The 68,580-nt window shown below is 53.1% G+C and overlaps 4 protein-coding genes across 6 annotated transcripts; 1 reads left to right on the forward strand and 3 right to left on the reverse strand.

Annotated features, from left to right (window-relative positions):
• Window positions 1-615: 615 nt before the first annotated feature.
• On the reverse strand, window positions 616-9,965 carry KLK13 (kallikrein related peptidase 13). Its single transcript, XM_079116832.1, has 6 exons — window positions 9,838-9,965; window positions 9,208-9,294; window positions 4,733-4,922; window positions 4,146-4,414; window positions 3,280-3,416; window positions 616-1,129 (listed from the first exon to the last, which is right to left on the reverse strand). The coding sequence occupies exons 2-6, from the start codon at window positions 9,257-9,259 to the stop codon at window positions 941-943; spliced, it is 837 nt and encodes a 278-aa protein (XP_078972958.1). The 5' UTR covers window positions 9,260-9,294; window positions 9,838-9,965; the 3' UTR covers window positions 616-940.
• Window positions 9,966-20,127: 10,162 nt separating this feature from the next.
• KLK14 (kallikrein related peptidase 14) lies at window positions 20,128-27,075 on the reverse strand. The gene is made up of 6 exons (XM_079118093.1): window positions 26,466-27,075; window positions 24,827-24,941; window positions 23,920-24,091; window positions 21,593-21,846; window positions 21,356-21,492; window positions 20,128-20,786 (listed from the first exon to the last, which is right to left on the reverse strand). Exons 1-6 carry the CDS (start codon window positions 26,499-26,501, stop codon window positions 20,634-20,636), a joined length of 867 nt encoding a protein of 288 aa, XP_078974219.1. The 5' UTR covers window positions 26,502-27,075; the 3' UTR covers window positions 20,128-20,633.
• Window positions 27,076-35,165: 8,090 nt separating this feature from the next.
• CTU1 (cytosolic thiouridylase subunit 1) lies at window positions 35,166-42,120 on the reverse strand. Its single transcript, XM_079119111.1, has 3 exons — window positions 42,010-42,120; window positions 38,877-39,401; window positions 35,166-35,773 (listed from the first exon to the last, which is right to left on the reverse strand). Exons 2-3 carry the CDS (start codon window positions 39,382-39,384, stop codon window positions 35,247-35,249), a joined length of 1,035 nt encoding a protein of 344 aa, XP_078975237.1. The 5' UTR covers window positions 39,385-39,401; window positions 42,010-42,120; the 3' UTR covers window positions 35,166-35,246.
• A 10,864-nt stretch (window positions 42,121-52,984) lies between these two features.
• LOC306648792 (sialic acid-binding Ig-like lectin 9) lies at window positions 52,985-63,168 on the forward strand. Of its 3 annotated transcripts, XM_079119133.1 has the most exons (7): window positions 53,854-54,436; window positions 54,623-54,901; window positions 55,119-55,166; window positions 56,032-56,289; window positions 56,879-56,975; window positions 57,301-57,379; window positions 62,736-63,168. In XM_079119133.1, exons 1-7 carry the CDS (start codon window positions 54,025-54,027, stop codon window positions 62,922-62,924), a joined length of 1,362 nt encoding a protein of 453 aa, XP_078975259.1. In that variant the 5' UTR covers window positions 53,854-54,024; the 3' UTR covers window positions 62,925-63,168. The 3 variants fall into 3 exon arrangements, with proteins under 3 accessions (XP_078975261.1, XP_078975260.1, XP_078975259.1); XM_079119135.1 differs by lacking the exon at window positions 57,301-57,379 and having other exon boundaries at window positions 52,985-54,436; XM_079119134.1 differs by lacking the exon at window positions 55,119-55,166 and having other exon boundaries at window positions 53,843-54,436.
• The last annotated feature ends 5,412 nt before the right edge of the window (window positions 63,169-68,580 follow it).

The following is a 68,580-nucleotide window of genomic DNA, read 5'->3' on the forward strand; positions in this document are numbered from 1 at the left end:
GGCTCTCCAATAAACCGCTCAAAACAAACTCCCAGTTGGGCTCCCTGTACTCAGGCCAGGTTGGAGGGTCTCTGACTTTCCTGCTCACTCTCCGGGGTTCCATGTCAGATGCCCCCCAACAATCCCATCAACCAGAATTCCTCTCCGCTCCTCCACGGCCGTCACTCTGGTGCAGGACTGGTCACCTCAACAATGAAGTCGGCAATGATATAAAAACAAGGGACATGTAACATAGATGCTCATGGGGAGATTCAGAACAGAGTACTTGGTGGCCCAGCACAGCGGCCCTTCGGGATACTGAACCCCATCACCGTGGCACTGTGGAGGCTGGTGTGCCATGGATCCTTAGTGGGGACAGGAATTCAGAGGAGGGGAATATCGACAGGGGCGGGCATTGCACAATGGGGGCGGTAGGTTGGGTGACCTGCGTGAGCAGTGTGAGAGGCCCACGCTGAGGCTCCAGAGTGAGCGGGATGAGTCACTCGGCTGCCTAGAGTGTTGTCCCGGGGCTGAAGATTCTGGGTAGAGGAGTTTTCAGGAAGAAGTCTCGCCGGAGTCTGGAATCTTCTTGAGTGTAGGGTAGAGCAGGAACTGGAACACTGGCTGTGGGGAGGTCTCTTCACTGACTCGGAACACTGTGAGCTCGGCAGGTGGAGGGATTTAAGGAAGTCACCACCACAGGGCACACACTGCCCAGGCCCTATGGCGGCCTCCGTGGTGAGCGGGTGTTGCCTGGTGTGAGTTAGTGGAGTGTTTCTGGGGTGGGATGTCTGGGAGACCACAAGACCCGCCTTGAGCCATCTTGAAACCTGGCACGTTGGGGACATTTTGAGAACAGCAATCACTGGTTCAAATGCAGCACTCGGGGAAGGGACAGAGCTGGGATGAGCAAGGTAAGGGGGCATGGTGGGAGGCAGCGGCAGGCCACTCGAGCCCGCGGTTACTGAGTGCCCTTCGTCCACTTCCGCTCCTGGCTTCGGTGTTCTCCGATTGTTTCACGGATCCACTGGACGTACTTGGAGACGCGGGTGTAGACGCCAGGCCGGTTGGGCTGCCCGCAGGGGAAGTCTCCCCAGGAGATGACGCCGTACAGCGTGCGGTTGCACACCAGGGGCCCCCCGGAGTCGCCCTGAGTGGGGAGAAGAGACGGAGTCCTGGCTAGGGTCAAACGAAGGCAGAGACGGGGGAGAGAAAGACGGAGAGACTGGCAGAGGCAGAGTGGCAGAGCCAGAGCCAGAGGCGGAGAGGGCAAGACAGTGAGAAAGAGCAGACGACACCGCAGGGGCACAGCGGGAAGGAAGCACTACGGTGGAGCCCGAGACAGGGACGTGGAGACGAGAATGGGGCCCGCATTTCTGTTTCTCTGTATTCCTTATTCTTATTAAAAGGGGATGCTGGGCGGGGCGACGCACGTCTGTACTCCCAGCAGCTCCGGAGGCTGAGGCAGGAGGATCGCAAATTCAAAGCCAGCCTCAGCAACTTAGTGAGGCCCTAAGCAACTTAGTGAGACCCTGTCTCTAAAAAAAAAAAAAAAAAAAAAAAAAAAAAAAAAAAAAAAATTTAAAGAACTGGGGATGTTGCTCAGTGGTTAAGCGCCCCTGAGTTCAATTCCGATACCCCCCGCAAAAAAAAAAAAAAAAAAAAAAAAAAAAAAAAAAATGTGGTGATGACTTAGACTCATCTTGGTTCCCTGGCACCAAATCCCACCTTGCTGTACCCCTAGGTTCCTCCCCACTGACCGCGCTGTGCTCTGTGCCCTCACACTCCTGAGTCAAGCACAGCCACACCTGGGCAGGGTATGCGACGCGCATGCGCCCTGCAGTCCAGGGAGCTCTTACTAACAGGGCACACGTCGTTCATGATCATCCCCTTTCCCACTGAACCGAAACTCAATCTCAGCGGCCTCTCTATGGGCCCAGATGCGGAGTAATCCAGAATGGCTACTCTGATCTTTGTTGATAAGGAAAATGGAGAACCGGGCAGCGGCGCGGCTCTGAGGCCTGGGCTGAAGCTGGGGTCTGGGCCTCCCTTAGAGGGGAGAGCTCAGGTGTCAGGCCGCATACTGGCGAAATATTTGGTGCTCTTATCTAAAATTGCCAGGAAGGCTTTGGGAACTGCCAATGGAGCTACGGAAAAGACGGTAAAGACGAACGGACCCCTCCAACGAAAACAACCAAGCTTCTCCACCAAAAAGAGGGTGGAGACTGGAAAGCCGAAAGGTCTGTTCCTGCCTTCAATGACACCCACTCAGGAACAGAACACTTCTTTCCCTCCAATCCTTTAGGCTGGGAGTGTCTTGATGGGGCCGCAGGCTGAAGGGACTTGCCCCTCCTGATCCCTGACGGGCAGAAGACTTGGGGACTTGCAGCGGGCCTTTCCCCCGCTGAAGTGCCGTCTCCACTGTGGCATCAGACCTGCTCCGGTCCCCCTCCAGCGCTCTGTCGACCCTGGCTGTGGAATTGCCACCAGCATGCCGTGACCTAGATATTTAAATTTCTTTATAGTCTGCGCATGCTGGCACTCACAGAGCACTTCTTTGTTTAAAAAAACAAACAAACAAAAAAAGCCTCTTTATTACTCTTGCAGGCTGCTTTCGGCGCCCCCTCCCCTGTGATATCTCTTTCCCTTAGCTTGGTAACAGCCTCCTGACTTTTGTCTGGGAGCTCCCCACCCTCTCTCAACCCAGGCCACTGCCTCCCACGGCTCAGGCCGGAGCGATGGTTCAAGGACACATGGCAGGTCAGCCTACTGAGAATGGAGCCCAAAGTCTAGTATTGGAAAAGAGGTTTCTCTCATTCCAACAGGTTCTTAAAGCGTAGTTGCAAGTCCAAAGCTGCTGGGGCCGTCTTGCATTGCACGGGAAGAAATGGTTGGGAATGAGGCCCAAATGGAAGAGAGGGGAGACAGAGTTCCAAAAACATGCCGTGAACAGCTGGAGCTATCTGTGCCCAAAGGCAGCCACTTCTGGATTTCCAGTGACAAAAACCAGGGTTTTGTTTGTTTTGTTGTTTTGCTTATAAGCCAGTCAGAATTGGGTTTCTGTCACGACTGAAATAAGCTCAACCTTTATGCATCTCAATGCAGGGATCTGGGCAGCTCCTTGGTCAAAGCTGAAGCTTGGGATGAGTTCTACCTGCTGTCCCTGGGTACGCCTTTTGTCCTGACACCCTTATGCTAGAGGACATTTCGCCTCACAAAGACTGGTTTCCCCAAGGCTGAGAGCAAATCCTCCCCCCACACCCACCGCACGGCCATTTCCCATCCTGCTCATGGTCTCACCTCACAGGAGTCCTTCCCACCCTCTGGGGTGCCGGCACACAGCATGTTGGCCGTGATCTTCCCTGGGTAGACCTGGCGACACTCCTCATCTGAGCGTAGCTGGATGTTGGCGCACTGTAGCGTTTGGGGGTAACTCACTGAGGAGGAGAGAGAAGGTCTGAGTGTCTGTCCTGGATGGAAATGGGGTGAAGGCTGAAGAGGAGAGCCCAGTGCAGGGTCAAAGAGTTGTCAGGGAACAGAGGTGGGAGGGGAACTGAGGGGGAGGTGGGGCATGTGCCTGGGGAAAGTGACAAACAGAAAAGAGGAGATGGGGGAGGGGGAGCGAAGGGAGGGGAGGCCTGGGGCAGAGGACTGGGGCATGTGGGGGAGACCGGAAATGAGGGGGGCCTGCCAGGAGACGCAGTGTTACATTCATACATGTAAGGACGTACTTATTTATATTTTACCTCATTTAGTAAATGCATGCTTATTAAGATATTAAATGTATTTTGCAGATTATAAAAATACATAAGGCACATATTATAAAATATGTAATTATGTATTTATAATTTAAATGTGACATAAATTAAAAATACATTTATAATTTATATATATTTAAATATATAACATTAATAAAATTTACTTGCTTCATAGAACATGTATAATTCAACAATATATATTTATATGAATGTATTGCTATATTGTTAGACAATATATTGATATTTTTGTATGTAGTCATACATTTGTATATGTCTATGTAGAGGTTGTATATCCCTGTCTATATATTTATATTTTTCTATATGGAGGGATCTCCTCCACCCTTCCCTCTCAATGTGGTCCCGGCTTCCCCAGCCACTCTTGTGGGCCTCAGGCCAGTGTGGACATACCCTGGGGGCTGGTGGTGGTGCCCCAGCCGGACACCCGGCAGCAGGTGCCAGGGGGTAGGCAATCATCCTGGGAAAGGGGCAGGGTGCGGATGTGGCCGCTGAGCGGGACCTCGGATTGTAGCTCCAGCAACATGATGTCGTGGTCGTGGTTCAGGTGGGTGGGGCTGACCTGGTATTCAGGATGGGGGACAGAGCGGACCACCTCCCGCACCTGCTGGCCAGTCTCCACGCGCCCCAAGGCATGCTTGCCCAGGTGAACTCTGTACCCACTGCAGGCGCAGGAAGGGGTGGTTAGGGGAGAGCAGGAGCCTTCTCCCTCCCAGTCCAGGCTCGCCTCTTCCCCAGCCCGAATCTAACCCCTTCCTCACCCTACCTTCCTGTCTCCAAACACATCTCTTTCCCCATCCTCAACTCCAGTCCCGTCCACGTCTTCTTCTTGGGTTGTATTCCTGCATTCTCTGTGTCTCCTCGGCAAACCTCACTCTCACACACCCGCCCTGACTCCAATCTCATCACTAAATCCAACTCCTGACCACCTACCAGCCCAGTCCCGTTCCCATCTCCACCCGACGCCCAGGCCCACATACTCCTTCCTACAGTGCGCTGCCGTGAGGACCCATCGAGGGTGGACCAGGACTCCCCCACAGAGCAGCCGCCCCTGCACGAGCAGGGCTGCCTGCCAGGGCTGGGAGTGTGGGAGGCAGGTGTAGCCACCCGGGAGAAACCCGCTGGTCCCATTGGTGCTGTTGAGAATTTTGGGAGACTCCCGGGAGATGCCTGGTGAAGAAGAGAGATTGTTAGAGAACTGGGGTCCAGGGGGAGAAGAGGCTGAGACGGTGGTTCCTGGGTTTGGGGAAAGAGTCAGGCTGTTGTTCTGGGTGATCAGGAGCTGATGGTTCAGTTTTCGGTGGGTGGGAGTTGACGTTTCCTAACTGGTGGAGATGAGGGCAAATGTTTCTTCTTTTTTATAGAAGTGGCACACCATCCAGTGGGGAGTGAAAGAAGAGTTCATGAAATGACAATGTCCATTTTAGGCCAGTGAAGCCTGCCCTCTCCACTTGTCTTCTCTATCATTTCCCCATGGGGATGGTGAATGTGGAATTGAGGTTGACTGACACCTAGACAGCATCTATGCACCTATCCACTCGTCCATCCACCCACCCACCCACCCACCCATCCACCCACCCAACCCTTCAACACATACTGCCTGGGTGTCTCTATAGGCTAACCATTCAATAATTCACATCTGTAGCTCTAAACTCTTCCTTAAGGCAGAAACTCAAATGCTAACAACTCCAATGCCTTACATTCATCTTAAACTTGGTATCCTCAACTTGATTTTTCTCACCCCAAACTGTTTCTCTTCATCTTTTCCACCTTTGGGGGTATCACAGGAAATGTGTGGGGTTCAGATGGGGCAACATTAGATCAGGTGGCCTAAGAAGACCTCTTTGAAGAGGTGACATTTGAGCTGCACTCTCAAAATCAAGAAGGACCCAGACAAGTGACTTCTAGATTCAGAACCCCTCAGTGCTCAGCCCCAAACTTGGGAATCATCTTTGTTTCCCCTTTTTCCTTTGTCGCTCACCACTAACAAGTCCTATTGGTTTTATCTCTTAAATATCCAGCTTTCTCCAGCTCCCTGCCACCATCTTCGTCCAAGCCCCGTTTTTCTAGCCTGAATGATTACGACGGTATCCTAAAAGTTTTCACTTTTGCGTCTCTGCAGTCCAGCCTAAGGCATCTTCCAAAGAGGAATGTCGGACCATGTCATTCCCAGACTTGACTTCCTTAAAATAAAATCCAAAAATCTGGCCAGAATTTGGAGGCTCTGGTTCCATCTGGCCCCAGCCAGCCTCTCTGTCCACAAGCCCTGGCACTCTGCTCTTGGTTCACTCTGCTCTGGCCTCATGCTCCTGTTCTCCGAGCACACCAGATCTTCATCTTTGTTGTTTTCTCTTTCTGGACAGTTCTTTCTCTGTAACTATGCTGTTCTATATAGTAGTCACTAGCCATTTGTGGCTCTTTCAATTTAAATTAATGAAAATGAAATAAAAGACTGAGGATGCAGCTCAGTGGGAGAGCACTTGCCTATGTGTGAGGCCCTGGGTTCCATCCCCAGTAACCCACACAAGAAATAAACTTAAAAATTCAGTTCTTCAGTGATGCCAGCCACATGTTCAATTGCCCCAAGTGGCCAGTGGCTACCATATTGGTCAGTTCAGATAAAGGACATGGAAATATCCTACCAGATGGGGCTCAGAATCTAGAAGCCACATGTCTAGTCCTTGATTTTGAGAGCTCAACCCAAATGTCACCTCTTCAGAGAGGTCTTCTTGGACCACCTGGTCGAATGTTGCCCCATCTGGACCCACACATTCCCTGTGATATTCACCAAATGCGTTTCATCAGAGCAGTGATCACTATCCATTCCTCCTTCTATTTGCTGGTGTTTACATCTCTTTTTAAAAATCTCTCCACCTAAATGGTAAGCTCCGTTGATAACAAGCATCTTACCTTCTCTATCCAGAGGTGCATCCCTAGGTCTAGCACAGTGCCCACCACACAGTAGGTGCTCAATAAATGAACAATGTGTGTGCCCAGCAGTGGGCAGAAGGACAGAGAGTCCAGTCCTGAATGGGCCATTTTCATGCATGTCACCAGCCTCAGTTTTCCCAGCTGTCAGGTAGGAAGAGTACAGTTGTCCCTTGTTATCCATGGGGGGGCTGGTTCCGGGACTCACAAAGATATTGAAATTCAGGGATGCTCAGGACTCATACATAAAATGGCACAGTATTCACAAACAATCCACACAATCCTCCTCTACAATTTAAATTATCTCTAGATGACTTATAATATCAAATCAAATGCAAACGTTACACATTTATTCTTTAGGGACTAATGACAAGAAGAAAAGTCTGTACACACTCAGTACAGAAGCAGTTATTCTTTTTCTGAATATTTTCCATCTGTGGTTGGTTGAATCCTCAGATACAGAACCCTGGCTGTAGTGGTTCCTCCTGCACTGAGCAGCTGGAAGTCTCAGTAAGACCCTGCACTTGGCCCTGCGGCTCGACATCTGGCACAGAGCAAACGCTCTGTAAGTGGAAAGTTCTTATTAAGTATCAGCACAGCAGGAGGCCTCTTTTGCCCCAGGAGGAGCACTGGGCCCGACCAGGCTGGTCTTAACAATTAGGGACAGGAGTCATGGGGGGAGGGGTGGGGCATCCTTTTAGGTGAGACAGAAACAAGGTGTAACATTAAATTGTAAACTCAGAAATGGAGCTGTCATCCAGTTGCCTTTAATCCAGATGTGGTCCAGTATAAAAGTCTTGTGATGATGCTAATGTGATTTTAACAACTAATCTCCACTGAGCTCACTTTTTAAAAAATTTTGTTTCTATTTTAGTTTATTTGTGGTACTCTGGATGGAACCCAGGACCTTTCGCATGCTAGGCAAGCATGCTATCACTGAGCACACCTCCAGCCCTTTTAATTTTATTTTGAGACAGTAAGTTGCTCAGGTTGGCCTTGAACTTGTGATCCTCCTGCCTCAGCCTCCTGAGTAGCTGGATTACCACATTCAGCTGAGTTCACTCTTAAAACCTGAAAAGAGAGCAGATGCTCTCCACAGGCAACCTGAAATACTTTAGCTGAACCATCTGCACTAGCTACTTAAGAGAGGTCAAAACGCGCCAAGTATAGGCGATTTCCCATGGTCCAACCCGATGAACACGTAGCTTTGAGTTCACTGTGCAGGATTTATTTTTCCTGTAACTTCTGTATATGGCCGGGGAGGCTGTCCTCTACTCAGCACAGGGATATAAACTCTATTTTCCAATGTGCTTTTGCTTCCGTAAAAACAAGCAAAAAGTATACATCCATTACATCACAGTTAGGCAGACAGTCAGCAGGGCCTCACATCCAGGACATGGCGGACTGGGCGGCAACCTGGGTAGGGATCCTGACTCAGGCCTTGCTGGTGTCTTTGGGGCAGGAGCCTTCTGTCTCTGAGTCTTGGGATTTCCAGCTGTGAAATCGGAGTAATTATAGTGCACCTACCTCATCGGGCTGTTGAGGATTCCACAAGATGTAGCATGTGGGGCTCCTGGTCTGGGGTGTGGCCCCCAGAAGGGGCATGGGTGTGAGTCCTGGGAGTGTCCTCCAGGGAGAGGAGCCACCCCCCCTTCAGGCCAAGGATGGTGCCAGGTGTCAGGCGCGGTGGACCCTCCCCCTCCAAGAGGCTCCTTGGGAGACCTTCCAGGCTGGGAGCCCCCATTACAGCTCTAGTCCCCTGGCAGGTCTCCTCAAGCCTCACCTCAGCTCACAGTGTTAATTAACTGTTAACTAGGTATTTGGGCAATTATTTGAATAATGCCGTTCCTTCCTGGCTGGGGTCTGGGTGCTGAGGGCAGGGACCCAGCACAGGGCCTGGTGTTCAACAGCTACCATGGAGTGGAAGAATGAATGGGACCCGAGTGGGATCCACGGGTCTTGCCTGCAAAGCCAAGGAATGAGGACTCAAGTGCAAACAGAAGAATCTTTGGGGACAAATTTTGGGCGGGGCCACCCCAAGAATTAAGGGAAGAACAAACTTATAAAGTCCTGGAAGGGGATGGGAACTATTAAAGAGAAAACGACTAACTTTGGGAGTCCCATCTGTCACTCATGAGCTCTTGATTCAGCATCCCCTCATTTTCTTACTCGCAAGAACCCTTGCTGGGGAATACTTAGAGTGTCCCATTTGACAGAAGGAAACAACTCAGGCACAAGGGGGCTAAGCCCCCGGGCTGAACTTGAACTTGACCTTGGTGCGGGTGTTGTAGGGACTGGGAGGTGGACGCCTAGGTGCTGGACACTCTGGGGTCAGAGGTGAAGGGACTCGACCCCAGCAGGGAAACCAGGTCACACAGGGACAAGCAGGAAGCTCTCGGGCTGCCCCGAGACTGGCCCTGAGTGGGCGGGGGCGGAGCTGGCGGGTCCCACGCCCCCTCCTCCCGGCCTGACCCTTCCCATCTTCGCCGCCAGTGGCCGCCGCACCTCCACCCCCGTGCATGCTTACCTCCTGACAAGGCCACGGTCAGGGAGGCGATGGCAGCGGCCAGGGGCCACATCGCGGCTCCGGCGTGGGGGACAGAGCGGGCGGGGCCTGAGGAGAAGTTGAAGGGGGTGTTGCGGAGTGGCCCGGAACCCCCACGTGGGAAATCCTCTCCATGCTTTCCAGCCTTGCACCTCCCCTCTCCTCATTCTCTTCCAAAGCCCTGAGTCTGGAACCCGCCCCTCCCCCACTCCATTCTTGGGGGACCCAGGAGCTAGGTGGGAGGGGCGGCGTGCACCCCCTGGGGCTCCTGCGGGAGGCCGTGCCCCCCTTCCCAGCCCTCCGGCGAATGGAGTCCCCGGGGCACGCTCTCCCTCGGCGCTGCCTTTCGTTCTTCTCGGCTCTGACCCCATTCTCCCCTCCCCAGAACCTGTCCCCGACCCCTGGTCTCCAGCTGAGTTTCTTATCAGTCCTCTGAGCTTCTTGTGGCTCCTTCTCTGCAGGTTTCCATGTCCTCGCCTCTCTCGCACCTCATCTCGCTGATTCAGCTGTTCTTCCCGCATCCCGTCCCTCCGCACCCCGTTGGACCTTCTCCCTCCCGCCTGCAACGCCCCCCCCGCCCCTGCCTCCGCCCTCCGGTCCTGGCGACCCTACCTGAGTGAGGGGCCCCAGTGAGGAACTTCAGGCGCCAGCAGCCTAGAACTTCAGCCCCGACCCATGGCTTTTAACCCCTGAACTCCCTCCCCCAGCAGGCTCAGCATTTCCCGGTGGCTGGCTCCCCCTCTCCACCCCAATGGCTCAGCTGGCTCTCCATAGGCAGCCCCCAGCCTGGGCTTGGCCCTCCGCTTGGGGCGGAGCTTCTAGGACAAGCTGGGACCCAGATCTGGCCCCGCCCAAGCCGGAGTTGAACCCACTGTGAACTTTCTGGGCAGCAAGGGGAAGGGGAAAGCCCATCTCCATCGCCCAAGGCCTTAGCCCACCGCCAACTCAACCGTCTTCACTCATTCCCTAGCTGCCTCCTCCGCGGGTCCACACTGTGAACACACACCAGCTCCCGGATGGCCAGTTTCTAGCCTGTTCCCAAATCTCTACCCGCTTAACCGTACACTGCACCCCCAATCTGTCCCTCAGCCCCAATCCCATGGCCAGCCTCACCCCCGTTTGTCTCTCAACAGCAAACCCAACACATCAGATGGCAATTCCTAGCTCATCTGCAGCCCTTTCTACTCGGAAATGCAGAGACGGCCTTATTTATTCTGTCAGCCCCTCCCCAAGACATGCCCACAGCCAGTAGGCAGAAGGAATCATGGGCCAGATGGGTAGAAAGTCAACAGCCCTTGGGTTGCGCGGAGGCAGGAATTGGGCCTGGGAAAGCCATTTTGGATAGATGGCCTTATAGGAGCCGTGGGATGGGGTGAGGGAGTCCACGGAAGGTAGGTGTAGAGGGAGCAGCAGAAATCCCAGGCTCTGGGGCTGGGGAGGGGGTGGGGAAGAGGAAGGAGGAAGGGGTGGTGTTTGCGGATGAGTAGGCGACTCCAGGAACTGTGGCCGGGTGGGGCTGTGAGTTAATCCCAGGGGGCGGAGGGGGCAGGATTAGGGATTAAGAAGGACCGAGGTGGGGTCAGGATTTGGACAAGAGCCAAGGATGGGGACCAGGTAAAGTTTGGAAAGAGAGAGAGAGCCCGCGGTGGTGTCATCATGAAAATCAAGGGCAGAGACAAATGGCGGGAGGGGCTCCCACCCAAACCGGTGTGGTCCGTGCTGGGGAGTCATGCTTTGGATGTAGGGATGGAAAGATACCTTTTATAAAAGGTCTAACCGCGAACACTCAACAGATACAAAATTAACATGTCAAAGATTGCATTTTGACTCATTAATAAGTGACTAACCAGCAGAGATGTTACGCATACAGGCGATAAGGCACGGCGAAGTGGATTCACAGAGAAGTGGCTTACTCCGCTTGGTGGGGAGGGGAGAAGGGTGATGAGTGGGGACTCTGCGGACAAAATTCACGTGTGTGGTTTTGGACAAGAACTATTTGTATTGCTATGGGCTATCTGCAACTGAAAGTTGAGCCGTAGCTCAGAGGTGGTAAAAAATGCAGAGACCCCCCTATAAAAGCAGGGGTGACCCCCCTACTTTTCTGTGGGAGACACCCACTGGATCTCTTAAAAAATCCTTCACTAGGAAGAAAGTGTGGACTCGACTTATGATGGGTCTGGGGTCAGTACTGGAGTGCCAGGGCTTTGTGGGGGGGTATAGCCATTGGATAAGGATGTTGTGGGGTTGTAGGTGGCACTGGAGTTGACTTTTGGGATAGGATTGGGCTGTAGGTGGGAGGGACATGGGGATAATGTTGTTGATGGGCTCCTATTGGTTAGGGCTGGATTTGGGGTCGAGGTTGAGATCCTGGTTGGGGAGGTGTTGAGGTGGTTGATTTGGCGCTGCGGCCACCTTTGGTGATAAGGACCAGACAGGAAGTGCTCTGTGTTGGAGTAGGTTTTGGTGTATGTGTGGGGGGCTGGGTCAGAGCTGTGACTTCTTCTTAAGGTGACAGAAAGGCTCCTGTCCTCCCCACCCTGGACTTCCTCCACCTCACAGGGCAGGGCCTGGAGTGGGTGCCGGGTTCATTCCTTTTGAAAGGAGTGGGGGTCAAGTGGGGTGGTAGGAGGGAGGGTGCCGGGTGAAGTGAGGTGACTGGCTGTGTGGGAAGTCGGGGTACCTGTGCCCTCTTGTGGCCTGGGTCCATGCTTCCAGAGAAGCTTTCTCACATGGGAGGGGCTGGAGCCTGGAGTGGGGGTGGCTGGTCTTGGCATTTGCTGAGGGGTGAGTGCCAGGTCAGGGTTGATATTAGGGGTTATGATTGGCAGGGCTCCGGCTGGCTCGCGTTGAAGTGAGGTCATGGACCCACCGAGGGCTGGGTTCTTTCCACCTCCTCACTTGATTAACAAGGTAAGGAGGAGCCCACGGCTGAAAGTCACACACAAACTGGACCAAATCCAGGTATGCTCCCTCATGGATCCAGGTGTAGAGAGAGCAGGGCTGGAGAAAGAAAGGACTAGAAGAAGAGGTAGTGTTCCTAGTGGAGCTCCTTAGCGCAGGTGAGGTGGCTGTTCTGTGCCTCAGTGTCCCCATTTGTTGAGTGGCATCATCCACAGCATCTCCCTCGTGGAGAAGAGTTAAATAATGAGTTAATATCTGCAGGTGCTTAGAATAGAGCGTGGCCTGGGCCGAGGGCCACAAGTGTGCTCGTGAATCAGTGAAGCTGGAGATGGAGGCAGCCTGAGGTTCCCTGAGGAGGCCCCACCCTAGCTTGGCTTCAGAATGGGATTCTTTGTCAAGCAGAAACTGGAAGTTCTGGTTGGAAGTGCTGTCTGGGACGAGAAAGTCAGCCCCACACCCAGGCCCAGAGGAGGGGCCCCCATGCGAACATGGAGGGAGGGGGGGGACAGAAAGACGGGAGGATAAACAGGGCGGTGGGAGAGGACAGAGGAGACGCAGACAGACAGAAGCCCAGAGCCACAGAGGCTGGAAGGCTGAGAACCCAGGGAGACGCCAGATGCTCGGAGGGATGGATGCATAAGTTCAGAGACATGGATTCTTCTTTAGAGCCCTGTCCCTCAGGAAGCTGGCCACTTGTCACAGTGCATCCACAGACCACTCTTCTCCCATGAGAATAGCCAGAATCAGAAAGGTCCTTCTCGCCACCTACCTGTGTCTGTGCCCGCCTCCTCTGCCTGCTCTCCTTTCTCAGGTGAGCAGTCTACACCTGTGCCTGAGGTAGCCCCTCCACTCCACTCAGTGCCCGTCCCTCCTGACCTTTCCAGGACCTTGTTCCCGCCAGCAGTTCCCCTCTTGCTAGTATCGCCAATTATCTTCTTCCCTAACGAGCAGTCTCGCTAACACAGAGACATGCTACGGTTTCTCCCACATTTCACCAAAAGAACAATGATTACCATTTAAAAAAAAACCGCCTTCTTTCTACCCTCCTGTCTGGTTCTGCTGCCTCCACTGCTTTCCTCCTCTAACAGGCGGCTGCACTCCCTGTCTGCAGTCCTCTCCTCCCTTTCTCCCTGGAGACCGCTCTGTGGGGGCTCTACCAGCTGGACCTCTGCGGAGGGCACCGGTGACCTCCATGCTGCTGAGTCCAGTGGCCAGCTCTGCAGACTCCATCTTACTTGCGTCCTCAGCAGTGTTTAACCACTGGATCGCTCCCTGCTCCTTCAAACAGCTGCTTTCCTCAGCTCTGGGCCACTACGCTCTCCTGTTTTCCCAGAATTCACTGGCTCTTCTTGGAGTCTGGCGCTGGTTGCTCCTCGTCTCCCAGTGTCTACATGGTGGAGCGCCCCAGTGCCGGCTCCTCGGGCCTCTTCTCTCTTCTGTCTACGCTCACTCCCTTGGTGATCTCATCTGGCCGCATGGCCTTAAATACCATCTACATGCTGATGACTCCCAAATTTAATGTCTCCAGTCAGACCTTGCTCTTGAACTTTGGACTTCATATCCAACTGCCTACTCAACATCTCCATGCTCAAAACCAGACCGCTGTTCTCCACCCCTCTCCTGTTCCAGATGTGTTCTTCTTGTAGCCTTCATCTTTTCAGTAGATGGTCATGACATCTTTTCGTGACTTGGCCCAAAATATTGGTCTTGCCCTTGACTTCCTTTTCTCACATCCCAAGTCCATATTGTAACCAAGTCTTGTCAGCTCCACCTTCAAAACAGATCCAGAGTGGATCCACTGCTCACCACCTTCTGTCCTTGTCCCAGCTACCCTTGTACCTCAGCTGGGTTACCACTTGTTTCCTGTCTGGTCTCTTTGCTCCTGTCCCCAACCGCCCATATTTTATTTTCAGCATAGCAATTGGTGTGGCCTTGTAGAATGTACCTCAGAGAAGGTCACTCTTGTACCCAAAATCCTCTGGTGGCCCTCCAGTGGCTCATGATGAAAGTCAGGTCTGCTTATGGTGGCACATACGCCGTGGACCACCTGGCCCCACTGCTCCCAGCCTCATCTGTGCCCCCTCCCCTCCTCCTGCCCTCTCATGCCAGGCATGCTCTAGCTTGGAACTTTATACCTAGAGCCCATGCGGCTTCTTCTTGTCATCTGCTCCATGAAGACTTTGACCACTGTTGTCAGGGGTCCCTAGAACAGTTACCATGATTCACTAGAAGGCATCGCAGAACTCAGAAAACTATTATAGTTTTGGTTTATTATGGTGAAAGGATACAGTTAAAATCAGCCAAGGGGCTTGGGGATGTGGCACAGTGGTAGAGGTCTTGCCTGGCATGTGCAAGGCCCTGGTTCTCATCCCTGGTACTATAATTTCAATCCATCCATCCATCCATCCATCCATCAGTCAACAAAGGAAAGGATCATGGGGCAGAGTCCAGGAATGACTAGGCAAGAACTTCCACTTGTTCTGCCCTGGTGAAGTCATGTGGGCAGTCCTTTGACCTCCCAGCAATCAAGTGCAACAGATACAGAGTATTGCCAACAGCAGAAGCTCACCCGGCCTTCCTGTCCAGGGTTTTCCTTGGAGGCTGTTGATGTAGACATGGCTTCCTGCCTATGTGGCTGACTTTAGTATTCAGATTCTCCAGAGGTCAAACTGATACAACATTCATGTCCCCCCTATAAATCTGTATAGATTATCTGTCATGGCCAAAGGCCCCAAGGTAAACAAAGGCACTATTATCAGGCAGGATATTTCAAGGATTTGCAGTTTATCTCCCAGAATCCAAGTAAGGGCCAACCCTTTCTTTGTAATGTGTGGTGTTTGGACAACCCAGGCCTGCTGGCTTGCATAACCAATTGAAACTCCTCTCTGACATTCTTTATCCTCTCTCTTTTCCTCTGAGGTACTTACTCTCATCTCTCAGACTTTGTTTTACTTATCCATTGATTTCTTGCCTGCCTTCGCCTTCCCTCTAGGATATAACTTGCAGAGAGTCAAAGTGTTTAACCATTTTATTTATAGAACAATACCTGGCACACACTAGGATGAGATTAATATTTTCTGAATGAATTCATGAACTACATTGTTAAGAGTGTAGGAAGGAACTGCAATAAATGTGATGTGCCAAGTCAGCAGAATGAGGGACAAAATAATGTAATCATCTCACTAGATGCAGAAAAATCACTTGACACAACATGAAATCCTTTAAAAAAAAAAGATCCTTGACAAATTATGTATAGAAGTAATACACTCCAACATACAAAAGGCCATGGTGACTCCATGGTGAAAAGTTGAGAGCTTTTCCTCTGAGATCAGGAACAAGACAAGGATGCTCACTGTCACTACTCCCCTTCCCCTTTCCCTCCCCCCCTCCCTCCCTCCCTCCCTCCCTCCCTCCCTCCCTTCCTTCCTTCCTTCCTTCCTTCCTGCCTTCCTTCCTTCCTTCCTTCCTTCCTTCCTTCCCTCCTTCCTTCCTTTTTGTGGTGCTGGGAGTCAAACCAGGGTTTCATGAATGCTAGAAAAGAAAACCTGCCAGTATTTGGTAAAACTGATTGAAGGTAGGTCTTTTGGTTCAGTAGTCTCTTTCCTCCATGCATATTCTAGAGTCTTCTATAGGCACATTAGTGACACATTAAAAAAATTCACTTCCCTGTTGCTCTGGAGGGAACCTAGGTGTCCTTCACTGGGGGATTAGATCATTGAACGTGGTGGATATACCCAATGAGTGATGTTTCTCCAACTTTAACATGCATGGAATCTTCTGGGGGTCTAGTTATAATGCAGATTCTGATTTAATTGACCTGGAGTGAGGTCCAAGACTCTACACTCCTAATAAGCTCCAGTAATCCCTTAATTCTGTTCCCTGGACCACATTATGAGAAGTGAAGGTACAAACTAGAGCAGTCCCATCCAATAGGACTTTCAGACATCATGGAAATAATCTGCATCTGCCCTGGTAGCCACTGACCACATATGGTTACTGAGTACCTCAGTAAGTATGACTAAGGAATCACATTTTTAAATGGATCTAATTTAAGCTAGTTTTAATTAAAAATTAAATGACCACATGATAGATCTAATGGCTACCATATTGGCCAGCACATGTCTGGAAGGCGGGATAGTAAGAAGCAATAAATGAGATGAACAAATGGCTCTTTTTGTTAAAAAAGCATTTGGTGAAGTCTGAAAACCTATTTACTTCTACAGTGTGACTCCTCACCTACACCTCCCTTCTTTCATGCCCTATTTCATTGAATACAAGACGGCTGCTGATTGCACCTGAAATATTATTTTATACCCTACTAAGAAAGAGAAAGGAGCTGCCAGTTAAATTATGACATGATGTCATTACCTAGTGCTCGACTAGCTGTGAGATGCCACCTAATTCCAAAGATGTTAAAATGTGAACAGAATGTACATCTTAGAATCAATAAAATATGGTATTCAACCACCATAGCTGGGTTGGTAAGTTGGAAATTGCATTAAACTACTTTCACTTCATTTTTCAGAAGGATGCAGGCAGATTATTAACTGCATGGGCTGAATCATCTCATCAGGGCTGAAGCTACTGAGCTATGGAACTTCTTCCATATCCTTCTTCCCACAGAGCTTGTGTGGCTGCGCATATGGAGTCACAGTATGTGTGTCTATCATCTTGACACAGAGGGTGCATCCTCCACAAACCCAGACATGGACACCGTAAGACAAGAATATTATAGGCCAACATCCCTATTGAACATAGATGCAAAGTCCTCAACAAAATGCTAAGAAACAGAATTCAAGAGCATAATAAAAGGTGATCAAGTAGGATTTATCCCTGGGAGCAAAAATGGCTCAGTGTATGCAAATCAATAAATGTGATGTGCCAAGTCAGCAGAATGAAGGACAAAATAATGTAATCATCTCACTAGATGCAGAAAAATCACTTGACACAACATGAAATCCTTTAAAAAAAAAGATCCTTGACAAATTATGTATAGAAGTAATACACTCCAACATACAAAAGGCCATATATGACAAAACTCCATGGTGAAAAGTTGAGAGCTTTTCCTCTGAGATCAGGAACAAGACAAGGATGCTCACTGTCACTACTCCCCTTCCCCTTCCCCTCCCTCCCTCCCTCCCTCCCTCCCTCCCTTCCTTTCTTCCTTCCCTCCTTCCTTCCTTTTTGTGGTGCTGGGAGTCAAACCAGGGTTTCATGAATGCTAAGCACACAGCTTATCACTGAGCTACACCCTCAGCTCCACTGTTGGCATTTCTATTCAACAGAGTAGTGGAAGTCCTGGACAGAGCAATTAGACCTATAAATCTGAAAGGGAGAAATAAAATTGTCTCTGTTTTCAGATGACATTGATCTTATATCTAGAAAACGCTGAAGAGTCCACCAAAAAAAATCATGAGAACTGGTAAATGAATTCAGTAAAGTTGCACAATACCAAATCAACATCCAAAAATTCAGTTGTGTTTCTAAATACTAACAACAAACTATCAGAAGAAGACTAAGAAGACAATCCCGTTTATAATAGCATCAGAAACAACAACATACCTAGGAATAAATTCAACCAAGTGGGTGAAAGATCTGTGTACTGAAAACTATAAAGCACGGATGAAATTGAAGATGAAACAAATCAGCGCGAAGATAGCCCATGTTCATGGACTTGAAAAAATTATATCGTTAAAATGTTCATACTGATCAGAGTGGTCTACAGATTTAATGCGATCCCTGTCAACCCAATGACATTTTCACAGAAAATAGGAAAAATAATCCTAAAACTCATGGAAGCACAAAAATAATTGAATAGCCAAAGCAATCTTGAGTAAGAAGAACAAAAGTATAGGCATCACAGTGCCTGATTTCAAAATCTGCTACACATCCACATAATCAAAACAGTATGATACCAGCATGAAATCAGACATGCAGATCAAGGGAACAGAATAGACAGTCTAATAAATCCATGCATTTACTGTCAAGTTATCTTCAACAAAGATGCCAAGAACACAATGGAGAAATGACAGCCCCCAACGAGTGCTTTTGGGAAAACTGAATGTCCTCATGGAGAAGAATGAAATTGAATCCCTGTCTTACACCATACACAAAAAACAACTCAAAATGGACCTGGAAGTATAACATTACCAGAAGAAAACACGGGAGAAAACTTCTTGGCATTGTCCAGGCAGGGAGTTTTTGGATGTGACCCCCAAGTCATAGGAAAAAAAAAAAAAAAAAAAAAAAAAAAAAAAGACACTAGGGATCACAACAAATTAAAAAGCTTCCGCACAACAAGGTAAACAATCAGAGTGAAGAGTGAAGAGAACCTATGGAGTGGAGAAAATACTAGAAGACGTCTATCAGATGAAGTTAGTATCTAAACATATAGTAAAGGATCCCAATAGTAAGATAACAAGTAATCCAACTAAAAAATGGGCCAAGGTCCCGAATAGACAGTTCTCAAGACACAAATGGCCGAGAGATATATGAAAAGATGCTCAGTGTCACCAACTAATCACCAGGTTAAAGCAAATTGTGATATTGCCTCCAAGACAAGGGATGACCCAGACTGGCCAGGATGTGGGGGAAGGGACCTCCCCCCTACACTGCTGTAGGAACATAGAACAGCCAGTTATGGAAACAGCCTGAGGTTCCTCAAAAAATTAGACATAGAGGTGCTGGGTGATTCAGTAGCCCCTCTTCTGGGTACGCAGCCCAAGGAAGTGAAGTCCCCATCGCAGAGCTCTGCACACCCTTGTTCATGGTGGCATCATCCACGACGGTCACCATATGGAAACAACCTTGGTGTCCGCTGAGCATCAAGTGCTCAAGGGGCCATGGATGTGTATCAAAGAGGGTTCTTCCTGTGGCGACAGGGATGGACCTGGAGGACGTGCTAAGTGAAATGAGCCGGATGCAGAAAAACGATCACTGCAGATCCCACTTTCCTGGGGGACTCCAAGAGTGGGGCACTGAGAACAGCGCTTACCAGGCTGGAAGGCGCTGGGAGGCATGGAGGCCCGGCCTCAATTCCCAGCCCTCCTTTGCGCAGCTACAGCGAATAAGCAGATCCCAGACCTGCCGCCTGGGAGCGCCCCAGTCCGGCGCCGCCCCCAACAGAACCCGAGGCCAGTGCGACATCGTGCTGTATCTGAACTCCGTAGGATCGGAACACAGAATTTGGAGAAGACAGACGCTAAGATGGCCACGCTCGTTCCTGGAAGACCCGTCCAGGCTTCATGGGGGAAGGCTTAGTAATGGCTCGCTGAGGGAAAAAACCCTCCGCGCGTGCATCTGCCGCCTTGGTCAGCTCCTGTGGTGCAAATACATTTTGGTTGCCATCAATTTACCCACGTGACCTCACTGGACACAGTTGGGAAGAGATGTTGTAGAAGCTCTTCAGTGTCAATGTGGTACAGGGGACAGAACCCCAGATCACAGATATTAGTTTAAATAATTAGGAACGGATGTTGTATTTATTGACTTTATTTAATAAATTACCCAATTGTAAGTTTATGTAACTCAATTTTTAATAATGGCTGTATTTAGCAGCTGGCTTTTAAAATTCCTGAAGATCTCCAGTAGGCACTAGGCGCTGGTAGGAGCTGGCTCTGGCACACATCCCGCCTGCCACCCCGTCCAAGTTTAACGGCCTTTTGACTCATAGGAACTCTGCTTCATTTTCATCTTGTTGTTTCCCGCCTGTTGCCCCTGCTAGAACACAGGCTGTGTGCAGACCAGGTTCCCACTCATGCCCAGCTCCCAAGACCATGCCTGGTATACCACAGGCACCCAGCAAACGGGGCAACGCTTTGGTCAGGATAGGCGTGCAATCAGTAGTTGCTGAAAGTAAGATAGAGAATGAGATCCCCAACCCAGGGTGTCATGTAACGTAGGAAAACTCAGGTGACCCTGCGTGTTTTCCCAGGACGCATGGAATTCCCTCTGGGGAGGGAGGAAGGGCTTTGCCAGGCCTTCACCTCAAGGGTGTGTCCCTCAGCTCTCCGCACCTGCGACCTGCCTTGCAGCAGAGGGCCGGTGCATGTGCATGGCTTCCAGGAAGCCGGGCGATGCCTCGCCCTGGACCCAGCTCTCTGGACAGGGGGCTGAGGGAGGCAGCGGGCTCCAGGTGGCCCAGCAGTGCTGATTCCCCAGGGACCAGCACCTGCCTGAGACAGGCAGCCCCCTCCATGGGGCCCACTGTGTCCTTGTTTCTCAAATGAACTAAATGAAGGGTGAATGAAATTTGGGATTATTCTGTTTTATTATTGTCATTTCGTTGGGTGTTAGAGACACTGAGATTTTTGAAAGTTGTCTTCTTTGAAATACGATGCCAGTTCAGATGCTGCGTCCCTCCCTGCCCCCTGTGCCTGATGCTGGGGTGGGGGTGGGGGCAGAACCGCAAGGCTGGACCCCGGCGGAGAGTAGGGTGCTGGGTCCCAGCTGGGGCAGCAGGGGCTGTGGAGGCACGTGGGGCAGCTGAGGGACGGTCACGTGGATGATCAACCACTCTGAATCGTTTCCCGGATCCAGTTTTGGTACTTGCAGAGGTTGGTGTAGACCCCTGGGTAGCCGGGCTTGGCACAGTGCTCCATGCCCCAGGACACCAGGCCCTGGAGCTGTCCTCCACACACCAGGGGTCCCCCAGAGTCACCCTGAGGGGAGGGACAGAGGTGCGGATGGGGAGGGAGGCGGCTGAGCTGCCCAGGCTTCAGCCCCGCGCTGAGCGCTCAGGCCAGGGGCCAGGGGCACTTGCCTCCCCCTTCCCAGGGTGCTGCACTGTCACCACCCAGTCCTGGGCTGGCCCCGGTCCCTTGGGGTCACAGGGCCCTCTCCATCTTTGCTCCATCCCCAGAAAGCTGTGTCTGTCTTCACACCAGCTCCACTGCGATGGTTCAGACCTCCCAAGTCCCCGCACCTCCCCAAACCTCCCCAAACCTCCCCGTGTGGGCACCATGGCGCCCTCTGTCCGCTTCCCACTGACTACCGTGTCCAGTTCCACCAACTACCCCGACAGCTGTCACCCATTTGACTGATGAGGAAACGCAGGCGTGACATGATGGTGTCTGCCTGAAGGGGCGCAGGCCGGGAGGCAGGGGAGCTCTGGGTCCCGGCCTTCCCTCTCCAGACCACCTCTGAGGGCTTTCTTGCTGCCCAGGTTCCATGGTACTGAAGATCCAGCTCCAGACAATCCCCACCCTCCAGCTCACAGCCTGGGCCTCACCTGACACGAGTCCTTCCCGCCTTGGGGGACCCCGGCACAGACCATGCCGGAGGTGATGGCTCCAGAGTAGGCCTTGCGGCACTGCTGGTCGGAGGAGATGTTGATGTTCACGCACTGCAGAGCCGTGGGGTACCTAACTGCGGGCAGGCAGCGGGAGAAGGCCCAGTGAGACCCGGGCGGCCCCAGCCCGCCTCCCGCAGGCCCTGGCTCCTCTTCCCAGGGTGCAGGCGTCCTTACCCACGGGGCTGGATGTGGTCCCCCAGCCTGACACCCGGCAGGCCGTCCCAGGGCTGGCACAGGACTGGGCCACGGGGATGGGCCTCACTGCCCTCCCGAGCTGTGCCGGCTTCTCTAGCCTCAGCAGCATCAGGTCATTGTCGTGGGTCCGGGAGCGGTAGCCAGGGTGTGGCACCTGGTGGGTCACACGCAGCACCTGCTGGGTAGCCTCCCACCTCCTCAGGTTGTGCTTGCCCAGGGACACCTGAAGGATCCTGCCCGTGACACCCCAGAGTGAGGCGGCTTACAGTGGACCTCGGTCCCCTCCCGCCTCCAGCCCTGTCCCTCCCTGGGTGGTGTTTCCCTAAGTCTAACCTGCCTCCCTCTAACTGCAGGCTGAGCATTTGCTGGCCTCCTGTGCTCCCTCTCTTGGTTTGAGCATTTTCTCTCTCTCTCTTTTTTTTTTTTTTTTCTTTTCTTTTTTTCTTTTTTTTGGTAACAGGGATTCAACCACTGAGCCACATCCCTAGCCTTCTTTATTTTCTATTTTGAGACAGATTCTCACCAAATTGTTTAGGGCCTCACTAATTTGCTGAAGCTAGACTTGAACCTGCAATCCTCCTGCCTCAGCCTCCTTAGGTGCTGGGATTACAGGTGCGCTCTGGGCATCTTCTCTTTTAGCCAGTCCTCACCTGCCCTCCTCTCCTGAGCTGTGCTCTGGCTCCTGGCTTGGGTATAAGGTGGTGACAGTTCTCCACTCTGTTCCAGGGTCTATGAAGGGTTATATGCTTTGAGGCCTCAACGAGACCCCAGGTCATGGCTTTGGGCTCGTCAGGACTGATAATGCTGGAGAAGGTTCCATCCCAATTCCAGCCTGGATCCTGGGGTCCTGATAGCTTCGAGTTTTGACTCTGGGCCAAAATCAGGATTCTGCATCAAATCTGAATGATGGCACACTTTCCAGATTCTGATGTGAGCTTCAGTCTTCAGGTGGGCTAGGGGTTCCATGTTCAGCAACGTGACCTGAACTAAGGGATTCTGGACTCTGGTAGAGCTCATTTCAAGGTGGAGTGCTGGGCTCCTGACTAAGCTTTTGTTTGTGACCTGGGTTTCAGATGACGGCTTGAGCCCTACTCTCTGCTTGGACGCAGGCTTCTAAATATTGTTCTGATGTTTTCCTTTTTTAGCATTACTAGGGATTACCGGGGATGGAACCCAGGGCCCCGTGCATGCTAGTCAAGCTCTCTACCACTGAGCCACATCCCCAGGGTGGTCTGAACTCTTGATTCTAGGCCAGGCTCCATGTCAGAGTGAATGACAGGTTACAGTCTGGGCTTTTGATTGTAGACTCTGTTCTGGGCCCTCCCCTCACGTGGGGCTCTAGATCATCTCTTGGATACAAGGTTCTGGAAGCTGGCTTTCACTCTGAGCGTTGTGTCCTAGACTTGGCGCTGGCTCTAATCTCCAGGTTCTAGATTGAACTTCAGTGTATGGCATTAATCTGGCTTGTGGGCTAGGGTAACTCTAGCCTGGACTTTGACTTCAAGGCTGGGGTCTGCGTTCTTGGCTCTGACCCAAGATTTGGGAGGGGCTCTAGGCTCTTATGGAGTTTTAGATTACGGTCTGCATTCTGGTATTTAAACTCTGGGTCTAAGAGAAGGAGAGCTGGGCCTGGACCCCTGGGTCAGAGGGAGGAAGGCTGGGCCTCGACCCCTGGGTCTGAGGGAACAGGACTAGGTTCTGGACTCCTGGGTGTTGCTGGAGGATGGACCTCCCTGTAACCTCTCAGTGCCACCCTCCTGCCCCTCAGCCAGGGCTCTACTGCTCTGCCAGGGTACTGGGAGCATCTGGGTTCCGGATGCTCAAAGATGATTGTAGTCAGACTGTGAATCAAACCTTTGATGGGAATCAGCTCCGATTCCTGACTCTATTCTTACATTTGCATATCCCCGCTTTAAGATGGGTTCTGGGTTTACGTCTAGACTTTATGTTCTGAACTGGGCTCTGGGTTCCAGGGAGCGTCCTGAGTTTCTGAATGTAGACTGTGCCCGAGTTCAGTCACCCATCTGGAAGGGGCTACTGGTCTTGAAGTGGAACTCTGTCCTGGATGGATCTCCAGGTTACGTCTCAGGCTCTGAGCTGCATTATGGGTTCTAAGATGCCAGCTGGCTCTCAGAATCTCACCTGAGTTCGGGATTTATGGTGGGACTCCACGTTGTGAGCTCTTTCCTTTCAGGCTTTTCTCTAAACCCCAAAAGAGGACCCGGCTACCACACTGGGTTCTCAGCTGGGCTCTGGGGCTCTCGACCCTGGATTCACTTGGCATAAGAATGGGGGGGCTCACTCACGGGCGGGCGCAGTGTGCGGCAGTGATGACCCAGCGGTCTGACAGCAGGGTCCCTCCACAGAAGAAGCGGCGCCCCGCACCCGCCAGCAGTGCGGCCTGCCAGGGCTGTGAGTTCTGGACGCACGTGTAGCCACCGATGATCTTGTTATTGTCCCCTTGGCTCCTTGCCGGGCCTAGGAGTGGGGTGGGGAGGGGAAGGCTGGTAGACAAAGGTTCCCACTTCCCCACTCTGCCCCTGCCTTTGGCCTCATCCCTGAATCGCTCATTCTTTCTGCCCCACCCAGTGTGATCTGTGTCCAACATTGTCCCCATTATTGCCCTGACACCACCAGGGAGTCTTCTGACCCTCCCCCTGGTCTCCTCCTCAGTATCTACTGTTCCCACAGCAACCTCCTCAGGGCCTCACTGCATCTACAGCCCTGGACTCCATCCCCCTCATGAGTCTCCCCTCACTTCTCTCGCCCCCCATCAGTCCTTCCTGAACACATCCAAGGAGCTCCCTGTCTCTCCCCAGCCCTGCCGCTCAGTGTGGCCCCAGTCTCCACTGCCTGACCCCACATGCTCCGCCAAGAACCCACCAGCCCTCCTCCACCTGTGCTCGGACAACAAGCCATTTCTTCCTCGACTTGACCAAGGAGAGCCCCATGGTCGTCTGTGCTGATAGGACCCACTCAGGACTTGGAGTTTCCCTCGGGTCCCTAGTTCCCTTCCCACCTCCCACACCTGCCTCTCTCCCATCCCCACCCTTCCCAGAGTCTCTCCAACTTGGAACTTCGGCCTCCAGTGAGCATGTGCCTCTGCCATGGCCCCCAAACCACCCCTTCGTCTTTCTCACCAGGCCCCTGAGCCTCCTAGTTCTTCCCAGAGCCTCCAGGGACCCCCCCGCCACACCCCCACTGTTCTCTTACCTACAGCCAAGAGCTGAAGTGCTGTCAGCAGAAGGAACATTCTGGGGCTTCGCGTCAGGCTCTGGCAAACGCAGAGCAATGGGAGAGAAGGAGGAGAAGGAGCCCAGACCTGGGGCTGGGAGGCGTGGCTGCAAGGGCCACTCACACTGAGGCCCTCAGAGACAAGGAGAGGGGCAAAGGCGAGAGGCCAGAGCCCCAGAGGGCGGGGTCCAGGGGCTCCTCAGGGCAGGAGGAAGGATGCTGAGCAGGCTCCGTCCCTCTTGCACGATGCAAGAAGCAGCAGGGGTGGTGTCTCTTCCCAGTCACGCCACAGAGCCTTTTATCCCGTCTGAGAGGCTGGCCCTGCCCCCCCACCGCCCTTCTGACATTTCTGTTTTTATTGCCTAGTTTCCATTCCAGGACTCCCTGCCTCCCTCCCTCCTCTCTCAGGCCAGGGGAGCAGCCGGAGTCTTAGAGAGAACCTGCCCCGATGACAGATGCTATAATCTGGAAGGAATCTGGGGAGAAGGACCCCGGGGCAGGGTGCGCAGGGAGGGTTCCAAGCCCAGACAGCGGTGGGTTTGGTGGTGAAATGGTGAAATCAGGGTGGGGGGCTGGAGGAAGGCCCTGGGAGGGGCTGAGACAGGCAGGGACGGGACGGAGGCCGCCCCAGCAAGAGTGAGGCTGCAGGGCAGGTGGGAAGAAGACTTGAGAGGCAGTAGGAGACGTCAGGAGGTACAGGGACAGAGAGGATGCTGAAGGCAGGGGAGCCAGGAGAGAAAGGAAGAAGAGCAAGGCTCCTGTAACTGGGCAAGTGGGGAGGCAGACAGGAAGAAGAGATCAAGGCGGAGGGAGACAGCGGAGAGATGCACCTGGAAACGTGGAGAGAGGAGCCAGGGCCCTGCTGCCAGGCAGGTCAGCAGCAATGGCCAAGGAAGAGGGGCAGAGATGGAGGAACTGGAAAGAGTAGGGAAGGAAAAGGCACCACAGGCAAAGGGGACAGATGGGGGCAGGGCTGCAGGACAGGAGGGGGAGGGGTGGATGGAGAACCGATGCAGAGGGAGGGGGCAGCAGGTACCAGCACTGGGCACCCGTCCCCTTGCTTTCTGGGCTTGGGTCCTCACAGTCCTGAGAGGTTGGGGACAGGGGCCCCAGCAGGGAGGACGAGGAACTGGGAATCCCTACCATGAACTCTGTGCCAGGGTTGGGGAGACCCAAAGTGAGGTGGGCAGAGACAGAGAGACAGACAGAGACCCAGACAGGGAGACAGATTCCAAAGGGGGAGGAGGGGACCCAGGGAGAACCCGGGGAGGTTCCCGCCAACCAGCAGTGGGGCCCTGGGGCTGGGGGCTCTGTCCTAACTTGGGGGAGGGCCTGCCATCCTTAGCCCCTCCCCCAGCCTCTTAAATCCCCTAATGAATGTAATTTGTCTCTGGGCCTGGGCAGCCCCGGCCTGGCCACGCAGTGACTCAGGAGGCTGCTGCCTGTACTCTCCCTCGATACCCAGAATGAGGCCCTTTCCTCCCGGGCTGTGCCCACAGGCCTGGCCCGTCTCTGCCGGGCACCTGCTTGGGCCGTCCCTGTGGTCAGGTGCTTAGCCCGGTCTGTGTATATCAGTTTCTGTTTCCCCTGAACTGGTTCTGCTAACTAGGGGCCTCACCAATTTGATCCGAAAGCCTTGGCGAGCAAGATGCATCAGCAGAAGGCACCTCTTATGGGAGAAGGACGATCCTGGGGGTGCAGGAGCCAGGTGGTGCAGGGAGTCACTCTGGTGGCAGATCTGTGCCGGGTCTCGATGCAGTGGAGGTTACATGAATTTACACAGGCAGTAAAGTGACCAGACAAGGCACATGCACGCCAAGATGCATTTCAACGATGGGTGTGGGACCAAGTCTGTGGTCTGGTCAGCCCACTATTGATTTCCCCCCTTTCTAAAATCGGTGCAGTATAGTTGCACGCGACGATAGGATTTTCTGTTACATATTTGTACAGGCACACAACAGATTTTCTGGTTTTGATTCTGGGCTCCAATTACCAAGATGTCACCAGTGGGAGAAGCTGGGGAGGGCACTTGGAATTCTCTGTCCTGTAGGTGCCACTTCACATAGAGGACGTAGAGCCTTATTATCTCAGAATAAAGAGCTAATGCGCTGGGGTTGTGGCTCAGTGGTAGAGTGCTCGCCTACCACACCAGATGCCCTGGGTTTGATCCTCAGCACCACATAAAATAAAATAAAGGTATTGTGTCCACCTACGACTAAAACATAAAAATAAAGGAGTGAAAAACAAAACAGAATTCCTCTCTCTAATGAGAACACCCTGCTGAGCAGAAGGCCCTGGTGCCCCTGGGAGAACGTTAACGATGCAGATTCCAAGGAAGCCCGGCTAACTACTGGGGTGGAGCCCAAGGATCAGCCTGCCCCGTGGGCCTCGGTCTCTCCCACCAGACTAAACTCCTGGGATCCCACTCGCCACTGTCCTCACCTGCTGGGAATCTCATTTGCCATGACGCAGATATTCAAGAAATATCTGATGAGTACGTGAAACAAGGAGCTTAAGGCTGCAGCCCCTGCCCTCCAGGAGCCCCCACCTATGGGACAGGGCGACAGGGCGGCAGGAGACCATCTAGTGTCCTCTGTGCTGAAGGGGCCTGAGGAAGCTTCGGACGCACAGAGTGGGTTCCAGGGTTCTGCCCACACGCATGGGGTTCCCCAGAGGTGTGTGCTGTGTGTGTGTGGGGAGGGGTAGGGGGCCTTTGGCAGGAGGATGGGGACAGCTGAGCGCTGCAGAGAGGTATCTGAGGCAGTCAAGGGCGAGATGCTGCAGGGGCGGGGATTCCTGCGGAAGGAGCTGGGGAAGGGTGGCTCGTGATTGAGTGGGGAGAGAGAGCCCCACGGGATTTTTGTGGGCGCTCCGTTCTGGAGCTCAGGAGGCTGCCGGCTGAGGGCTGTGATTCGGACCCAGCAGCACAGACCACAGGGAGTCAGCAAGGCGCCTGCCCGCCAGGCGGAGGACGCAGAGCAGCGGACCCCGGGGAGACTCACGGCTTCCGGCAAGCCAGGCAGGAGCTACTGGAGAGCTGGGAGGACACCAGCAGAGTGGTGTCCTGAAACCGCACCAAGTCCTGTGGTTAATATTTAAACGTCTAAGAAATTCCTAATGTTGCAAGGCATACATACAATTTACCACTTGCCCCTTTTTTCAGTCCAGTTCAGTAGGATCATGTTGTGCGGCCTCATCGGCATCCACGCCCCAGAACCTTTCCATCAGACCCAGTTGAAACCGCACCACAGCGGAAGCACCTCCCGGACCTCCCGCCCCGCGCAGGGCTTTCTCTGTGTCAGTCTGACCAGCGGGGTGTCTCACAGGAGAGGATCGCACGGGGTTTGTCCCTCGGAGTCTGGCCTACTTCTCCTCACATGAGCCCCTGGAGGTTCATCCTGCTGTCCCAGCTATCAGATTCCCTTCCTTTTCAAGGCTGAATAATATTCTTTTGAATGTGCAGGTCACATTCGGCTCACCTGGTGCAGTTCTTCCTGGCAGTTAGCTTCCTCCCTCCCTCTTTGCCCATTTCTCTCCCTTCCTCCTTCCCACCCTTCTTTTCTCTCCCTCCCTCCTTTCAACTAATATTTATTGACCACCTACTATGGACCTATCCATCATGGTTCTTGGAACTGGAACCAAAATACACTAAAACAAAACAAAACAAAACATCCCTGCCTTATATTCTAGAAGAAAAAGAAAATAAATATAAGCATAATACTACAAGTTATAAGGGCGTATGAAAGGGAGAGTGAATGCAAAGGCCCTGAGGTAGAGGGGGTCTGGTGGGCTTGGGGACCAGCAAGGAGACCACTGTGGCTGGAAGAGAACAGAAGATGAAGGCAGTGGGTCATGTTAAGTCTGGGCTCTGTAAGATAGGCACCATCTTGCCCCCACTTTACAGACTGGAAAACTGAGGCTGAGAGAGAGGAAGTCACTTGGCTAAGGTCACTCTGCTGAAAAGGACAGGAGGCAGTGTACAAACTTCACAACTGTCCCAAGACTTCTTTGTACAGTCCCCCATGGCAAATTGCCAGCTTCATTTGCATGCCTACGTGTGTGTCCAACAGGATTTTAATGCACTCACCAAATCCTTCCCCTAGGCAGGTGAGCTACTCTCTGACCCTCGCCCTAGGGACAAGGAAGCCCAGCTGATGTCGGTCCTTCCCTTGAGTTGCACAAGGCTAAGTGGAGACACCAGGCCAGGATTGGAACCCAGGCGGAGGGCTTTCACCGCAGCGCGGATGCTCTAGAACAAGGAGGCGGAAGGAGCAACTGGCTGGGAGGCGAGATCAGTCCTGGACTAGGGCGCATCTTCTTGTTCCAGGAAGGAAGAAGGAAAGGGTGGGGAGGGCTTGGGGGGCGTGGACCAGGCTGCTGGAAGTCGAGGCCAGGCTGTAGTGGCTCTGTCCAGGGGCCAGCGCATCTCACGGGGCACCGGGCTGGTGGGGCCCGGAAGGCCGAGTATGGCGGAGGCGTCGGGGTGGCACTGGTGGTCAGTGTTCGAAGGGCCCCTTCCCTGCAGGTGGATGCTTTTGTTGATTCTTTTTTCTCTCCAGCAGCCTGGATGTAGGCAGGGGGAAGTCACCTCTAGCACCAGTGAAGGCAGCAGGGATGTTGAGACGGGGGCGGGGGAGGGGTGGAGGGTGGGCAGGGACCAGGAGAGGACCCTGGGGTCAGGAAGTGAAGGCGGGGGTGGGGGGGTGGTCGCTGGGGAGGCCGACCAGGGAGAGCAGGCACAGCAGGCCAGCCACAGCTCGGGAGCAGGGGAGGCTGTGGGCGGTGGGCTGAGGGTTTCGGGGGCATGGCTGTGGATAGGGTGCGGGGAGGTGGTCTCTGGTGTGGAGGTGACTGGAATCTGGGGTCCTTTTCCGCTGGGCCGCAGACTGCCAGTGCCAGCTGATGCCCGTTCCTGTCTCTGTCGGGCAGGAGGCCGGGGGGCCTCACACACCACACGAGGGCTCATCCAGAAGCCAGGCCCTGGACAGAAGGAGCTCGTGCAAGTGGCACAGCCAGGGCTCATGTGGAGATGTCTGGTCGTGCAAGGTCCCTCCCGTGCCGTCAGGAGCCAGGGGCCGTGTTTGCCTGGTCCCCCCATGGATCATGAACGGGCGCGTGGGGCAGCGCAAGCTCCGGACGGGCCCGGGCTCTCGGGCCGCAGTACTTCAGCGCCCACCGTGCTCCAGGTCTGTTCTCCTGCCAGTCATGGGGCGCCCACAGCGACACCCGTCTTACAGATGAGGAAATGGAGAGAATGAGGTCAGTTGCCCAACTCTACTGGGCTGGGATTCGAACCCGGCCGCCTGACTGACACCCCCTGCTGCTGATCTCACGTGGCTCTCGGGTCTCCCAGACTCTCTCGGGGTGATCTCTGGGTGTCTGAGTCAGCACCTGGACCTGCGGCCCCGATGCGGGCGACGGTGTCTCCGCCCCCTTCCCCGTCTCAACTAGCTCCGGTTTATTTCTCCGCAAGCCAAACGCATGGTCCTCCCCACCTTCCCCCTGAGTCTTCCCGAATTCCTCTGCTCAGCTGCTCAGGTCAGAAGCTGGGAGTGGTCCTCTCACCTCCCACTTTGGCAGTTTCTGTCACCTTAGCTCCAAAATAGACAGTAAAGAATCCACCCACCTGTATCCTCTGTTGCCTGGTGCCAGCCCTTATCTCTCACCTGCACAGGTGCAGGAGCATCCAGACTGGTCTCGCTGCCTCCACGCCGGACCCCCACCTCTTCCTCCACCCCAGCCCAGGCCGCGCTCCACTTGGCAGCTGAAAGCCAACATCTTGCAACCCATCCGTGGTGTCCTGGGACCCTAATGCCTCCAAGGCAACCAGCGTCTGCTCTTCTGTCCTTCCAATCCCCGCCCTCCTTCATGCGCTCACCTGTTTGGTGTTCTCAACGTGGGGGGGGTACCTTCTTCCCTCAGGGCCTTTGTCTTCGCTGTTCCCTCTGCCTGGGACACGCTTCCCACCACTGCCTGTGATCATTCTTTAAATCTCAGCTTGAAGCTCACCTTCAGATCATCTCTGGAGTTGACATTCTCTTCTAGTTTCTACCTAGGCCTCTTTTTCTTCCTCTTATTTAAATTTATTTTTGGTGCTGTGGTTGAGCCAGGGGTGCTCTACCACGAGCTCCAGCCCCAGCTCTTTTTAAATTGGAGACAGGGTTGTTAGGTAGCCTCCCACTTGCCATCCTCCGGCTTCAGCCTCCCAAGGCACTGGGATGGCAGCTGTGTGCCACCGTGCTGGCCTCCTGCAGAGCTCCTTCCTATGCCTCATTTTAGTCTATAATTGCTTTCTGTGTTTGCTTCTTGGCTTATTGTTGCTATGGTGGTCTCTGTGGCACTCATCCCCGACGGGTGTCCCTCATGTTCTATGTACTGACTTTTTTTTTTTTTTTGCTGTGCTGGGGATTGAACCCAGGGCCTCGTGCTTGCAAGGCAAGCACTCTACCAACTGAGCTATATCCCCAGCCCTGTACTGATTTTCTTACTCTTACTCGGACGACAAGCCCATCTCCAGTAACAAGAGTGTCAACTCCGAGCAGAGGTTTTCACCAGCTCTACCCTTTGCCCTGGCACTTGGTGGGTTCTCAGAAACATCCATGGAAGGAAGAAATGTCTCCCTCACTGAGCCTCGTGGGGGCAGGGACCTTCCCTACCTGGTTCACCGCTGACCCCAGTGCCCAGTCTGGTGCTGACACGGGCCAGGGGCGGTGAGAGGTGGGGCTGAATGAGCCAACTCCTTCCGATGTCTCTACACGCAGCCCCTCCACCTCTTCAGACCTGACGGTGGTCTCCAATTTCCACACAGAGGTGGAGGCTGGGGAAGCCCAACTTTCCAAAGCCTTGCAGGAGAAAGCTTCTGACCCCAGGGGAGGGGACACTGCAACTTCACAGACCCACTGCTACATTCAAAAAGAATGAAGAGTCCCTACGCCTAGGTGGGAGTCCTGTTCAGCCACCCCTCCCCCATGACAAGGCCCACTCCCGCCTCAGCGATTTACGGTGCCTTCCTCCCTCTGCAAAAACACCCGCAGAGTTTGCTCTAGTCTTCTGCCTAGTGCAAGACACCTTTATTTTAGGGGAGACATTTCTTGGATTTACAGTCTTTGAGTTCATGCAGAAGTTCTCAGGAAACACACTGAGTGCTGAGTGGGGTTCCAGCTCTTGGTGAGAACTTCTTAAATACCCCAAGCACCTTCATGTCTGCTACCACCATGGCCACGCCCTCATGGCGGCCTCAGTTCAGCTCCTGGGTCATCTGGTACCTGTGCCCCACCTTCTCCCAGGCCTCTCTGGGCAGGGTCTTTCCCCCCCGACAGCACAGGGTCCCGGGGGCTGTTCCCAAGGCAATCCTGGGAGCTAGCCCTGTCTGCTCTGACCCCTTCCAGGAGGCCCTGTCGCCTGGTGGCACGTCCATCTGGGCAGTGCGGATCTGCCTGCCGGGCACCCTTGTGCCCCTCTTTCTACCTGGCTCCTGAGTCCCTCTTCCAGGCTCGCTTGTCTTACTCATCTTCTGGGTCCTGGTTTAAACAGCACCTCCTTCAGGAAGCATCCAGTGACGCACCATGCTGAGCTGGGCGCCCCACCTCTGGGCTCCCCGTGTCCTTCCTAACCCTCCAGGTGGCACGTAGCCCTCTGGCTCCTGCCTTGCCAGTGTCCATGCCCATGCCCGCCTCTCCCACCGGACGGAGAGCCCATTGAGGGTAGGGACAGGGGCTGACTCAGCTGTTTCCCCACTCCTCTGCAGGGCCGGCTCTGGGAGGTGTCAGGAAATGCCTGCTGCGTGAACAAAGGGATGATCCTTATCGTGGCTCTGCTTGGAAAGCCTGAGCGCTTGCAGCCGGTGCTCTCACCTCTTCCTCTGACCCCTCCCTGCCGCCCTTCCTCCAACCTCAGAGCATTCCTGCTTGCTGTTCCCTCTGCCCGAACACTTCCTGCAGGTCTGCAGAGCTCTCTGCCTCGCCCAGGTCTTTGAGGATATACCACCTTCCGCTTGAGGTCTCCCCTGTCCACCCAGCTTACATGTATAGGACACACTCCCCACCCCCACATCTGGCACCATCTGACTTGCTATATATGCTACATGTTTTTCTGTGTCTCTAGAACAGGATTTTGTTTTGTTCACTACTGTAAAATTGCATTCTCCTTTAAAAAATGGCAGGCCCAATCAGTATTTGTTGAATACTGGAATGAATGCAGGAGTCTTGAGGTCAGAGAAGGTTTTGATTGTTCCTATGGGCAGAAGAATCTCTGCTGCTGGGTCTCTGTCCTGGGTGCCTGGCTGGGAGGCCAGAGGGAGATGGTTGGAGAGGGCCCAGCTGGGGTCTGGGCAGGGCAAGTCCTGGCCTTGGGGTCAAGGTGTGGTCACAGTGACTCCTGGTGGCCAGAGCTGAGAACAGCACTTTTCTCCAGTCTTCAGAGGCCTCTAGGCGGGAAGCAGAGAGCTTGGGCTAATAAAACCAGCAAGCGCTCAACCAAACTCCAGTGCTCTTCCAAGCTCCCAGGTGCACTTACTAGCAACGCACCCACCTACTCCTGAGGAGGGAAGGCTACCACACAGTGAATCAGTGGCACATCTGCAACAAGAACCTAGGTTCCCTGGCTTCCAGCAGGTGGCAAAGCAAAAGGGTCAAGAGCCATTGCTCCTTTCCTGATTTGCTGGTGTGTGACCTTAGATAAGTTACTTCACTTCTCTGGGCCACAAGCTTATTCTCCATAAAACTAGGAATATCATGTATAACTAATTAATACAAATAAAAAATTATAAAAACAAAACAAAACAAAAAACTAGGAATAAAAATCCATTGCTCACACTACTGAGCCAAGGAAGAAGTAATGGTTGGCCCGGGCCTGGCACACAAGAGTCAACCTGGACACTGACCTTGATCACCTTGTGCCCCCTACAGCTGCATTATTCTCACAGCAGCTGGAGTGATTTTTAGAAAATGGAAATTGGATAGACTTCCAGGAGGGAAGCCCTCCAGAGACTTATCATCACCCTCAGAATAAAGCACAAGTCCTTCCTTCTGGAGGCCACGTGAGACCCACCCTGGCTACTGTCCCACCTCATCCACTGATCTGGCCGCACCAAGCTTATTCTCACCTCTGGGCTCTTGCTTCGGGGGTCGGCTCCACCTGGGGAGCTTCTCCCCAAGAAGCCTCAGGGTTCACTCTTGCTTTATGCTGGTTTCTACTCAAACCTCCAGGGAAAACGGCTCTTCCTACCTCCCTCTCGCCTCAGTCCTTTCTGCTTTCTCTTTTGGTTGCACACACTAGTACCTGACTTTTTGCCATCTGTCCACTTCTCCCTGACTGTGGACTTCCCCAGGCAGGACTCCAGTCTCCTGCACTGCAGATCCCTGGCACCCGGAGCAGTGCCTGACACAGGAAGGTGCTCAGGGCATGTTTGTTCAATGGATAGCTAACTCATGTCCGATTGCCCCAGGGAAACCTCAGAGGAGGCAGGGTATCCTGCGGGTGCACCCAGGTCAGTTTAACTCGGTGAAGGGAGAGCCAAGGTCAGAGGATGGGGTTAGACGTGTCTTCTACCCAGGATAGGGTGGGAGAAGAAATCATGGAAGACTTCCAGGAGGACCCTGAAGGATCCGAGCAGGACGGTGGGAAAGGGGACATTTGAGGAGCCCCTGGGAGATGGGACTGAGAACACCACTCTCTCTCCAGGAAGCCTGCGCCCCGGGATCCGGGAGCCCCCTGGTGGCCAAACGTTATATGAACAACCAAATCGGCCACCATTCACTGAGCTCTGAAGCCTCTGATCTTCCCTATCCTCCCGCTGTGCTTTGAAAGGGTCAAGGTGGGTGGGGTATTGTTTACATTTTCAGAGGAAGAAACGAAAGATTCAGAGCTCAAGTTTGGGCAGCCCACCTGTCCCTCCTCATCCAGGAGAGTGGGGAAGGGCGATCCTCAATCTTGGAGAACTCTGGTGGGGGCCTGTTTAGGGCTAGCTGAGTGACCTTGGGCCATTTGCAGCGCTTCCAGGTGGAGGTGGGGATGGAAGGAGATGGCGTGGCACCTGTGGGTCGCGAGCACTGGAAGGGAGGCATCCTCACGGTGACTGGGGCCCTTGTCTGTCACTTCACTTGACTTTGCTTATCTCATGGCGGAACTCTCTCGGAGGCTTGGGAGCATCTGAGCTCGCCAGAAGCCCCCAGAGGCGCTCAGCAGGAGGCCCCCCAAACCCCAGGGGTGCCGAACGCAGGTTGCTCGGTCTTCCTCCCCGACCCCAGGCCTCAGGAGCGCAGCTCCGACAGGGTTCCTGGACTCCGTTCCCTCCCAGCTCCACGCGGACGGCCAAGCACAGGCAGCTCGAGTTTATTCCGTGCTATTTACAGGCAGCCCCGTCTGCCCAGGCGCCGGATCCCAGCCGGACCAGGAGCCGCTAGAAGGCGGCGACGGCCTCGGCGGCTGGGACGCTCCCCCGACCCCGCGGCGCCTCCTCGTCCAGCCCGCGACGGCCCTTGCCGATGGCCAGGCGGGGCCGGCCGCGGTTCAGGCCGTCCAGGAGCGCGCAGGCCTGGCAGAGCGCGCGGCTGGCCAGCGCCCCGCAGCGCGAGCAGGCGCCGGGGCGCGGGGGCCTCGCGGCCGGGGCCAGCGCCAGGCGCTCGGCCGAGTGCACGAGGTCCAGCACCGCCGACGGCCGCGCCGCCTCCAAGAGCTTGAGCAGGTCGCGCGCGTGGCCGCGGAAGGCCTCGGGCGCGTAGACGCACTCCTCGGAGAAGTAGTGCAGGCGGCGGAAGTGCGCGTACAGCACCACCTCCTTCTGCGACGCCAGCTGCAGCGGCCGGCAGCGCGGCAGCGCGCCCCCCTCGCCCGGGGAGCCCAGCCCGCCGCCCCGGGCCAGCCGCCCCGCGTCGCCCCGGAGGAAGTTCATGAGCACCGTCTCCGCCATGTCGTCCGCGTTGTGGCCTGCGGGGGAGAGCACAGGTGAGGCGGGGCGCAGGGGCGCGCAGGGCTACGGAGCCCCGGGGACCCGGGGGAGGCAGGACCCTGGGAGAGGTGGGGCGGGGAGGGTGGACCCCCATCACGGGGCACCCAGGTGGAGGCGGAGTGGACACAGGAAGAAACACACACAAGCTCCTTGGAGCAAGGCTGGGGAGCCCACATTCTTTGGCCATCTCCTACTGCACATCAGACCTGAGACCGTTCACACCGGGAGTCAAGTGCGCTTTGCCGCAAAAGCCTTATTAGTCTTAGTTAAAAACAATCCAGAAGCAATTCAAACTAGTCAAAGTGGCGTTTCACAGAGATTCTCCAGGGCACTGTGGTGGGCAGGCTCCTCTTGCCACCACGCCCCAGGGGTCCATGTGAACCCGTGCATGTTTGGTGACAGGCAAAGGGGAATTGAGGTTGCAGGGTGAACTGGGGTGCTGATAACTGGCTTTACCAGAGGGCATTGTCCAGGTGGGCTCCATGTGATCATCAAGGTCCTTAAAGTGGAAGAGGGAGGCAGAAGAGTCAGAATAGCAGATGTGAGGACAGAAGCAGAGTCAGAAAGACACACTCTGAGGACTCGACCTGCCCTTGCTGGCTGTGAAGATGAAGGAAGGGCCAGGAGCCAGGGTTGCATGGCTTCCAGAGACTGGAAAAAGCAGGGGATGGATTCTCCCCTGGAGCCCCCAGTAGGAATGCAACTTGCTGACGCCTTGATCTTAGCCCAGGGAGACCCTTGCCCGAACTCTAACCTCCAGAACTGCAGGATAATTAATACTTATTTGCCTGAGTCTCGAAATTTGTAATCATTTGTCACAGCAGCAACAGGAAACTAATAGTTCTTGACACAATGCCTTTGACAACCTGACTGCAGTGTTTATCTTTGTTTAGAAACACCAGACATAAATATTTACACACCGCTCAATATAAAATTGGAACTAAATCTGTGCCTATTCTGCATCTTGTCAAGTTATACTTGAGATTTTGTCAGTGGTTTTCAACTAGGGGTGATTCTGCACCCTCCCAGGGACATTTAGCAATGCCTAGAGACTCTTCTGGTTGTCATTTGGGTTGCGGGAGTACTAGCATGTAGTGGACGGAAGTCAGGGATGCTGACATAATCCTGCAATATACAGACAGCCCCAAACCACAGTTACTGCCCCCAAATGTCAACAGTACTGAAGTGGCAAATCCGTGGTCCAAGTGGTAAAACCCACCGAGAATGTGCTCTAATTTTGTCTGCAGTAATAGTTATTTTATAAAGAACTGCCAAGGCCCATGACCTTGAAAGCAGGCATCTTTGCTCCTGGTAACTATATCTGGCTATATGTTCACTGTCTGCGAGTCTACTGACTTTAAGTTGTAAACCACATTACTCATGGGAGGCTGGATTCGCTCCACATCTTGTCATTACAAACCCACTTAAGAGCTCAGTAATTACAATAATCATTATAAAATGCCTTTGAAAATAGAGTGTATAAACAAAGGGCAAAAAAAATCACCTTATATGAGAGGGATATTTTTCTGGAGGTCTTCACATTTTTACAAGCACAATTAATAAGTGATTATAATAAATTATTCTTAAAACCCAAGCAATTTCTCATTCTTCCCTACAGACCACTCTTATGTGGAAAGGATTATTCTCCCCTGTTCCACTGAGAGCTAGGGGCGATCTAGGGATGTACTGGGGATGAAGCTGTCTGCCTTCCCCAGAGTCCATCTAGCATGGTGGGAGAAAAGTCATTCAAGTGTGTGACTTCCCCTTCCGGTTTCCCACAGCCATCATCTCTCACTCGATGGCTGAAGCTGCCTCCCTCCTACTGGTTTCCTTGGCTGGCCTTGCCCGCTCCTTGCCAGGCCAGGTTGAGCTCCTCCAAGTCGTGTCACTTTCTCTGGTTTTATCACTGTCCAGAGGCAAAGGTCTGACTTGTCCACATCTCCACCTCCCCTCCTCCTGCCCTTGGACTTCAGCCACACTTCTTGGGGATCTCATATTGTCCTCCACAGGTGGTTTCCTCTGCCCGGAATAACATCCCGCAATCCCTGACCCCCTTCACCTCTTTACCTGGAGCCTTCAGATATCAAGAGACTTTCCTGACTCTCTCCCTCGAAGTCATAAATCCTTTTTGCACACATCAGTCCATGTAATTTCCTTCAGTAACTTTTATAACTGTTTACTCATATTAACTCATCTAATTGTTAAGCCAACCCACGAATTAGGTATCACTAATATTCCTGTTTTAGGGATGAGAAAACATATACAGAGAGGTTAAGAAATTGACCTCTAAATTCTTAGAGGTCAATGAGAACAATGATACAACGTATCAAAATCTCTGGGACACTATGAAAGCAGTAGTAAGAGGAAAATTCACTGCATGGAGCACATTCCAGAAAAGAATGAAAAGTCAACAACTAAATGACCTAACATTACAGCTCAAAGCCCTAGAAAAAGAAGAACAGAATAACAGCAAAAGTAGTAGAAGACAGGAAATAATTAAAATCAGAGCTGAAATTAATGAAATTGAAACAAAAGAAACTATTCAAAAAATTGACAAAACAAGAAATTTGCTGTGGCTATAATTTGCATCTGCTGTGCAGTACAAACTCCGCAGCTGTGTGCTGAAGAAGCGTCTAAGCAAGAGACTGAAAGAGTTAAGGAAGAGAGGAGAGGGCGACAATGAAAAGGCATTAAGGGGCTGAGATATTTTTTGGAGACAGTGATGGATTCTGAGAGGTGTACCATGAGAGACCGAGAATGTCAGGAACAATTACAAGAGCCAAAGACCTATCTCCAGAAACTTCTATAACCAGCCCCTTTGCCAAGCTGTGTAGGCCAAGATAGTGGCTAAAATCTAAATCCTTTCGATACCCTGCCTAGTCACATATTCTCGCCAGCCCACAGAACCTTTTGGGAGGGAGCATGCGGCCCAAACCTGAGCATGCGCACGTCCTGCATCCTCACTTGACTCCTCCCCTTAGGTCAGGCGCAGGGTCTCCTTTCCCACTCCTGGGGCATAAGCCCTGGTTCCCTCCTAGCGCCCTCTCACTTGCGATCAAGGCCTCACCATTCCTTGCCCACCTGTCACGATGTGCGTAGCTCCCACGAGGCGCGCCCCTTCCTCCAGTGCTCGGCGACGCAGCACCCCGCAGAAGGTGCAGCAGGAGCGACTGCGGCCAGAGCCAGCCGTACTGCGGGCCACCGCATCCATTGTCCAGCCTCCGAAGAGGTCTTCATAGGCCACGACAGTGAGTGGCAGCTCCCAGAGTGCCGCCTGGTGCCGCACAGCTGCCAGTGCTGCGTCACGGTAGCCGCTGATGCCCTCGTCCACGGCCACAAGGTGCAGTGAGATGTCTAGCTGAGGTGCCAGCGTGCGTAGGACATGCGCGAGCACGGTGGAGTCTTTGCCACCCGAGGCACCCACGGCCACCACAGCACCACGCGGCAGCAGGCGGCCGGCGAGCACCGTGTGCAGCACCTCGGCCTCGAAGGCAGTGCAGAAGCAGGCACCACACAGCGCCTGCCCGGAGCGCGGGCGCCGGAGGGCGGCGCGAGCTGCATGGCAGGAGGCACACGTTGGGGCGGGCATCGCGGAGCTGGCTTCTCCTGGATGGGAGGGAGAAGTGGGTTACAAGGTGGAGTTGGCAGGGAGGCTGCCTGGACAGTGTCCCTGCCCAGGATGGACGAGGCACAGGGGCGCACGGGAGGGAACCTCTTCCAGAGCTGGGGACAGGGAGGGTTACACTTGAGTTCCCAGCTAAGGGAGGCCACTGCCGCCGGTAAGGCTTCTGGAATTGCCCTCAATATACACCAAGAAGAAAAAGGGGCCAAAGGAAGTGGTTTCAGGGGGAAAGAGAGAGAGACAGGTTAGACTCAGAATTAGGTTGTGTCCCTTCCAGAGGGATGGGGTGCCTTTCAGGAGCAGTTGCACAGCCTCCCTTGTTACAGCCCTGACCAGAGAGACAAGGTGGGGATCATCAACTTGGCCCTCCAGGGCTGTTTGGAATGCCTGGGAGGGAGGTGCAGGGCTCTTAAGGACAGAGGGCGGCCAGGGGACTGCCGCTCTGTTGACAGAAGGTAGATAAACCTGAAAGACCAATTGGATTTCACTGTGGGGGATGGGATACTGTCTCCAGGAATGGGTCCCGGGGACTTCCTCTGAAAGGAAGGAAGTCACCTCTAGAGAGACATGGGCACCTCCGTGGACACCAGCTGGGGATGCACCTGTTTCAAATGCACAAGTGTCTGTGGCCCCACGGAGACTTGAATCAGCCCATCCTAGATCCCTCCCTCTCTGTTTTCTCCTTTCCTGCCTCATCCGTCTCCACCCAGTCAAGACTCCAAGCCTCCAGCCACACTCTCCTTGAGCCTGTCTGCCTGGAGAACCCCCAAATCTCAAGAGGCTCAGTCCCCTTTGCCAAGCTATTCTGGTCTCCAGCTTGGACTACTACAGTTACCTCCTCACCATTTAGAGGTCAGGCTGCTTCTAGGATGTACCAGAATGTTCAGAATTAGGTTGTGACTGTGTATTTACTGCCTATATCATGAGGACAGGGACGGGTGCCACTCAGATATCAGTAGGCATCTCAAACCCAAATTCCGGATTCCTTTAACAAAAAGGGGTTTCTGTAGTAAAGGGCAGCTCCACCCTTCCAGTTGCTCAGGACAGAAGTCTTGGAATCTGGAATCTGGACTGCTCTTTCTCTCACTCCTTCTTGTCACTTGCCCTGATGGTGGCTCAAAAATGGTGACGTCAAGTCCTGACCTTTTTTTCATATGCACCAGGGGCGCATCCTTGGCCTACAAACTCCAGATATCCAAACAGAATATGGCAAATCCCATTTGACTGTAGTCTCAAGACAGAGTCAGAAGCCACATGCTTCTCACTATCTCCCCAGCTGACACCTTAGTCTGACATCTCTCTCCTGGACTCCCCGCCTCGACCTCCCCTCCTCCACACATACTATTCTCCACATAATGGCTGGCAGAGTCCTGCCCAGTATCTTCTCAACGTCTTTCCATGGATCTCATCTCATGTTAGCAAATGCTGATGGCCTAGGAGGCCCGACCCCATCTGGCTCCTTTTCTCTAACCTCATCTCCTCCCACTCGCCTTCAGCCACACTGGCCTCTACTCTCAAGGTTGCCAGGAACGTGCTCCCCTCTGCCCAGAGTGCTTTTCCCTGTCACTGAGCTCACTAAGCAGCCCTCAGGACCCATCTGCTGTGACCATCAGGCATGTGTCCTAGCTGAAATCTTTTCTCCCCTGGCTTTAGACAATCTGGATTTGCTCCTCCTGACAAGTTTCTTTTGGGGAGTTCTCTTCTTGTCCTCAGGTCCTGCCCTGCACACTTCCTCCCACTCTCCTTGTGAGGGCTCAAATATGCTTTAAATACACAGATGTCCATCCAGGCTGGTCCCAGGAATGGCCCACGAGGATCCATGCTGGTGTATTTTCCAGACCCTAGGCCTCCAAGTGCCCCAAACAAACTGTTCTTTCCTCACAGTTCAGGGACCTTGCCCAGCTGTTCTCTGTCTCCTGAGAGCAGAAATTTTCCACCCAGCTCTTCTGTGGGACAGGACATAAAGTCACCCAGGACTCATCTCTCACCCTGTAAATCCCCCGTCAATCGGTCCCCAGGGGGCCACCTCCTGAGGGAGGGAGACCTTGGCAGGAGATGAGGCTGCACAAGTTGTCAGAGCCTCATAAACCAAGATGTGGAGTTTTAGTTTATTCAGAGGGAGGCAGGAGCAGAGCAGGGATGTGATCTGACAGGTCTTAAAAGGATTCCTTTGGCTGCTGTGGGGAAGGCTGTAAGGGGCAAGAAAGAAACAGGAGGCCAGTGACAAGGCTGAGGGGGAGATGACCGTGGACTGCCTGGGGCTGGCGCTTGGAGAACATCTGTGGGATGGCCAGACAGGCCAAGACCCCAAGGATGCCCCCGAAATGCAGCCTCGTCAGACTGGCGGGTAGTATGCCATCTTCATCAGCACAGAGCTTCAAGGGACGAGTAGGGGCCCCCGGGTCGGCCCAACTGGGGCAGGGGCAGGAAGAAACTCTTATCCCGACAAGAGGGACGGGACGGCCTAGCAGTCGGGCGTTGGAAATCTCGGAGGCAGGTGTCACCACCCAGAGAGAGACCCTGAACCCTTCCAGGGCAGCGCAACACTAAGGCGGGGTCAGCGGGCCTAGCCGCCGCGGGAGGAACACTCACCAGTGCAGAACACGGCGCCTGAAGTCCAGATCGCCTACCACGCGAAACGCGGCGCGGAAGTGGCTCCGGGACTACAACTCCCACAAGGCCTTGGTGTTGCCTTGCCTACGACTCCCAGAATGCAACAGTCCGCCAGAGCGCCTGTGGATCTGGTGCTGCTCGGCCTACAATTCCCATCCACCCCGTGGTCTCTGCTTTCACTCTGCCTACCGCTCCCAAAATGCATTGCTCTGCTTCTTTTCTGCGCCTGCGCGCGGGCGTGACGGGGCTGTGTGTGTTGTTGCTGTGGCCGAAGGCTGACGCCGGGTGGATCCTCTGAAAGGCGAAATAGCCGCGTCCTGATTTCCTGGTTTTGTGCGATTACTACAGGCTACAGGAATTATAATATATGATTTCTACCCTTTGAGGTGGGGTTGCGGGGTGGTGGGGGATTGAAGGTGGGCGTGCGGAGGTTGGTGGGAACGCGCAAGCGCGAGGCGGAGTTTCCGAGGATGGGTTGGGAGAGGATCTGTGATAGCCAAGGGGGTGGTAGTTGAGTATACGCAGGTAAATCTGGGAGGCAGCTGGGATGGTGGGTGCAACTGAGGTCCGCCGTGCAGTCTTCGGGCAGTGAAACGACTACCCTCTACTTTAACGTGGAACTAGGTGGAGCTCGAGGATGGAGGACTGGTGCAAGGTCTTGAGGGCATCCAGAGATGCTAGAACCCCGACTTCCAAGACTGAGGGGTCCACAAGCTTCCCTGGCCCATCTTCTTCTAATCTCCTTCAGAATCTGAATCTTCCTACAGAGTTTCCAGATGTATGAGTGTCGTTTCCCTTCTGAGGACCCTTCTATGGCTCCTCATTGCTATCAAGATAAAGTCAAACTTCCTCAGACTGTATGGGGGTCCTGCCCACCTTTTCAACCTCAACATGCCATGCTCTTTGTAGGGTCATTTAAGCAATGGTGTCTGGGAGAAGAGACAGTGACCTGGCCCATCTCTGCCAGGTCTCCGCCTTTCTGTAGCCCTGGAGGCTTTGGTCTGTGCAGTGTCATCCTACATTTCTGAGGACTGGCCACTGCACTGGTCCTGAAGCAGGAATTTGGGGATGCAGAAAAGTAAAGACAAAAGGAGAGGCGCCCATGAGCCATTAGAATGCAAAACAAGCACTCCTGAGCAACCAAACCCAGGTCCTTAGCTCACTGACCTTGTCTGCAAAAATTAACATGAAGGCAGTGCACAAGGGCTAGAGAAGCTGACCCCAGTTCCACCTCTAGTCCAGCCCCTGACTACTGTCCCTGCATAAATATTAACACCCCAAAGCATTGTGTTGCTGTTTCCCTCTGGAGATGGCCCACATTCTCCCTTGAATGTGTGTTCTTTGCTTTACTCCAAAAGGTTCTCACTCTCAAGATGGCCTGCATTCTGTCTTGATTGTGTATCTGCTTTCATAAATAAATCTGTGTGTCTCTGACTGGTTCTCCACCCAACAGCTTCAAGGAGCTGACTCCTATCAGCAACCTCAGAGTGGTCCTGGAGGTGACTCCTTGCCCCTAGCCTTTAAATTACAACAGCATCGTTGACATCTTGATTATAGCCTGTGAGGAACCTTATGCCATAGGACCAGCTAAACCACTCCAATTTCAGATCCAGAGAAACCATGAGATTTTAAATACTTTTTAAATCCATTGAATCTTGAGGCAGTTGTTTTGCAGCAGTAGATAATTCACTTTTCATACTGATAGCATTAATGATTCTGATCTTTTCTACTTGCATAAAAATGCTTGGGACAGACTCCTAGGAATCTTCTTATCCTTTATGTTTGTGGCCAAAGTTCTCCTATCATGAGAAATTGTCCCTGATGGCTCCAAGAGGAATCCTTTACTCTTGACTCAAGCTCCAAAATCATCATAATTAAGTGTATCTGTGACCTTCTGTGTCCTGAGGAAAGGAATCTAGTATATGGGAATTGTTTAAGGCATCAGACAACTCCGATTTTCATTATGGTAAGTAGGAGTGAGAAGATGTGCAGGGTCCTGAACCCAAGGGAGAGGAAGTGGGCCACAGATGGATCATACCCAATCCTATCCTCTCTTAGGATCCAGAAGTTATAGAACTCAGGACCTGAAACTGGCCACTCTGAAGCTTACACCCTGATTTCCTCATGTTCTGTTCACTCCCTATCTCCTCAGTCCTGACCTATACCCAATTTATGTACTTTGGTCCTCAGAGTCTGGCTACCTCAGGAGTCTGACCTGTACCATGCCAGAGCTCTCTGAGAGGGTTCCCTCCATTTTCATAGATGCCAGCGTCCTTATATTCCTGCATCCAAGGAGTCCACGTGACCCAGTGTTCATCTTCTGTCTGCAACCTTGGAGTCATTGGGTTCTCCCATTAGGTGAAATCCACAGTCAATGTGGCCAGAGAGAACCATCTTGTCCAACATTGCTTCTCTTTGCAGAAGAAATGGAATGGTGGGTAGGGGTAGTGGTCAGAGCTTTGGGTGATTTGTGTCTGGATTCTGGTAACTGTTGTGAAGCTGGTGGCACATCAGTTATCAATTCCTTCTCCAGACCCATGGGGGCAGGTACAGGGGATTGAACTCGGGCACTTGACCACTGAACCATATCCCCAGCCCTTTTATGTATTTTATTTAAGAGACAGATCTCACTGAGTTGCTTAGTGCCTCTCTTTTGCTGAGGCTGATTTTGAACTCGTGATCCTCCTGCCTCAGCCTCCCAAGCCACTGGGATTACAGGTGTGTGTGCCATAGGACCCAGCTCCCAGACCCATGATTCTTTTTTAAAAAGTTTTTTTAGTTGTCAATGGATCTTTATTTTATTTATTTGTATGAGGTGCTGAGAATTGGACTCAGTGCCTCACACTTGCCAGGCAAGTGCTCTACCACTGAGCCACAACACCAGCCCCTGATCCATGATTTTTGAATCCACACCAGCCCCACTCCACCAGATCTTTCTTCTCTAGATGCTTCTCAGAGACTGGCTGATGGCATATTCTGGTGAGACGGCAGTGGTAGGGCATGGCAAGCCACCAAACTAGGAGCACACCTGGGACTGTCACTGAGTGAGGGCCCGCTGTCGAATGTGCATAGAACCTTATACTATGGCACCAGTGTATGCCAAAAGAACTTTATTGTATGACAAGAAATGAGGAGGAGGCATGCTCAGATCTCCCCATCCAGCCAGTCTTGAAGGAATTTAAATGGCCCAAAGAATGGGGAACTAGAAGGCTGGTTGTAATCAGGAGTCTTGGTGGAAGAGTCCACGTCTAGCATGCTGGTTCAGGTGCAACTTGTGGATACTATATAATTGAGGAGTTTCTACTCTCTCTCATCTGGTCTGTCCTTCAACTGTTGATGGGACCTCTAGCTTTTCATCTAGGGCTGCAAGGCCCTGCTCATGGGAGACTTGCTACTCCCAGGCCATCAAGGTAATTTTAGGCCAAGCCCTAGGGTTCTGTGCCTACATCATGAATCAGCCTGAACAGTTGCTCAGAGCGTGGACATTGCCATTTTATGGCTCAGTGTCAGAACCTCTGGAGGTGTGAGGTCGAGATGAGAAAACACCCTCTTGTTCTCCCAGCCAGTGCCCACTCTTTCCTTGGAAGCCCTGTCTGAAGGCTCTTGTTTTCCTCTCTGGGCTTGTCTCTCGTTCCTCCCACTCCAGGAGCCTTTTATGTGAGTTTCCACAGCTCGGCCTGGGTCTTGCCTTCTCATCTCATGGCTCTCCTCTGGTGGCTTCTACCTTTCTGTCCTTCCAGTCTGCAGTAAGCCTCAGATTAGTACGATTGCCCTCTTGGTGATGGAGCTGCCACCATTGTCCACATGAAGACCCTAGGAGTTTCATAGATCTCTTTCTCTCACCCACCACACCCGTGGGATGAATCTTGCAAACGTCCCTTCCTGAAAGTGACTTACTTCACTTCCTCTGCTAACATCCCCATGACCTCTACTCCTGGTCGGGCTTTATTCACTTCCTCCTCAGACCATGACCGTGATCTCCTCCTCCGCCTCCTGTCCTCCACCCTGTTCCCATCACCCCAGAGGGATACTTTCTCATGCTGAGAACTGACCCTATTCATCCTTTGCTCTAAACCCATGCAGCTCTTAGGCTTGACATTGGAGCCCTGCTCAGCCTGGGTCCTACCTCTTCCTTTACTGTCACCGTGCTTTGATACCTCTGGGGCCATTAGAACATTGTCCACCTTGCATGGTCTGTTTCTGAACACTTGTCATGTGGCAGCCTGGTCCTGGAGAGGGGAGGAGCACCTAACAGCCCTTTTCCTTTATCTTCCTGTGCCCACCCCAGGCGTCCATTTCTCACTTGCCATTTCTAGGACAAGTCTTTGCCCAATCTATGATGCTGGCTGAAGGTATTTTTTTAAAATCTATTTTCCTCACTAAGGATACTACTTGATACATAATAAGCTCCCAATAAGTATTTTTGAAATTTAGAAAAATGATGCTACTGTTTACACAAACTTCTCATCTCAGGTCTTTGTTCTGACCCCAGCATTTTCCTGACTGCCTTCCCGTCTTTAATGGCAGTTTCAATGCTCCCTGTCCTGCCACATGGTGAGCCTGGAACAGGGATCAGGTACATTTTGGCTCTCAGAGCAGCTCAGTAAGTTTTGTTGGTAGGACAAAACTCAGAAACTTCTAGCTTGGATTGATAAGTCCCCAGGAAGCAGAACAGACAAGTTTTTATGCCAAGAAGAAATGAGCCTGCTCCTTGACCTGAGGGGAGGCATTGTCTCATCCCTCAAGGGTGCTCCCTGCAAACACAGTCCTGAGAACATGGCCAGGTAGAGAAGTCGGTGCCTCATGTTTTGGGTGTGCCAGCAAGATGAGCAAGAACACAGAGACTCATGGAGGACCACCCTTCCCAGCTGGTTGCTGCACTCTTCTTTGAGGGGTGGGAGAGCTCGGGAGACTTCCTTTCCCAGGATAGACATAAGACTGGCAAATTGATCAACATGTTAGTACCTAAATCTGGAGCATTTAGCTGTTCCACAATCGGACGAGGAGAACATAGTAAGTAGAGAAATCCAATACTCAGCATCCACAGTTCTGTTTTCTCTCTTCTTGCTTTGAGGAAGTTAAGAAAGGAGATGACTGGAAGAAAGCGACACTGAAATTCAGTTCATCCTCTTTGGGGCATAAATACATTGCACTAACCTTTAACAGAAACCAAACTTTGGTTACTGTCCCCAATTCTTCCATGCGCCTCCAAGAACATGGACTCCAGGAAGATGGAATTCTTGTGTCATCTTTGTTCAGGTGGGAAATAGGCTGATCAGTGCTGTTGAAGAGAAAATGATGGGATGGACTACTGAATAGTTCTCATTGGAGGTTTAGGGTATGCTGATATTTGTTCTAGGAAGTCCTCCAGTTGCCAAATGAGAAAGTACTGGGAAAATAACATCCAGAAGTGATGAGGTTATAGCACTTTTTTTAAACTACAGATTAAGTGGAAACAAAATAAATTCCCAGCCTCACTTGAGAGGTTAATCATGTGTAGCATGCCTTCTGCAAAAAAAAAAAAAAAAAAAAAAAAAAAAAAAAAAAAAAAAAAAAAAAACAAAAACCAAAAAAAAAAAAAACCAAAACAAAAAAAACAAACAAACCAGAATGACATTACATTACCAAGAAAAAGAACATAGAAAGACGAAGACCACACCTCCAATAGGATTGAAATGATAGAGAAAACAAATGCCCAGACTGTGGAGAGAGAAATATGTCAAGATGATCAACTGCTTCTGGCTCTGGGGACAGAACCCAGCTCTGATGATATGCAGACTGTAGGTGTAGGGTGGCACTGGCACAGAGCAGGCACACAGCTGACACTCAAGAAAGAAGGGACGTCATCTGGTCTCCCATGATCCACTGAAGGCTGTTGAATTAGTACGAGTTGTACAGCAAAGTATGAGAAAGCACATTTTAAAGAGCTCTACTGAAATAGAATACTAAATCAGTGACCCATACTTCTTGTGATTATGATTAATCTTTGAAACTGATGGACCCTCCCCCACAAGTCCCTGTCACTCCAGTTCTCAACCTCTGTACATGTGGCTCATCTCTCCTGGAATCATTCTGCCTTCAGGTTCCCATTGGGACCTTCAGAGTTAGGCCCAATGACATTTCCTATAGACTCATTATTCTTAAGCACGCAGGGGCAATGGGGGAGTCCAAGAATGAACTAGGAAGGAGAGAGCAGCTTTACAGAAGCCCAGTCCTGAATGAGGTCTGCTTGTCCCCCAAATCCTTTTCTGTCAGACAGGCCAGACTTTTCCACCACCACTCTCCTGTTCTGAGGCTTTGCCCCACTGCTTGTGGGCTCAGACTCCTCTGCAGAGCTGGGTGACTTTTAAGCTCAGGCCCCCATCAACGCTGCTTCAGCACTGTGGACAGCAAACTCCCCGCCCCGCCCCGCCCCTTGCTGGGGGCTCACCAAGTCCACTGTCTTGGGAGGACAGTTTGCTTGTGTGCTGAGCCACCTTTGCGTGCATCCCAGACACGCTGGTTCAAGGGAAGGTTGGAAGGAGAAGAGGTCATCACATCTCAGAAAATGAAGGATGCTAGCAGACATTTCTAGGTGCTCGCTCCGCATTAGGGGAAGTGACATCAATTACTCTGCATGCTGTTTTCTGGAGCTGTGTGATCGTAAGGAAATATCCAGCTGGATATCTCCTAGAAGTGGGAGTCCAGGACTCCCAGGACCCTCAGAGCAATAAAGATCCCAAGGAGAGTTCGGGGTTTGGGATACTTAATGCTTGGTTCCTGGGGAACAGACAGGAGAGAGAGAGAGAGAGAGAGAGAGAAGAGGGATCCCAGGTTGCACCTCCTTGACTGACTTTATGGCCGTAGAAGGAAGGAGGGCCAGCATCGACTGCAGCACCCCCAGACACACTGGGGCAGAAACTTACATCTCCGTCCCAGACCTGCTCTCCCTGGGCATTGCTGCCTTTCTGTAAGACATTACAAGTAAGAAACAGTGGAGTGGGTTCTCTGCCAACCCATGGCAGAGCCCAGTGCCCAAGCTTACGTGGTGGGAGGGATGAGGTCAGGGATGGGAAGTCCTTATTCCCTGCAGTTAGGCTCCTGTCCACAGAACTTCCTGATCAACCCACCATTGACTCAGGAGCTCTACTGAAATCCTCGGGTATCACAAGTTGAAGCTTGGGGTGGGGAGGGGCTGCAGGACAGTGACGTCAGCACCAAGTCCTCTGCTGGCGAGAATCCCAGGGGCCTTGTCCTCCTGCCACTTTAACGTTACCTTGTGAACACTATGCTGTTTATAACTCACACTGAGGCTCAGTTGCATTCTGGATTTGTTTCCTTTCCCCCCATAAGTCTGTAGTTCTACTGGTCTGCTTATACATCACTTACAGGGGCAAAGCCACGCCGTGTTCTCAGGTTACAAATGTCAATGAGGGTCATGTGGCATTTGGGGACAGGAGTCCCCATCCATGACAATACCCGATGACAAGCAGCCCTGCTCCCACTCACTTTGTATCCTGTGGTATCTGCCATGATTGGAATGTGTCCCCCAAAGTTCACGTGTAGAAATGGAACCCCAAGAGTGATAGGAGGTGGGGCCTTTGGGAGCTGATTAGGATTAGACGAGTTCATGAGGGTGGGGACCCGTGGTGGCAGTCGTGGCTTTGTAGGAAGAGGAAGAGACCTGAGCTGGCATGCTTGCCCCACCAGACTGTGGTGTCCTCTGCCATGTTATGATGCAGCAGGAAGGCCCCCACCAGGTGAGAAGATGCTGGCTCCCTGGTCTTCAATTTCTGAGCCTCCAGACCATGTATAAATTACCAGACTCAGCTGTTTCATTATAGCATCAGAAAATAGACTGACTTATGGTGAGTCTCTCTGCCTCTCTCTGCCCCTCACCCCACACACCTATGCACTGGGCATTTTGAGTGCTGAGGTTGGCCTTATCCTGCCCCTTGTCCTGGGAGGAGGGGGGTTCCTGTGAATAGGTAAGTGACCCTAGTTGTCAGATGAGAGATCCTAGGACAATGTCTTAGTGAAAGAGAAATATTAGGGGTGGCATTTTCCTCGATCCTTTTCATGTTATTGTACATTTCAGACTTGGCCACTTGTGTCCACCTGGACCACAAATCCTAGTGCCAGCACTCCGTGATCCCTGCTCCAGTGGCTGTCCCCAGCACCCTCCTTTCTGCCCATCAGTTCAGCAGCTATTGTGTCACACCAGTGAGATGACCCAACAGACCATGACAATATGTGCTCTGTCCCTGTAATAGCCCAGGCCTTACTGACCCTCCCAGTCCTGCAGCTGCTGCTTCTTCCACTGCGTCCTGTGGTCCGCTTTAGCCTGGAACCATGTAGGGCAAAGGATTCTGGGAATGCAGTTCCAACCTGGCCAAGCTGACAGAGTGTAAAACCTCCACAGACATCTTCACTCAGGGCTTCACGAAGCCACTTAGGAGGCGTCCTTTCAGTACAATATGCAAGAAAATTAAACAAGCTCATTTGCCCTTCCCCCTATCAGCTATTACCCCTGGGGGCTAATGTTCCAGCATCAAGCCACCCACGACTCACTGGACTGTATCTCCACCTGCTGTGAGTCGGCAGGACCCTGGCTGGGCACCTTCCCTGCTGATTTGGCTCTGGGCTCTTTCAGGCTGCTGCACTGAGATGGTGGCCTTTGGTAGGGTTGGATGTCTGACACCTCCATGCTCCTCCACGTGGATCTCTCTCCAGCAGAGGGCCCAGGTTTTTCAGACAGAGGTCCAGGGTGGAGGCTGCCAGACCTCCTCAATCTCAGAACATCTCAGCCTCCACATGCTATTGGCCAGAGCAGCCATGGGCTCCATTCATACCCAAGAGGAGGTCATGGGAATGATGAACCCCCTCTTGTGATAAGAGGGACACCTATTTGCCTGGGGGTTATTTGGGGTTGTCTGATAAGTGTTTCCTACAGCTGCTCACTCATCTGTCCATCAGCTGCCCTGTCTACCTGCCAAGGATGATACACCTCTTAGGGATGTAGGGAGGGTGACATGGGGACAGTGTCAACAACCTGGTGTGGTCCATAGGACATTCCTGAGGGTGGACAGGACAAGGAGAAGTGGAGATCTGTCCCCCTCTTGAATGCCTCCTTCCAGGTGGATCGGGCTCTCCCCCACACATCTGATGTACTGACTCCCTGACTCCAGACTTCATCAGAATCCTTCGCAGGGCTACAGACGTCTCCTAAGGCAAACTCAATCTGCATGGCACCACAGACGGCGCCATCGCCTTGGCCTCGCCCCCCCAAGAGCCAGAGCCAGAGCCTGTCCGGAGCAGAGGCAGCACCTGCTACGAGCAGTGCCTGGCCCCTGTTGGGCCAGGGTGGGAGTGGTCACATCCCGGGCTGCCTGAGGACTTCCAGTAGAGTGGGAGCTTCAGCGGTGCTGGGAATCCAGCCCGGGAATTCTGTCTCGGCATTGCCTGTGTAACCCATATCCCTCAGGTCCGCTGGAAGTCCCTCCATGTCTACACTGCCTGTTCCTCCCCAAGAATTCGCCACTCCAGAAGAGCAAGGTCCCCGCCATCCCCTGCTGTGCTTGCCCCATCTCAGCCACCTGTCCTGTGGCATTGGAATTGTCTGGGGACTTGTGTGCCTCCCAACCAGACGTCGCTGTCCTTCAAGGAAACCGCTGGATCTGTCCTCTTTGCCCCTTTGCTGGAGACCTGAAGGCACAGTGCCAATGTGCACCACCTGACCACTGAACGAATGAGTGAAGCTTCTTCCTTGTCCCGTGGGACAGCTGAACAGTTCTTCCCTCCCAAACTCATGTAACCTGTCCCCTCTCCCAGCCCAGTCAGTCCTGGGCAGATGAAGTGTGATGAAGTGGCCCCACACCGACAAGAAGCAGGAGAGGTGATTCACTTGCTTTCTGAGTCTGTTTGGGCTGCTAGGGCAGATACCAGGAACGGGGTGGCTAATAAGGAGCAGAAATGTGCTTCTTTCAGTTCTGGAGGCTGGGAAGCCTGCAGCCAAGGTGCCGGCAGATTCCATGTCCGGGGAGGGCACGTCTTCTCGTCGACCATGCTCCCTCATTGTGCCCTCCTATGGCAGAGGGGCAAAGGATTCCCCTTGGGTCTCTCTGTGAAGACACTGATCTCATTCGTCAGGGCTCTGCCCTCTAATCACATCCTGACGGGCCCTGCCTCCTATCGCCATCACCTTCGCAGGTAGGACTTCAACATATGGATTTTGGAGGGACGCAGACATTCAGAGCACAGCACTCTTCACTCTGACCTTGGTGTCTTCTTCTGAAATGGGAAGTGGAACAAGAGGGCCCCTCCCGGCTGGAGAGTCACGAGTTCCTATTTTACATGCAGATTCTCTGTGGCTTCCCCAGGTCTCTCCTTCCCATTCTCCTGTTTCTCTTTGCAAACTGGAGACCCCGGGGAACCCATGGGCAGTGGCCAGCCTTTCTGACCACTGGGATGCTGCCGTTGCTCCTGCTGGGAGAGAGTGTCTGGGAAGGACAGTGAGGGGGGGCGCAGGGTGAGAGTGCAGCTGGAAACGCAGGGAGCGGGAATGCGTGTGGTGGGAGACCGCGTGCTCGCACCCGCGCCTTCCCCTCAGACTACTCCGTCCAGGGTGTGGGTCTGGGAGGATGGTAGGGAACGCACGATCCATGAAACCGAGTGGAAGAAAACAGACCCATTTTCTGTGTGTACAGTCTTCAGACAAAGCCATGATATTCAAGGCCGGGTGCTCAGATGGGAAAACTGCAGAGAGAGGCCGGGGCGTCCCCGAGAGGGAGCGGGATGGCCACAGGGGGTGGGGACGGGTGGGTGGTCCTGCAGTGCTCTTGGCGGCCTGTTCTTGCAGGGCACTCATTTTGCCCTTTTGGGGGGCACTTTTATCCACATGTCAGGTATTTCCCATCTCCCCAAAAGAAAGGTTTCAAGAAAAACTGACACGAATCCAAAGAGCCTCCACCTCCCAGGACGTCCACCGCGGCCTGCCTGTTACAAACGACCCATGGAACTCAGGCACGTGCTGCTTCTCACACGAAATCCTGACCGCCCGAGGGTGCCCGTCCACACTGGCATTTCTAGCTCCGGGACTCCTGTTCACTGGGACTCCTGGGGGCAGAGCCCAAACACAAAGCTCTGGAGGCCGACAGATCTATCATGCTCTGGAGTAACTGGCAGCCAGAGAGCTGGGCGGGGAGGAAGTCTGTCCTGTCGGCTCAGTGGTAGAGCGCTTGCCTAGCATGGGCTAGGCCCTGGGTTCTATGCACCGCCCGAAGTCCATCCTGGAGAAGGGACAAGCTTTGCACCCTTTAAAATCTGCCTCTTCCCTTCCGACTCTCTTCCCGGCCAGTCCCACCGCATGAGGCCACAGCCCGGTTCTCTGTTCCTCAAGCCGCCTGCCAGCCGGGCTCCCTCTGGGGTCTCCTCTGCACAGTCCTCCTGAGACCCACCTCCAGCCTAGGAGAGGGCAGCCCTCACGCGGCCTGGGCAAGCCCACTGTGGCCCAGGTGCCTGGAGACTTAGTGTCTGACCCCAGACAGTGACTCCTTGGGGACAGTGTCCAGGTCTGCGGTGCAGAGAGGGTGTGCACACTGTCTGAGGGAGGGAGGAGAGGTGGCTGCTCACCAGAGTGGGCCTCGCTTGTCTCCTGACCCTGCAATCATCTGTGGCTTCAGGGCTCACTCAGGGATCTGGTCAGAGGAAGCCCACTGAGTGACATTGCAGAAAATGTCACCCTAGGGGAAGGACGTCAACAGGGAGGGAGGAGACGGGGTGATTCAGGGAGGGTCTCTGCCCTCTCTGGCCTCAGGGCTGCAGGGGTGGATGGGACAGTGGGGGCTGGTCCCCAAGGGCCAGGCCACCCTGGCAGAGGCTGGCTGAAGCTCCTCCTCTAGGAGGCCACCGTCCCCACCTCGCCCCCTTCCTGTGGGGCCTCCTCCTTGGGGCTCTTAGTTCCTCAGAGGGGAGATCAGAGCAGACTTCCCCTGCGGACCTGCAGCCCCAACGGACATGCTGCTGCTGCTGCTGCTGCCCCTGCTGCAGGCGTGTGAGCAGGTGGAGGCCAGGAAGGATTACCCCCTGCAGGCGCGGAGTCCAGTGACCGTGCAGGAGGGCCTGTGTGTCCATGTGCCCTGCCAATTCTCCTCCCCCCAGAAGAGTAGCACGGCCCCAGCTCGCGGCTACTGGTTCCCGAAAGGGGCCAAGAAGACAGATGCTCCTGTGGCCACGAACGACCGCAGCAGGGAAGTGTGGGAGGAGACCAGGGGCCGATTCCAACTCCTCGGGGACCCGGGAACCCACAACTGCACCCTGAGCATCAGAGACGCCAGGAAGACGGACACAGGGTCCTACTTCTTTCGGGTGGAGAGAGGAGACTTTATATACAGTTACACAAATTACCAGGTCTCAGTGAACGTCACAGGTAGGGCTCCAGATCCAGGGCAGCCTCAGGGAGGTCACCAAGCTGGGGCAGGACTGGGGGACCCTGCCCTGGGGGAGGTGGGACAAGCATCCGGGCTCAGGGAGCAGCTGGATCACAGCCGGAGCTTCTCTCAGGGCCACACCTCCCGCCCTCCCTCCTGACCCTCCTGTCCCCTCTGCTCACCAGCCCTGACCCACAGCCCCGACATCCTCCTCCCTGGGACCCTGGAGTCTGGCCGTCCCAGCAACCTGAGCTGCTCTGTTCCCTGGGCCTGTGAGCAGGGGACGCCCCCCACCTTCTCCTGGGAGGGGACCTCTGTGTCCTCCCTGGGCGCCAGCATCACCCACTCCTCGGTGCTCACGCTCACCCCGCGGCCCCAGGACCACGGCACCAACCTCACCTGTCGGGTGACCCTGCCTGGGGCCCAGGTGACCAGGATGAAGACCGTCCACCTCAACATCTCATGTGAGAGCGGGGCTGGGTCACCTGGGACCCTGATGGGAGGGAGTGGGGGGAGGGGTCAGACCCTGGACACTGGGTGGTGGGTCCCAGAATGGGGTGGGGGCTGGGCCACGAGGATGCAGCCTCCACCCCTGCCCACCATGCAGCTCCTGGGACAGAGGGCTGATGTCCACCAGCCTCCCGATGACAGATCTGACAGATCGGTGTCTTCCTGTCCCAGACTCTCCACAGAACCTGACTGTCACTGTGTCCCCAGGAGCTGGCCCAGGTAGGGCGGAGCCTCGCTGGGGCTGGGGGGGCAGGGCCTCTTCAGCTCAGGGCAGGGCTGGGTCCCCCTTATCCTGGACTCACCTGGTGACAGAGCCCCTTGTTGGGGACCCAGTGACCTCTCCCCACCCACAGTCCATGGCTGCTTTGAGCTCCTGTCCCCACCCTCCTGGCTCCCTGGACTGCAGCACCTGCCCTTCTCCACCACAGGGACAGGGTGACATTCACACCGCAGAACTGGGCTTCCCAGCCTCCTCATTTTATTCCCCAGCAGCTCTGACCTGACACCTGTGGGAGGAGACGCACTCACAGGGCACTCACAGAACTCACCAGCTGTCTGTCCCTGGCTCAGGTCCCTCCCAGCAGTGGCCAGTGTCCACACAGGCTGTGCCGAGCCTTGGTTTGTCCACTCGAGGACTGAGAAGTCACTGGATGTTACTCAGGGTCCTCGTTCTGGTGATGGTGATGATGTCAGTGTATGGGGGCATCTGATTTTGTGGAGTCTTCCACCAACTCACAGTCCTGGCCTTGATTTCGTGTTGCCGATAGGAGTGTGCCACGGATAGTCCTGACCCTCCTTCCTCAGCTGTGTGTGCACGGCAGTGAGCTCAGCTCCTAAATGCAAAATGTAGCTGGCTCACATGTTCTAATTTAAGAGCTTTAGTCAAGTTAGCTGAATGAAGTACAGGAAAACACACCCCTCAGGAGGAATATAAACTTGTCCATGTTCCCATGGACAGGTGAAAGTGTGTTTTCCTGTACTTCATTCCATCCATGAGGGTGTGTTGGTCCCCCTCTCTGGACTTCAGTGTTGTCCTTTCTTTTGATCACATTGTCACTCTGACCCTCTGTTTCTTTCTCTACAGCATCCACAACCCTGGAGAATGGCTCATCTCTTTCGGTCCTGGAGGGTCAATCTCTGCGACTGCTCTGTGTCGTCAACAGTCATCCCCCTGCTAGGCTGAGCTGGTCCTGGGGGAACCTGACTCTGTATCCCTCACAGCCCTTGGACCCTGGGGTGCTGGAGCTGTCCCCATCCCACCTCAGGGGTGAAGGAGAATTCACCTGCCGCGCTCAGAACGCTCTGGGCTCCCAGCACATCTCCCTGAGCCTGTCGCTGCAGAGTGAGTGCACCAGTGGGCTGGAGAGGGGCTGGAGGAGGAGGACAGCACCTGCCCCACCTCCCAGTCCATGCAGCACCCCCTTAACTCTTAATAGAAGTGCATCTCTGGTCTGCACTCAGCAGTGAGGCCTGGAGTCTCCCTGGACCCAGGACCTCAGTGTCCTCTTCCTGCTGGGCCAAGGTATGGGGTGAGCCTTAGTGTGTTGGGGCGGGCAGGGCCAGGGCCAGGACTTGGTGAGGCATTTGCCTGGGGCACAAAATTTAAGATGAAGCCAAAAACCAAGAACAAAAACAAAACCACCATGAGAACAAAAAACAACCCAGCAACTGAGTGAAAATAGTATCGTGGTAAGATAATTTTTTAAAAAAAAGTAAAAATGGATGCAAAATAAATTCTATGATGAACAAAATACTAAATTATAGACAACCACAAGCTGCAAGCCCCTGCGCCCCCGCCCCCATGCTAGTTCTCCTGGCCTGGGAGAGGGACAGTTTAGGCCAAGTCCAGGGTCCTACAGGAGCTGAGGGGAAGCGAGGAGGGATCGCTTGGAGGCGAGTCAACCCAACAGTTCCCTTTGGTGCGTCTGCAGGCAAAGCGGGGCCTCTGTCCGGAGTGACGCTGGGGGCCCTCTGGGGCGCCGGAGCTACGTCCCTGCTCGTCCTGTCCTTCTGCCTCCTCCTTCTCGTGTGAGCATTGACCCGGGTCGGGGCGGAGAGGAGGGCGAGCCGGGCACAATCCCTGCGCCCGGAGCTCGAGGAACCGGGATGGGCTGAGGCCTTGAAGCCAGGGTGGGAGGTCCTGGCGGGCACCGGGCGAGGAAGCCGCGCAAGCCCGCGTGGCGGCAGGGGCTCGGGTCAGCCTCAACGCTCAGAGGCCCAGAGCCCCTTCCCAAAGTAGGAGGCTCCGGAACCCAGCGCCCTCTCCCACGGGGCCAGTCCTCCGCGCCTCCCCAGGACACAGGGCCCACCTGGCCTTCCTGGCCGGCTGAAGGGCTTGCGTGTCTTCCCTCAGGGCGCGGTCCTGCAGGAAGAAGCCCGCGAGGCCGGCGGGCCTGGGGGATACCAGCGCGGTCCGGGGCTCCACCTCTCAGGTGAGTGACGTGGGCGTGTCCACGTGCCAGTCACCCACCAGGTCACCTCCCGGTGGCCGCCCCAGGATTGCCAGGGGCGCAGGTGCTCTCATCTCTACCTCCCGGAAAGCCCTTCCAGCCGGATCCCCTCCTCCTGGGCGGCTTTCTCCCAGGCCGGGCGGAGGGATGACCTCTTGTTCCGCTGTCCTGCTAAGCCACCATTTCGCATTGCATTGAGTCGCCTCCGTGCCTCCTCCTCAGAACAGCGAGCACCAGGGCCTCGGGTCACGGCTGAGGACTCGGGCTTTCTTTCTTGGACCTGTTCACCTCCCTGCCTCCCCGTCCACCTGGTGTGGTCTTCCAAACGCCCAGTGTCCAGCTCCTCTGCATCTGGACACCTGTCTGCATCCCGCTCCCCGCCCATCGCCTAGGCTGGGGTGAACCTTTTCTGCACAGGGCCGGATGGTAGACGCCTTGGCTTCGTGGGTTACTCAGCTCTGCTACTGTCGTGTGATGCCGCAAATGCTGAGCATGACCGGGTTGCAAGGGCTGACCTAGACGGTAAAGCCCGGTTCCTCAGCCCACGGTGGCCCACACCCACCTGCCCTAGGACCCGGACTAGGGTGCCCTGAGTGAGGCACTTGCTTTCCATGCAAAATTTCAGGGGGTGCCAAAAAAATCTTGAGACAAATAGTGTTCTAAAGCACACTTTAAAAAAAATAAGTCTCAACATTAGTGAAAAATTCATAATGAGCAAAATATCAAAAATTTAAAAAGTGACAAAATTAGGTAAACTCAAGTTAGTTAAAAATTAAGATTGTCACTCAGTCCAGAGAAATTGTGGGGCATGGCGGCATCCCCAGCTGAACATGAGAGAAGCTGAGTAGATTTTGTAAATGACCTCTCTGTCCTTGGTTCCACTAGAGCCAGAGGCAAAATGACAGTAAAGTCTGGTTTGGGTAGACATGAGAGCTTTCAACTTAGAACAATGCTTTATTACATTTTAATGCATCATTATGATTTCAATTATTTTAAAGTTCTGGGAAAAAGCTGACCATTAAAAAAATGATGTTAAAACATATCAGTAGGAACATTCATTTCCCTCCCATTGGCTCAGCAGGACACTTTTACTAATGCTGGGTTTATTTTTGTTCTCCAGGAATTTTGGCATTAATTTTGATTTTAAAAAATATTGCATTAAAATATTCATCTTTATTTCTGGGATTTTTGGCACCCCTTTTAATTTTTCACTCCTAGCGAGTACCCAGCTTGCTCCCCCTGGCCCCAGCCCTCTCACAGCCTGCTTCCTGCCTGCCCTCACTGCGCTGGTCTTCATTGGAGTTTCACTGTTGTCAATCAGAACAGAACAGTCTATTTTGTGCCTGTGGGTCTTTGCATGGACTGTTCCTTCCTCCTCAGATGCGCTTCTCTCTGCATTTCTACTTATTCATTCCTGCTTGCCTTTAATGCTTTGATGTAAATGTCACACTGTTCATTGCGTGTGTGTGTGTGTCTAGAGTATCACCTTTGGAAGGTTTTGAGCAGCAAGGTGACCTGTGCCCTTGAATTCATCAATCCCCTCAGGGAATATTACACTTACCAGGGTCCAGCAGTGTAGGTGTGGGAGACGCATCTAGGAGACACATCAGCAAACCTGGGCTCGGTGAGCCTCTGTTCTAGACAGAGGGATGTAACAAACCAATCAACGGCACGCAGCCAGTGGATGGATGGGCACCACGTCGAAGACAGGGCCTTACCGTGGGGAAGAGGAACGGTGCCAAGGCTCGGAAGACTGAGAGCTTTTCTTTCTTTCTTTCTTTCTTTCTTTTTTTTCTGGGGATTGAACCCAGGGCCTTGTGCTTACGAGGCAAGCACTCTACCGACTGAGCTACATCCCCAGCCCTCTTTTTTTTAATCTGTCTTCTATTGTGAAAAACTATGCAACAAAAAACTTCCCCTCAGCTGTGTTAAGTGTGTAGTTGTGCAGCAGATCCTGGGACGTTTTCATCTCCATCCGTTGAACAACAAGCCTGCCGCCCTCCTGGACCCCGCTCTCCCTCGCCCCTCCTGACCACCTTCCTACTCTCAGCCTCCCTGAGGCTGCCTACCCTGGGGATCTCACAGAGGTGGACTGGTATGGGATTTGTCCTTTTGTGACTGGCTTATTTCATGTAACACATGTCCTCAAGGTTTGTCTGTTGTAGCACGTGACAGAATGAAGGGTGAATACTATTCCTACCTCCCCCTATACACACATTTTCTTTATCCTTTTATCTGTTGATGGGCATTTGGGTTGCTTCATTTGTCAGCTCTTGTGAATAATGCGCACATGTGCAAGTATCTCTTCAAGATTCTGTTTTCAATTCTTTCGGATACATGCCCATAACTAGGATTGCTAGAGTGTATAGTATTCTATTTTTAGTTTTTTGAGGAACTGCTGAACTGTTTCTGCAGCAGCTACACCATCTCACTACATTCCCACCAGCAGCATGCGAGGCTTCCGGTTTCTGGACATCCTTGGCAACACTGGTTATTTTGTTTTGTTTTGTTTCCTTTTATTTTCTCAATTTTGTCTATCCTGGTGAATGGGAGGGGATATTCTTTTATGGTTCTGATTTGCATTTCTCTCAAATTAGTGACATTGAAGATTTTTTTCATGTTCTTATTGGCCATTTCTTTATCTTCTTTTTGAGAAGTGTCTGTTCCAGTTCTTTGCCTATTTGTCTCACTGGGCTGTGTGTTTTGCTGCTGACGCGTTGGAGGGGTTCTTTCTCTAGTCTGGTCGTTGGGCCCTTGTCAGATCTAAGGCTTTCACATATTTCCCCATGCAGTAGGTTGAGGAGGTTCCTGTTAGTGACGAGGGGGTCTCTGGAGTCTGCCACTTGGCAGTTCCAGGCCAAGGGAGCAGTGGGTGCAGATATGCAAACAGGAGGCTGACCAGCGAGTGGGGGCAGCGAGGAGGCCTGTGGCTAGACAGAGGGAAGCAAGGGCCGAACACAGGAAACCAGCTTGGAGAAGTTGAGTGTGTGCAAATCATGCTTGAATTTGCGGCTGCTGAGAGAATCTGCAGCTTCGAGCAGGAGAAGGAGGAATCCCCCTGGGGGCTCTGTGCAGAAGGAACCCTATCTGTGTTTGGGGGCGTGGGGGCAGAGGCCAGGAGGTTAGGAAGGAGGCTGGGGAGGCATTCCTGGACAAGAGGCCATGCTGGCTGGAACCCTGACTGGCCTCTGGTTGTCAGGGTGGATGGAATCGCCGTGGACTGGGAGCGGGGAGTGAGTGACAGAGGATCCAGATATTTGCCCTGAGCATCCAGAATGGAGGCATCCATCATGGAGGACAAGGTGGTGGTAGGAGGAGGAGATTTGGGGGAAGAAAAAGAGAAGTTCTGTTGAAATAAGTTTTGTATGCCTTTGGACAAGGGAGTGGGGGTTCCGAGTACAGACAGCCCTGACTTGGGATGTTTCCACCTACGTGTTTCAACTTTACAAACATGCCAGAGTATGACCCACTCAGGAGAAACCGCACTTTGGATTTTGAATGCTGATCTCTTCCGGGACCAGTGACAGGTGGTACGAGGACTCGCTGTGATTCTGGGCAGCGGCAGCCATCCCGCAGGGCGAGGTAAACCAGCAGTGCCCTGTAGAGGACCACGCTGCAGTGTGTTTCGGATGCAGGTGTTCAATACAGTCCACGCCGGCTCGATACTTCATTATAAAATAGGCCTTGTGTGAGACAATTTTCCCGATTTAGGCTAGCGTGACTGTGCTGCTGAACATGACCCGGATGCCCCTGGGTCGTCCGGTGCCTTGAGGTGTCCTGAGTTCACTTCTGACTTGTGATCTTTCCAACTTGTGATAGGTTTATGGGGATGTAACCTGAGGAGCGTCTGCACACTGTTGGACCAAGAGTGGTCGAGAGTGGGGAGCAGGCAGGAGGCACGTCTTGGCTACGGATGGCAAGGAGCCACATGGACTGAGCCACAAAGTTGCGGCAAAGAATCTGGACTGTTCTGAGGTTCAGGGATCAGGGAGATGTGGACGAGGACAGAGGAGCTGCCAGGGGGGTGATGGACCTGGAGAAGTCCCATAGCTCAGCACAGAGGGCTTCAGTTTGGGGAAGGTGGTGGCTGGGTCCTCAGCTCTTGCAGAGTCCAGGAAGAGGAAGACTAGCTGGTGCCGGGTATTTAGCCAAGTGAGGTCGGGGTGGAGAAGCAGCATGAGTGTGCGAACCCTCAGATATGGAAGAGGAAGTGGGGGAGCGAAGTCACTGACAGCTCTGTGGAGGCCTTCTGCTGTCCGGGGTGGGAAGGGGACGCCGCCCGGGCAAACTCCATCGCCACGCGCTCTGCTGCCTGAGACTCGATGTTAGCTTCCTTTGCTGCTGCAGAAACTCGTCGCGTGTTTAGTGGCTTTAAACAACAAAAACGTGCTATCTTACGATTCTGGAGGTCACAAGTCCAAAATGGGTTTCCCTGGGACAAGGTCAGTGCGCTGGTCCCCGGGGAGGCTCCCGGAAGATCACCTCTTCTCGCTCTTACGTTGTGGGGCCGGGCTCCTGGGCTGGGGGCGCAGAGCTAGCAGTGCAGCGTCTTCCAGTCTCTCACGTCCCTCCTGCCCTCACTGCGAAGTCCCTCGTGATCACACCGAGCTCACCCCCAAATCCAGGGCCATCTCTGCCCTTGCACAGCCTTGACTTAATTCCACGTGCTGAGTCTCTCTTACAGTGTAAGGAAATGTGTTTGCAGGGTGCAGGGAATTAGCACGTGGACATTTCGGGGCCTTTGTGCTTCCCATTGGAGGGGTGTGATTTCTTTGGCTGGCTCATTCCCCAGCCTCATCAAACCGTGAGCTTTTCAGGGCGGGCTCCGTGTCTGAATCCCGGCACTGCCTCTCCCCTGTTCCTACCCAGCATATCATAATGCGCAGTTAGATATTTATTTTTGATTAGTTCTTATTGTGACCACCCTCCAGTCATGAATGAGCTGCAGGAGGCCAGGGCCTACGTCTGCTGCGTCCGCCGTGGTGTATCTAGCACCTCGCTTAGGATCTGGTACACGGGGACCTCAGGAGGACACTAGGCTTTGGGGCCAGAAAAAAAGTGGATCAGACCCTGATTTTCCCTGGGAGTTTGGGTTGCTACTTACTTACTTCAACCTCAGTTTTCACATCTATGAAATGGAGACCAAAATAATATCTGCCTCATGGAGCTGTTGTGGAAAGTTAATGAGGCTAGGTGCTTGTTGAGCGTTCGGTGTTCGAGGAAAATATACAGGAAGGAGTCAACCCCGTGCACGTGAGCGTGTGGATGAAGGTCACCACGGGCTCCTGGCCTTCCTTCCCCCTGTCCCACCCTGACTCTCTTCTCTGTCTCCTCTCAGAGTCCCCTGGTGGAATCCCAGGCAGATGAAATCTCTTCACACCAACCTCCCCTGGCCCTGTCCACCCCCACCTCAGAGAATGAAGAGATCCATTATGCAGCCCTCAGGTTTCATGAGGTGAAGCCCAGCGACCCGCAGGGACAGCCGGCCGCCGACAACGAGTACTCGGAGATATCCATCCAACGGTGACAAAGAGCAGAGACTGGCCCTGGCTCACGGGACCACATGGCCTCTTCCCGGCAAAGGGAAAGTCAGAGGCCGTGGTTTCTGTAGGAGGAAGAGCCCCCAAGCTCCCGGCGCCACGCACTACTAGAACTCCAGAACCTATTTCCCTGCCACGCTGGAACTCGTGCTGTGCCCAGCCTCTGTCCTTCCACGTCCACCTGCCCCTGGCCTCCGCAAACCACCACTCTCCTCTCTGCTCCTGAGCTCCTGATTCCGCATGAGTGAGACCCGGCTGTGCCTGTCTCTCTGTGCCCCCTTTCATCTGACGTGAAGTCCTCCAGGTCCCCCCACGTGGTTGCAAGTGACAGAATATCATATTGCATATTTCAAGAGAGGGTTTTAAATGAAAGATCTTTGAGTGATGGATAGGCTAATTAGCCCGAGTCTGTCATTCCACAAGGTATAAATCTATGGAAACATCACATCGTACCCAATAAATACATCCAGTTATTATGTGTACATTAAAACAAAATAAAACTTTTAACAGCCTCATAGGTAATGGATTAAAGGACAGACTAATCCCTCTCTCTCTCTGTGCCTCAGTTTCCTGCTCTCAATCTGGGATGAAGTCCAACCTCCCGGGTGAGATTCACAGGAGTAAGATCCTGTTAGTGCAGCTGCTGGCTTGGTGGGTGCTGAGCTCCTGCTGGACCCTGGTGTTTTGAACAGAAGGACCTGCTGGGATTCCTCTTCTTGGGGCAATCAGTGCGTGCATTTCCCTACAACTGGCAGATCCACAGCTTTCCAGGAAGTGACCTGGGCCTTAGAATCAGGTCTGTGCCGCCTCTGGACCCTGCCCTTCTTTCCTCATTCCCTCTTTCTGACCTTCGGGCCTCCCGGCTTTCCTTGGTCTGTGCATCTTGCATGCAGTCCACTTGGACACACAGGGCTCTCTCTGCTCTGCTCACAGCTCACCTGAGGCTCCCTGACCCTGAGGATACGTCACAGCCTCCAGTGGCCTCTCTCCACTCACTCTCCATCCTCACCGCTTGCCCGTGGATCCCTCTGGCCTTTCTAAACCATTTCCAATCTGCCCCACTGATTCGTATGTCAGTCCTTGGATCCTGAGCTCCCTCCTCCTAGAATGCTCTGCTACTGGGTCTTCATCTTTCTGTCTTTGAGAGTGGAGCTCAAGGGCGGAGCTCTGAGAGAGGGAAGAAGCAGCTCGTGGTCTCCCTCCTCTGAAGCCGAACCAAGTGAATGTGAAAAGTTTCCCACAGCCAGAGGATTGTCCAAAGAATGAAACGACATGACCTAAAATTCTACCTACATATATCACCTCAGCAAGGAAAGGAATCGATTAGAGCACTCACTTCATAAAGTAGACATGATGACAAGAAATCACATGACAGGATGAGGCACTGAAAGCTCCCTAAATCTGAATCCCAGCCCATTTATAGCAGCTTCAAAAAATATCAAGGAATAATTTTTAAAAATCATGCAGTACATCTGTACCAAAGCAGAGCACTGCTGAGAGAAATGAAAGAAGATGCAAATGAATGCATGAAATATACCATGTTCATGGATTGGAAGACCAATATCATTAAGATGTCATCTCTCTCCATATTGATTTCAAATAATCCCAGTCAAAATCCCAATATGTATGTGTATGTAGATATGCATATATAAGTAGATGAATGTATATAAGTATATAAAAGTTAACATTGATCTGCAGGTATATAAATTGACAGGTTGATGGTAAAATTTTTATGGAAATATAAAGGTCCTAGATAACTGAATCATCTTGGAGAAGAAGAATAGCTGGAGAAATCAGGTAACTTTTCAGCCAGAGTAATCGAGACAGTGCAGTGTGGAATGGGTAGAATCTATGAATAGTCCCACACATACATTGTCAGTTGACTTTGAGTTTATTCCCTGGGGAAAGGAAACTTTTCAATTGGTGTTAGTAGAACAACCTGATCAAGGTTTGGAAAAGATGAACCTTGATCTTTTACCACATCACACACACAAAATGTCTGAGATGAGTCATGGACCTAGAAGAGAAAGTGAAAACTAAAGTGTCTCCCTGTGTGGTCCAGTGTAGTCCTCCCAGCCACAGGGGGCTATTGGGCACTTGCTGTGTGCTGCATTTATTAGGCAAAAGAATACAATGCTCCCATTAATAATTTTAATATTTGATATACTTAATATATTGGGTTAAATAAAACATTATTGAAAGTTATTTCATCTTTTTACTTTTTTGTTGTGACTCCTAAAATATGAATGTGCCTTGCCTTGTCCCTCTCCTGGGCAGTGTTGCTCTGGGTGGAAGCTTAGACGGCCTTTTTGGGTGTGCAACAGTTTCTCAGAGCATATCGAAAATACTAAGCAGAAAAGAAAAATCGTACAAATTAGACATCATCAAAATGTTTTAAAAAATTCCCTCTGCTAATTAAAAGACACGAGTAAGAAACTGGAAAGGCAGGCCACAAACTGGAGAAAATGTACATACATTCGTGTAAACGTGTACACACCCACTCACATACACACATACACACGCACGTACAGATCTATCTCTTTGAACCTAGAATGTATAAAGAACTCCCAGCACACAGGGAACTTTTGGGGGTGCTAGAAATAGTCTGTTTTGACTGGGATCCTGGGACTTGGGGGTCACATTGTGTTATGCAAGTAAGATCTACGCATTTCACTGTACATAAATTGTACCTTGGGAAAAGAAATTATTTTTTACATGATGAAAGGTGCAGGATAAAATTCAATGACCATTTCTAACGGACACTGGGAACTGGAGAGCTGAGGTTAGGTGTGGAAATGGTATCTTACCGCAGCACGGGAGCACGTTCTGCACGCCTGCCGCCGTGCGTGCCTGTGTGCGGTGGTTAGTGGGGCTGCATTTGGTATTCTCCTGTTCACACGGGGTGGTCAGGGTATCTGTGACTGTGCCTGTCAGTCACAGCTACCGTGGGTACAGACACCACTGGACACCTCATGAGCTGTGGTCCCAGCAGCCTACACTGTTTCCCATCTGTCTACCCGGGTGGAGGATGATTCAGGAGAGTGGTGGTCAGCTCTGCTGAGGACCTGCCATCCTAAGGGTGACACAGGTGCTAACTGCCCTCTCCCTTGTGGTTCTGCCTGCAGAGGGAGGACCTTGACCAGGTGAGGGCAGGTCAGAACCAAAGTATCCATGTAGAGGGAAGACAGAACCTACCACCCAGGGAGAGTGGTTAGACCAGCAGAGGCACTGACTACTGTGGGCCATGGGTTAAAGCAGGCAGGTGCAGGGATGCCCGGGGAGCTGAGAGACTCCAGGCTAATCCTGGGAAGAAGGGCAAGGCACAGTGACGGAGACAGAGTGATCGGCGTGCACATCCTGCTGCCAGGTGGCCCCGAGAGGGAGAGCCGGTGCATAGCGGGTGTCCGTCGCGACCCAGAGGCGATAGGACTGCACTGGACACGGATTCTGCTCAGAGGAGGAATGCACTCATCTGGGTGGTTTTTCAGTTTGGAGACGATTTGCCCTCAGGTTAGATGCGAATCCCACCTGCTGTCCCTGCAGAAAGCAGCCCCAATGGCTCCTCACCAGGGGATCCCCAGGGGACAGGCTGTCTGCAGGGAGAAAAGTCACCAACGAGTAGTAATTATTATCATTGCTTTTGACGATCATCTCTTATGTTCCCTCCTACATGCTATTATTTATTGCCAGTTCATCATGTGTCATAAATTACACTTTATGCTACAGCCACACGCGACACGGTACAGGCACCACGGTCGTGAATGGTGACCGGTGGCTTCCTTGCCTCCCTTGTTTCTCACCCTCTCACTTTGAGCGTACAGTTTTCAGACAAGGGCAGGACAAGGACTCACCCCAGGTGGGGCGGGAGGGCTGAGAGCTGCTCTGAGTGGTCACCTGGGACCCTGGGGAGACTCCGGAAGGGGCAGGGCTGTTCCCTGAGAGGCAGCTGTTGGGAGCTGCTGGTGTGACCAAGAAAGGTCGATTCCACTGCGGCCCCGGGAGGCCCCTGCGCGGTGACGGGACAGAAGGGCTTTCTTCAGGGTCAGAGACTGGCGCGGAGGGTGCTCTGCTCAGGAGTCAGCTTCCCAGCCCCAGGGGCTCGAGGGGTTCCAGATGCAGGGGGGGAAAAAGGAAGGGAGAGTCGGCAAGTGAGGGGCAGGGACGCTGGGGCTCTCCCTGGGAAGGGCCCCCGGGGCCTCCGCTTCCAGCTCTTCTGGGCCTGCGGCTGCTAGGCAGGCTGCCCTGGCTGATGGTGGGTGCAGACGCTCTGTTCCTTCTGTCCCTGAGCTTCCTGAGAAAAGCACCAGTCCTTTCCGGGGGACAAAGGTCTCCATTTAGGTGATGAGGAGTGGCTGCTGCCAGCCCCACCCAGGAGGCTGTCCAGGTTTCCCTGGGGGAAATTCATAACCTGCCAGCCCCGACCCCTGCTGGAAGCCAGGAGATGGCCTCTGAACCCGTCTGCAGAGACAGTCTGGGTGTCAAAGATGGCAGATGACAGGGTGTCCTTGCTGGGCCAGAAGTAAGCATTGCATTCAGATACCAGCTTTCTCCTAAAAAACAAATCCAACGCACATCCATCCATCTTCCAGGGGCATTTATGTAGCCGCGGCCCGTGTGAGTCTCCATGCCAGGGGCTTTGCTGTTAGTTCACTGATGTGCTGCTAGAGGATCCTGTAAAATGCAGAAGATCACTTCACAGTGCAGATGAAGAGACCGAGGTTCAGAGAGGCTATACTGCTGTCTCAAGGTTCCTGCGCTGCTCAGGGCAGGGCTGGAATTTGAACTCCAGCCTGATTCTGAGCTCTCTCCTCGTCTGACATGGAGTGAGGCAGAGGGGACACACGTGTGCAGGAAATAACATTCCTTGGGTGCTTCTGAATTTTACTGAAGAGAGAGTGGTAAATGATCCAGGCTCAGGGACAGGAGAGGTGCAGCCGAGAAGGTGAAGGCTGGGGACTCCTGCCTACCCTTTGAGCAGCAATTAATCCTCTCCCGGCCATAAAAAAAAAAAAAAAAAAAAAAAAAAAAAAAAAAAAATCACAGTCGTCTGTCATTTCCCCCTGAAATGTAAACCTTTGTTTAAGTCAGTCTGGTGATTACGGGACAGTTGGTGGTGACCTGGTCAGTCTCAGGATCTTTAGGCTGACGTGGTCCATTATCTAGATAATGCTGGAAAGTCCCCTAATTACAGGTTTCTCAAGATCTTGTATCTCTTTGCTTAATCTGTTTATTGGTGGCTAATTAACAGTACACAAGGCCCATCTGTACATTTCCCAGAAGTCTGGGAGTAACCAGCCTGGGAGGGAGACTGGCGGGGGGCGGGGGTGACATCCTGGACAAGTTGGCCTCACTTCTGGGTCCTGGGGGAGCCTCCTGGCTCCCTGCTTGACTCTCTCCTACCCCTCCTCCCTCGGCTGCACAGGTGCGTTCTGAGGCTCAGTCGCCGTGTGGGGCGTTTCTGTCCCTTTTCGTAGCCAGGAGGATTCCACCGAGTCAGCACGGTTCACTCACCCGCGTATCCTTCCCGCCGCGTGGGTCGCTTCACTCCGGGGCGTCACGGATACAGCGGCTGTGAACGTGTGCCCGCTGTGTGCTCATTTCTCTCAGCGGCTGGGAGGCCCGGCCGCCTCGGAGGCAATGACG

The sequence above is a fragment of the Sciurus vulgaris genome (assembly GCF_902686455.1).
Source record: "Sciurus vulgaris genome assembly, chromosome: 17".
In the NCBI taxonomy this organism is placed as follows: Eukaryota; Metazoa; Chordata; class Mammalia; order Rodentia; family Sciuridae; genus Sciurus; species Sciurus vulgaris.

Coding starts and splice junctions, on each gene's coding strand:
- KLK13 (XM_079116832.1), bottom strand. CDS start 9,259: ATGTGGCCCCTGGCCGCTGCCATCGCCTCCCTGACCGTGGCCTTGTCA. Junction 4,415..4,732: donor GCAGCGCACTGTAGGAAGGA/GTATGTGGGCCT, acceptor CTGCGCCTGCAG/TGGGTACAGAGTTCACCTGG. Junction 1,130..3,279: donor GTGGGAAGGACTCCTGTGAG/GTGAGACCATGA, acceptor CTCCCCACTCAG/GGCGACTCCGGGGGGCCCCT.
- KLK14 (XM_079118093.1), bottom strand. CDS start 26,501: ATGCATCTTGCTCGCCAAGGCTTTCGGATCAAATTG. Junction 24,942..26,465: donor AAGGCTTTCGGATCAAATTG/GTGAGGCCCCTA, acceptor CACGCCTCCCAG/CCCCAGGTCTGGGCTCCTTC. Junction 24,092..24,826: donor ACTTCAGCTCTTGGCTGTAG/GTAAGAGAACAG, acceptor CCCCACTCCTAG/GCCCGGCAAGGAGCCAAGGG.
- CTU1 (XM_079119111.1), bottom strand. CDS start 39,384: ATGCCCGCCCCAACGTGTGCCTCCTGCCATGCAGCTCGCGCCGCCCTC. Junction 35,774..38,876: donor AGCTACGCACATCGTGACAG/GTGGGCAAGGAA, acceptor TCTCCCCCGCAG/GCCACAACGCGGACGACATG.
- LOC306648792 (XM_079119133.1), top strand. CDS start 54,025: ATGCTGCTGCTGCTGCTGCTGCCCCTGCTGCAGGCGTGTGAGCAGGTG. Junction 54,437..54,622: donor GGTCTCAGTGAACGTCACAG/GTAGGGCTCCAG, acceptor TCTGCTCACCAG/CCCTGACCCACAGCCCCGAC. Junction 57,380..62,735: donor TCCGGGGCTCCACCTCTCAG/GTGAGTGACGTG, acceptor GTCTCCTCTCAG/AGTCCCCTGGTGGAATCCCA.